At 36.7% G+C, this 72089-nt stretch overlaps 1 pseudogene; it reads left to right on the top strand.

The window, feature by feature from the left end:
* Window positions 1-23253: 23253 nt before the first annotated feature.
* On the top strand, window positions 23254-23354 carry LOC118758117 (U6 spliceosomal RNA; annotated as a pseudogene).
* Window positions 23355-72089: the final 48735 nt, after the last annotated feature.

Consider the following 72089-nt stretch of genomic DNA (forward strand, 5'->3'; position numbering starts at 1 on the left):
ACCATCTTTTCAAACTGGTACTATATCACTTCAATCACAAAAAAGAGAAAATGACTAAAGTTATAATTGTATTATATTGACATTATGTTGATATATCATATTTCTATGTTAGGAAATAATTTAAAAAAAACTTAGAAGGCTATTTTATCTAATTCATGGGTATAGATGAAACTGTTGAGAGATAAATATGTTAGTGATGTGCCCGAAGTTACCGAGCAGTTGATAATAACAATATACTGTTCTCTGGTTTCTAGAAAAAATGTTTATCCCCCAAATTGAATAAACAAACCTATTTCTCTCACAAGTTACTTTCCAATAGATTCCAACAGAAAGCTAGGAATACAGTTAGTTTCATATTGCATTTCAGGCATCCTGAATATTGTTAAATGAGATCATTTGTACCACAAAATAATTCAGCAGAAGCGAGAACCCAAACCCAGGACAGGGATTTAGGAGTGAGATAGAAATGGGAAGATCACACCCCGTGCACTTGTTGCAACTTTGGGGTGAACTTTGACTTTTTAAGTTAGAGGACAGTTTACTTTCGGACTTTAAGGATCTACCTATGTATCTCAAATTGACATCTGTTTCTATTATTCAGTGCTTCAGAGTTTTATACATTTCTGTCAGGAAATGTTAACCCTTTCAAGAAATCCTGTTACATAGCTGGAGCAGTATGCGTTTTCATCACAATATTGATCTTTAACACATGCAGAAAATTATTGGATTTTTTTTTCAGTTAAATGCCTTAACCTGCCTTAAAAAGTGTCCATTCGTATCATTGCCTCTTCATTTAATAAGTTCCATTTCAGTGTATACAACATTTAGATGCAATAACAATTCTAATTATCTTTTGTTGTACTGAAGTACATCTTTTCTGTGTAGGAAGTTATGGTAAAATATAGGCTCGTCATTAATCTCAGCTAAATAGACTGGTGTCTCTATTTCTTCTGTGTGCTGAGATCCACCCTTCATTCTTTCTACCCTGCTCCAGGGGCTGTGACATGAGCTGGTATATGTAGCATAATGGTGGCCTTGACCTACAGCTTCCTGTTGACTTTGATCCATAGGACAAACATGTGTGTGTGTGTGTTTGATCTGGCACCTTTCTGCCGAGATCATTGTTTATCAATTCATTCATCATTTAAATGTTTCTAACAGATCCACACTGAACATGCCTGTTTAGAATTGTCACTACATTGGTGGGATATATGGAAATTGATTTGTCAAGAATGTGTAAGGAGCAGCCAGTAGAGAAGTTCTTTAAAAGAACATTGCATTTGAATTCAGACTTGCATTACTAACCAGTTTCACGCCTGTTATGGGACACTGAGCACATTGCCGCTTTTTAAAGGATTATTTATTTCTATTTAAAAGGCAAATTTTTACCCAGAGAGAAGTAGAGACAGGGAAAGAGATCTTCCATCTCCTGGGTAAGTCCCCAAATGGCCACAACAGCAGGAGCTGAGCCAACCCAAAGCAGAAGTCAGTAGATTCTTCCAGGTTTCCCACCTGGGTGCAGGGTCCCAAGGCTTTGAGCCAACCTGGAATGTTTTCCCAGGCCACCAGCAGGGAGCTGGATGGGAAGTGGAGCAGCCAGGATATGAACCGGTGTGTGTATGGGGTGCTGACACTTTCTGGCTCTGTTAGTGGAGCATTGGCCTGTAACAGCACTGGTGCCAGCTCTGAGCACATTGCTTTTCACATTCCTTCCTCAGTTTGCTTATTTGCTGATGGAATATACATATTTGCTTAACATATAATAAAATACAGATTTACATTTTAGAACATCGTGAGTATATATATGAAAACCAAATGCACCAGCCACACATGATTGTATGTTTTCGTAGTCATTTTAAAAAGAAACAGGCAAAATTGCTATTTGCATAACTTCATATACTAAACATTATTTAACATGTATATGAGATGTAACATACATATGGCATGATTAAAGAGGCTATTTCACAGTTTTACATACAAAAATACACCAAAATGTGTTATGTGCTTTATTGATACATACTTCTTTTTTTCATTTGTCCCTACTTCAAAAGCTTAAGACTCACATGACTGCTGGACCTCTTATTGGACTCCATCTGTTTATGTAACTCATTTAATTATTTATTATTATTTGTTTATCAAATTATCTATGTAGCACTACCACTGTCTGGATTTGAAAAGCAACATTTTCATTTGTCCATGATTAACTTTTCTCATCAGAATTCAGTATTACTTAGGAGGAAGAAATCACACTTTTTTAAAAAGATTTATTTTATTTTTATTACAAAATCAGATATACTGAGAGGAGGAGAGATAGAGAGGAAGTAGAGCTGCCGGGATTAGAACCAGCGGCCATATGGGATCAAGGCGAGGACCTTAGCCACTAGGCCACACTGCTGAGCCCAAGAAATCACATTTTTCAAAACTTTCTTAAACCAGTTATAGCAATTATTATACTAATTTAAATTGTTAACTTGTTTATAAATCAGTGAAATATCAATGTAGAAGCAAATAGAAATGCCATTTCTATGCAAATCAGAGTAAATGCTGTGGAAGGGGTCATCAACAGAGACATTGAAACAGTTATTTTTAAAATACAGAGATTTTTAAAAATTTGAGAATTAGAGATGGCTGGGTTCCTGTGATAGCCTAGTGGCTAAATCCTCTCCTTGCATCTGTCAGGATCCCATATGGGCTCTGGTTGATACGCCAGCTGCTCCATTTCCCACCCAGCCCCCTGCCTGTGGCCTAGGAAAACAGCAGAGAAAGATTCAAGAGCGTTGGACCCTGCACCCACATGGCAGTCCTGGAACAAGCTCCTGGCTCCTGGCTTCAGATTGGCTTGCTTCAGGCCATTGTGGTCACTTGGGGAGTGAACAAGCAGACAGAAGATCATTGTCTCTTCATCTGCTTCTCTCTGTATATCTGCCTTTCCAACAGAAAAAAAAAGATTATTTTAAAAAGTATTTAACTTGGAGATGATAGAGAAAAGCAAAGAAATGTGAAAAATCATCAAAACCTTGAGATAATTTATAATTAGGTCATTTTTCAAGTGTTGATAGGATACTGATGTAATTAGCATGAATCAGCAGATCTTTGGGTGATATTCTGATTCCATTTAATGAAAAAAGTAAAGTTTAGAACGGCAATATGTGTATATAATCAAGATTCAGACATTATGTGTGCAAATGGTGGTAGTACTCCATATGTATAAAGAAAAAATTCAGTTCTTACTTTGGATAGTTTTCATGATCTGTTAATTTTCTATTTTTGATGAGCTGATCAGAGTGTTTTTACTGAAAGCTCCATGAGGGCAGGTGCCGTGCTGTTCTTTGACACAGCGTTCTCAGTGGTTGGTTTAAAGTAGATGCTCAACAAATGCTTGTTGACAGCTTGACTGAATAATTATTTCCATATGGCACCACACACTATGCAAGACACTTGCATTTTCAGCTTATAGTTTACTGTCATATTTTAAAAAACATGATATTATTTTATTTACAAGACATAATTTTATGGATTTTTTCCTTAAGCAAAAACATTTCCTGTCATCCAGCAGGAGAAACTCATGCGGAATTTAATTCAGTAAGTTTCGAGTTGAAGTTGTGTTTAAAATATTGCCTTGCTGAGGAGTATGGAAGAGAGTAAATAAAATTATGTTTTCTACAAAAGGTTGAAAAAAAAGCACATAACACTTAACATTCTTGTTGTGGGAAACTGAATTAATATGGAGCCTGTCTTATTTGGATTTACAATCTGTTAATCAAAAACACCTAAATTAAGGCTGGTGAACTCAGCTGGCTAATCCTGCAAGGGCTGGCATCCCATATGGGTGAAAGTTCATGTCTTGACTCTTTCTCTTCCAATCCAGCTCCCTGCCTGTGACCTAGAAAAGCACAGGATGATGGCCCAAAGCCCTGGGACCCTGCTCTCACTTCAGTAACCTGGAAGCAGCTCCTGGCTCTTTGCTTTGGATCAACTCAGCTTCAGCCTTTGTGGCCATTTGGTTAGTTAGCCAGTGTATGGAGGGTTTTTCTGTCTTTCCTCCTCTCTGTAAATCCACATTTCCAACAAAAATAAATACATCTTTAAAGAAACTGAATTTATCTTCTTCATTAGCATCTCTAATATCACACATTTGCCATGCTCATGCACATAGAACAATTTGAAAAATTCGCTGAAATTAGCCAAACAAGTTACAACTTATTAAATGCTTTCTTCCTTCCCCCTCATTGATGAAGTTAAAGTAGTTAGTTGAGAATCAAGACACTTCTGGAGCATCTGTTTTTATATACTTGAAAGCTTTGTTCATATTCCTTACAGGGAGCACACGCTGAACATTTCCAAGATCAAGTTGCATATATTAACAGCACCTCGGAAGTCCCCCCTATGTCTTATAGTTACCATTTATCCTGCTTCTTCTTTCGCATTCTAATTTGATCTCACTGTGGATTTCTTGTACCTATGTATGAACATCAAATAACAGAATCGCTCAGTATGTTCTCTGTTGTGCTTCTCCTTTTACTTGGTAAATATTTTCAATTTTCATTCATGCATTACAATGCTTCAGAACAATTATGGAATACAAGTGTATTTGGGTTAAAAAGGTTTTCATGGTTTTTTATAAAATGCATTTTCATGAATCATTTGAAGAGCACTTGCGTGTGATGGTATCTTATTGTTACTGAGGTATTGGATCTCACTGTGTAGATAGAACACAATGTCTTTCTCCATTCTATGATTAGTGGGTATTTTGGTTGCGCTTCCATTTTTGTTACTGCAAATAGCACTGCTGCAGACATTCTTATGTTTGCTGTTGGAGAAAATAAGAACACATATTGCCTGAATATAAACTTAGGAATGAGGATTCTAGGTCAGTACAGATTCTTTTGGATCGTTTTATTTTACAAAAAGTAAAAGGCATGGGGGATTCCAGTGTTAGAAATTTGAATTCATTGGTGACATTAGAGGGTGTTATAAAAACATGTATTTGCTAATCTCCAGTTTCATTTTTTTAATAATATTTCTCCCCTGGAAATGGAAAAGCTCGTTAGCCAGTAAATAGTTGGCATAGTTGGAATGATGTTTACGTTTTTCAGAAATATAACATATTTGCAAATAAAAAGCATGGTTGAAAATAAGAAAATACTGTATTAGAAATTTCTAAGTATGTCAAGATTTATGGGAATGGATTATAATTAGCACATTTCCATTTGCATATATGAATTTTTCTGAAACTGATGCTGAGGTTTTTAGAAGTAGAATTTCTCACTTAAGAAATTCCATGAGATACTGTCTGGTTTGCCCATTGCATGTGTATTAGTCTACTTTCAATGATCATTAATAATTCTTCATCTATAGCAATTCCTATGTTAAATATAGGATACACACTTTATTTGAAAGTCTCCTTTGTATAGTCTGTAGACAACCTTGGGATCAATTTTGTAAGGTAGTGAGTTAAGCTGCCTCCTGTATTGCTGGCATCCTATGTGGACACTGGTTCTTCTCCAGGTTACTACACTTCTGGTCCACAGCCCTGCTAATGCAGCAGAAGATGATCCAAGTACTTGGGTCCCTGACATTCACGCCGATGACCCAGAAAAAGCTCCCTGCTCCTGGCTTCAGTTTGCACAGCTTTCGCAACATTTTAGGGAGTGAATCAGCTTATAAGAAAAATCTCTCTCATTCTCTTGCTTTTGTTTTTGTAACTCTGTCCTTTAAAGAATTCAGTTATAGTAATGTTCATATTATAAGTAGTTTACACATATTGTTTAAGATGAGTCTTAAGACACATTCTCAGGTAGTTTGTACAGCTTATTAAAACACATCTTTATATACATTAAATAAAAAAGAACGGTTATAAAATATATGTTTATGTGTGCACATGATGCACAAATCGCAAAATTGCTTTTTCAAATTTTAAATATCAGCAGGTTATCTTTCAGAACAGACAGCAGAAAATTATACTCCACATTTGTCTCAGTGTCTTTCCCACACATTTTGTAGTCCTGGTCTGCTGACACCACATGCTTCTAGGGCAGGAATGGCATCTTCTCTCTTGTATTTACAGACTGTAACACACTTCTGAAAGCATTACATAGATAACTGAATTTAGCTGAATTGAAAGTTTTTCATCATTTAAAGCTTATGTCACATCTGGTGCAATAGCTCAATTGGCTAATTCCCCTGCTTTCAGCTCCAGAATCCCATATGGGCAACAGTTTATGTCCTGGCTGCTTCATTTCCCATTCAGCTCCCCTGTCTGTGACCTGGGAAAGTAGTAGCAGATGGCTCAAAGTCTTGGGACGCTGCACCCAGGTGGGAGACATGGAAGAGGCTCCTGGCTTCGGATCAGCTCAGCTCAGCTCTGGTCATTGATGCCATTTAGGTAGTGAACTGATCTTTCACAGGCGCCCAAGGCTTTCTCCCTTTCTCTCCTTCTCTTTGTAAATAAGCCCTTAAAACACCACCAACAAAAATCTTTTTTAAAAAAGTTTAAGATCATCAAAATTATCCAAATGTAACAGCCTGTAACTACTTAATTTGCTTCTGCTTTCATTTTGAGGACAATTTATCCTTGTTTGAAATTAATTCCTTACAGTGGCTTCTACTGTTGTATTTGCATACTTAACCATGGCTAATGAACTAGTCCAAGTCTAAAATATGGCCATTTCTCTAATCTGCCACAGTAATTTCTTCATTTCAATATTTTCAATATTTTTAGGTTAACCTCTTCTTATATATATTGTGTTGTATATGTATATATACAAACACATACCATATTCCTCTTTCTTGAGAAACGGTATTCCCAATTTGGTCAAATCAAGTCCTTACATAATTATCTGTACATCACATTCCATTTTTTTTACATTTTAAAACTCAATTCCATCCTGAGCTTTCTGTGTGCAAAGTAGAATTGATTTTAAAAAGATTCTTAAATATTTATTTATTTGAAAGACATATTCAAAGTGACAGATAGACAGGTAATTACCTATCAATCAATGACTCACTCCCCAAATATGCACAACATCCAGGACTGGGCGAGGGTTAGCCTGAGTACTTGAACTGAATCCAAACACCTACACAGCGTTAAGGACCTGAGCATTTGCACCGTCACCTGCTCCTTCCCAGGGAGTGCATTAGCTGGAAGCTGTTATGAGAAATCTAGTATCCCATTCTCCAACTGATCCTCTGAAACAGGAGGTGTTATCCCAAGCTGGGACCTAATTGCTGCCAAACACTCACCTTGCAAGCTACAATTTTCTCTTTTAATTCCTATTGTCATGATATTCTGCAAGTTATCTTAGTGCTTTCTCCCTCCATTTATCTGCATTCCTTCAAAGACTAAAAGAGCAAAACTCCTCTCCTACCTGCTTATTATTGCTGATGTATTTCATGCACACATAATTTTCTACATTATTGTGATTTTGATTTTGTTGATTAAGACACTCTTATCTGTAGTTACTCCAATCCATTTTCTACAAGCAGGGCATTGGATGTTTCATTCCCTAAGGGGCAAGCAAGTAAGAAGCTGTTATTTGATGACCTGGATATGCATGCCATGATGATTGACTAGGATGTGAAAGCAGGAGGAACCACATTGGCCAGGGACATACAATTGTACATAACTGTGTCTACTATGAATTGAAGTCAGCCTCTGAGGGAGTTAAAAAGAATATTCATGATCTCACCCTGATGTTTATTGAGGAATTTGTGGTGTATTTTGTTTAAGAACTAGGAATGCAGAATTGATCCGGGCAAAATTATTTCTGAGCTCACACTTTTTATTTTCAATGACAGAGGATTTAGGGGTCGAAAAAGGCTTCACGAAGAGATGACACTGGAGGTGAATTTTCAAATCACTCTTTCGGACAGTTGTAGGGGAGAAAATATTGCTTCCCTCAGACACTATCAGCTTCATGACTGGGGCTTCAGTAGTAAGGCATATTAACAAAAAGCAATTCTGCAAATATTATCTAAGTTCTATGTGACAAAAGAACATTCAGAAATGAATAGCCAAAGAAATAATGGAAACTGTTTTACCAGAGAACAGTATGGAAATAGATAAGATGACAAAGGATATGATCTAATGAAAATAAGCTGCAGGATGGAGGGAGATTTGGAAAGGATATTTTTTTTTCTTTTTTTTTTTTTTCTCGGTATCTCTGTGTAATATTCCTGTATAGGAGAACTCTCAAGAGAGAGTTTTAACACCTACTTCATGGGAAGTTTAACTAGGTTATGACTCTCTCAAGCAGAGAAAGATGAAAGAAAGGTGGTGTGATCTTCCTATTTTTGCTGTTTTCTCGAATGATAAGGTGCCATATTCTGGTATAACATGCCTTGAAACACATTAAATAAAACGTAAATATTTCTATTTTGGCAAAAGATTCAAAGATGACTGTGTCATATGCATTAATGAGTGTGTGCACATATGATCAGAAATAAGTGTTCTGTTACTATGTAGACTTCTGTCAAAGAGCTAAACACTTGCAACTGAATGCATTGTGTTAGAATGATGGTCCATCACCAACTTTCCTATCCATAAAATAGGGTTCTCAAGTTTCCTTCATTTGGTACTTTAACTCAAGTAATCAAGGTGTATTTCTTCCTATGATGTACAATAGATATTTATTTATTTATTTTAAAAAATGATATGTCAAGGATTTATAGATAGTATTTGAGCTATGGTTAGGGGCATGGTGCGTGCTGTTTATTGAAACATGGCATCACTACAAGATTGATAAAAGGAGAGTAAGATTGCAACACATGGAGCTGGTGTTGTAGTAAAATGAATTAAACTGCTGCCTGCAATGCTTACAACCCGTATGGACACCAGTTAGAGACTGGACTTCTCCGCTTCTTATCCAGCTTTCTGTTAATACACTTGAGAGAGCAGTGCAGGACGGCTCTAGTCCTTGGGACTCTGCATCCACGTGGCAGATCCGTATAAATCTCCTGGCTTTGATTTGTTCTAGGCCTGGCAGTTGACGCTCCTTTAGTTGTAAACAAGCAGATGGACGATCTCTCTCTCTCCTTCTCTCACTAGTCCACACTCTCTGTAATTTTGCCTTTCAAATACATAAAATAAATCTTTAAAATAAATGGTTGTAATGTAGTGCCTTTCTGTAATAAATTTAAATTTCTGTTGAGACTCCAGAGATAAAGCTATTTTCAGTTATTTCGGTCTAGAATGTATCAAAACGCCTGAGAGAGAGAAGGACCTAAATGTTGTTAAGTAAGTGAATGCCTGTCATAAAATATTTAAAACCGGGAATGTTTAAATAATGATATGCCGCATAGCCTAATTTTTCAGATTATATTGTTTCTCAGAATCAAAAGTGCATACCCTTGTTAAATATTTACATTACCTAAAAATTCTACCTTATTTTTTTTAGAGAAATGAGAAATTTTCTTTCTTTTTTTTAAGGTTTATTTATTTTTATTACAAAGTCAGATATACAGAGAGGAGGAGAGACAGAAAGATCTTCCGTCTGATGAGTCATTCCCCAAGTGAGCGCAACGGCTGGTGATGCGCCCATCCAAACCCAGGAGCTAGGAACTTCTTCCAGGTCTCCCACGGGGGTGCAGGGTCCCAATGCATTGGGCCGTCCTCAGCTGCTTTCCCAGGTCACAAGCAGGGAGCTGGATGGGAAGTGGAGCTGCCGGAATTAGAACCAGCGCCCATATGGGATCCTGGTGCATGCAAGAGGAGGGCTTTAGCTGCTAGGTCACACCGCTGGGCCCAAAAGTCTACGTTTAGAGTTTGGAAGACTGTGATCAGTAAACAATGTAAGTGTATGGACAAATATGCTGTCTTTTTCTCAAATGTGTCTATGGACTACCTCATTCTAAAGCACGCACTGGCTGAGTGATGGCAAGTTTATTTGAAAATGTTTGTACTGTCACTGAGGCTATCAACTCTACAAGCAGACAAGAGAATACTAAAAATTATTTTGAAAAGTTAGAACCAGGGGCAGAAATATATTTGTCTCATACATGATTGTCACAATGTTCAATGATACAGCGGGTAGCAAGTCTGTTCGTTCATTGGGCTTTAGGGAAATAGAATGAAATAGTGATGGATAAGAGTGGCTTATCCAGGAAACCTGTCTTAATGGCCCCAGTTTTTGTCCCAGCTGCTCCACTTCCCTCCCAACTTCCTGATTGTGGCCTGGGGAAGCAGTAGAGGGTGACACAAAGCCTTGGGATCCTGAACCCATTTTGGGGAGCTGGAAGAGGCTTCTGCATCCTGGCTTCAGATCAGCTCAGTTCCAGTTGTAGCAGTCACTTGTGGTGTGAACCAACAAATGGAGGGATATTTCCATCTCCTTCTCTCTGTGATTCTGACTTTCCAATAAAAATAAATCTTTAAAAAGAGAAAAATAGAATAAAAGGAAAGAAAAGAAAGAAGATAAAAGAAATCATATTACTATATCTTAGTCCATTTCTTCACTGTTTGATTTATTGTTGTTTTGCTTCATTCCTTGAGCTCCTGTTCTGGATGTTAATCATTTGTTTGATGTACGGTTTTCAAATATTTATTCATTCCTGTCAGTTGCGCCTTCATTTTGTTGAGTGTTTATTTCCTTTGCTATGTAACAGAGTCTTAGCTTGCAGTGATTCTGTCTGTCTGTTGTTGCCTTCCTTGGCTGTGTTTCTGGGGCTATGGCATAGAAGTTTGACCAGGCCAATCTCTTGCGCTATTTCCTGGTCTTCCTTTAGGATTTTGATTGTCTCAGACCTTAGGTTTAGATCCTTGATTCATTATGAGTCACTTTTGTTGTTTTTTTTTTTAAGTCAAAAGTAAGGGTGTTGTTTCATATTCCTACATGAGCAAATCCAGTTTTCCTAATACCATTTGCTGGAGAGACTCATTTCTCCAGAGAGTAATTTTTACCTTGTTTGTAAAGATTACTTGGATATAGACATGTGGATTCTTTACTGCGATATCTAATCTGTTTCTTTGATCCACGTGTCTATTTCTATGCCAGTTTCAGGTTACCCTGTAATATGCATTGAAATCTAGTACTGTGATGCCTCCAGCTTTGTTTTATTGTTTAAAAAAAAAAATTGCCTTAGCTTTCAGGGTCTTTTGCACTCCCGTTTGTATTTTTTTAATCTGGGAAGAATGTCTTTGACATTTTAACTGGGATCACAATTATTTTTTCATTCCATGATCATAACGTATTTTCCTGGTTTTTTTATTTTTGGTGTCTCCTGTTAATTTCTTTTATGTTTTTCAATTTTCATTATAGAGATGTATCATGTGCATGACTTGACTTGTCTCAAGGCATTTATATTTTTTGTGTCTATTGTGAGTGAAACTGATCAAATCTATTTATTTTTGTATGTTGATTTTATATTCTGCAATGTTGCCAAACTCACTTATGAGTTCCATCAATCTCTTAATGATGTATTTTGTTTCCTCTGTGAAAAGAACCACACAGATCCAAATTAATAAAAATATTAAGATATTAAAATTAAGATGTTGTGGTGAATATCACAAAAATAGAATTATCAGGAAATACTACAAGCAGCTAATTGCAGGGAAAAAAGTAAAAAAAAAAATCTACAAGAAATGGAAAGATTTCTAGACACAAATAATTCACCAAAATTGAGACATGAAGTCATATAAACTCTAAAAGGATTAATAATAAAGATGCACATTGAATCAGCAATAACGACACTAACAGAGTGGAGCCCAGGACCAGGAGTCATTGCTGATGATTTTTTACCAAATGTTCAAAGGAAAACTAATCGCAATTCTTAAACTATTCAAAACAATGGAAAAGGAGGGAATATTCTCAAAAGATTTCTATGAGGCCAGTATCACTTACATTTCATAAACAGGAAAACAAACAACATTGAAAGAGAACTGGAGACCAACACCCCTGATGAACATAGATACAAAATCTTTAACAAAATACTAGCTAATGCAATCCAACAGCACATCTAAAAGATAATCACCAGGATCAATTCCTGCATTGCTGGGATGGTTCAACATGCACCAATCAATACATGTAACATATCACATGAACAATTTGCAGAATAAAAAACATGCGACTATGTCAACAGATACAAAAAAAAGGTTTGATAAAATATAACACCCGTTCATGAATTAAAAAAAAAAATCAAAACTTAAAGCAAATTGGATTTAGCATCAACACACTTCAACACCATCAAGTGGTGACAAGCCATCATCATGCTAAATGAGGTCAAAATCAGAAGTATTTTCACTAAGATCTAGAAGCAGACAGGAATGCCCACTTCCAAAATTGTTTTCAGGACATTTCTGGACATTTTAGCCACAGGTCTCAGACCAGCTAATTTTAATTGATAATGTTAAAGCAACAGCTACATAGCCAATTTCTAGGGTTGTAAGGAAAATACCCTCTACTATGTTGAAAAAGTTAATTGCATTGTGCAGTAGCTGTGGTTGAAGCTTTCCATGCTTGACTTTTTATTTTGAACATGGATCTAAGGTTCACAGTGAAAATTCTCAAGTCTGTACTTACTCTTCTCTCTCAGGGAAAATAACAGATGCTAAAAATAATATTCACACAAGGTGTTCTAGCAATAGATCAGAATTTTCTTTGCTGTAAATTACAGTGCAATTCGATTTTATTTTACTTCTATTTTGACAGCATATATCTGTGCTCTGCCCAGCATTGCTGACTTTGCCCGCTTTCCTTGGCTATCCAGGTGTGAGGACACTATTTCCTGTGGCGCTTCTCGTGAGGACTACTGAGACTTTCACTGACCAGATCCTTAACTATCTTTGGTGTTTGCCTTACTGAAAATATACTTCTGTTCCCTCAAAGCAGCAATTAAATCATTATCTTGTTTTCTTAGATCTTGCTTATTGCTGAATATATTCATTAACCTTTTTTTGAAGCATTACACATTTTCACCATAAGTTGCCCTGCTTTTATTCATTCTTAATAAAGCTTTATTTTAATAACCCCTTGAATTTCTTGATCTCTTATGTGTGAATTACTCTGCCAAATACAGTTCTTGGAATTTATTAATCCTGTTCTGGAAGACCCCATTTCCCTGTTTGAGGATAAATGAAATGCATCATCGCATGGTTGCTAGGATAAATACTGGAAGTCACAGCTTGATATCTTCTCAAGTATGTCATCAGCAGCAAAGCTGTGTCATAATTATGGCCTTTTGTAGCTTATTTTTTTGAATTTTGGAACAAAAATCTCTTTGGACAGAAATAATAGGCATTTAAAAAAATTGTAGCTTGTAATAGTCCACTTAGTTATCAATATTCATTCAAGCTTCTGCAACAGAAAATATTTCTTCTTTCTCTAATGAAAACATGTTTAATTTATTTCTGAGCTAGTTAAAAATGTACATGACAAATGCTAACTCAAATGATGCTGTGCTACTTTTAAAGTTGAAGTGAACTGATTTGTAAATTTGTCAGTGTGTTTTGTGGACAATGATGACTACTTTTCCATTTTTAAAATTAACTTCCATCCAGAACTGGGTGCAAGCTATTTATAGCATTATCAGCTCAATCAAATTGGTGTTAGATATTTGCTAGAAGAAAAAAAATCATTTCTGCACTGAATGTTGACAAGATTGTAGCTTCACAATTTTCATTCATCTGGAATGAATTAATCAACTTTTTTGCTATATAGATTTTGTTGTTGTTATAGCACCCCGTTTTGCAAAAAGAGATATAATCTACATGGAAGAGAGCAAAATACACATCTCAATCTGATTACCTATCTCTTTCTTTAGGATGACAACTATTTTGATTTTAAACACACTCAGATAATGTCATCTGTCTTTGCTATATGCATAAATGATCTAAGTAAACTTCTTTTTCTGATGTTTTATTCATCATTTCAACTACATCATAAAACCCAGCAATTCATTCACTTTTATTGCACTACAGATTTTTCTTCATTTTATAAATATACCATAATTTATTCATCTGTTCTTTGAGTGATGCGTGTTATGGCTATGTCTAATTTTGACAATTACAGATGAGGCTCCCATGATCTTTTCTGACCATATCTGACTCCATGTATTTATTTTTATACTGCATTTATAACTGGTAATGAGATTATCACGCCATAACTATAATGGATGTGAGGAATACAAAAATGTTTTGTAGAGTGTGTTGGTTCAGCTTATATTGTGACCAAAAGAACTTGAAGATTCTTGTCCCTCTACATCATTGCTAAAACTTCAGAAAAGTTTCATTTCATGTTTCTATTTTTGTCTTTATTTCCCTTCAGACTACTGGGAATTTCTTCAAGATTTCTGCTGGCACACTCCTCTCGGTTGACTCTGTGTGTGTGTGTGTGTGTATTTCTTGATTTTTTTCCTTCTATTTTATTTTAATTTTATGATGCAATTCCATACGCTCTGGGATTTTCCTTATCCTCTCCCATCAATATTGTCTTTCTGGAAACCCTTACTTGTAAGGAACCTGTTCAAATCCCCTGCCCATTTTTATATGCTTTTATCTTTTTCAAATTTCTGTATTATGGGAGTTTTTAAAATACAGTCTGTGAACAGGAACTATTTGGTGATTAAATGTTTGGCCATAAAAACCACTTTGCAATTGGTTGGGGATTATTTTCTGAATTCTCTTTAATCAATAGAAACCTGTTTTTTAGATAATCAAATCATGAAACTTTTCTCTTAAGACTGTGTTTGAGAGTGCTTTGTGTAAGAAGTCATATAAGTTTTTTCTCTTTTTTTTACAATATATTTTAGAGATAAATTATGCACTTAAGGCAGAAAGAGTTACACACAGCTTACACACACTTGCCTGTACAATAAAATGAAAAGTAGAAGAAATCAGAATATGTACTTTGGAGTCAAAATAACTCCCCTTTATTTAAGATGATTTGAAAATAACTCACTAGCCTTTCAATAAATGTCTTTGAAGTTAACTAATTTCATGTTTACATTTTTCTTTACTGGGGACAGATAGGACAACTATCAGGCAATGTTTCAACATACTCATTTGTCAGTGATTTCAGGATAAAAATGTTCTGTGGATTCGTCTTATATATCAGAATAAAATGAAAATAAATCCTAGTTCAAGACAAAAGGAACCATAAATGTGGTGACAGTACTCAGTGCCTAGGTTTGCTGACACTTTATTTATGGGAGTTATTAAAATAATCTATGATTACCCTATATGAGCAGACACATCATCAACATTTCCACCTTCAACATCAATTTAGCTTGTAAATTCTAATAGAGAATTCTACACAGAACCTCTTCAAATAGAGAATTTCTAATAGAGAACTATTACTTCATGCTGTTCTTAGGTAAAAGCTTAATGCCATAAAATATTCGCAATTATTTGAGAACTATATAATTTCTTTAATACATTTTTGTGCTGTGAGAATTTCTACCATTGTTTTAATTATTATTGTGATATAATAAGATATAATGTCTAATCAATCTTCATTGTCAACCCTATCTAAACAAATCCTCCCGTCGTGTTCAAAAATGGAGAAATAATAGACCACATTTGAATAATACATTAATAGGGTCATACTGAGCAGCATGATTCACAGATAATCAACTTTGTTAAATAATAGTGTACCAATTTATAAGAGTGTTGCATTATATTGTTTAGGCTGGGAGAGTGGGAATAAAAGCAGATGTTTCAATGGAATTTTTGAGTTGTAAAGTAACAAAAGAATCTGCAAAAATAATTATCAGAATTTAAACAAGTTTTTGTGTGTAAATATTCTCATGGAATAAGTGTAGCATAGATGTTAAATCAAGAATTCAATCCTATGTAACTTGTTCCTTCTTCAGTGGCCCTTATACCAGTTTCTGCAGTCTCCAGTGCTGTTTGAAATGAATCACTGGATTATAGTACCAAACCTTCAGCACTGAAGGAGAAGTACAGAAGTAGCTACAGACACTATTTTGGAAAAAACAAACAAAAAAAAAAACAAAAAAAAAAGAGAGAGACAGGCTCCTTCCCACTAATTCGCTGAAACGCACAAGGTGTTTGGAGCTAAGACACACCAAAGCGAGGAATGAGGATGTGAAGTGATGCCTCCCATGTGGGTAACTGGAACCCATCGACTGGAGGCTTTTCCACTGCCTGGAAAGGTCTGCATTAGTATGGAGTTAGGCTTGGAATATTGAAATTAAGTCAGTGCATGCTAATATGGAATATTGGGATACCTAAACAGTATCTTAGATACCCAGTCAAAAACCCACTCCTGGGAAAAATGGTTAGATTAGAATATCACTGAAAAATAGAGGAAACATGTGTATAGAATGGAAAGAATTGGAAAAGCAAGGGTGCTGGGTGCTTAAACATTTTGTTGCATAACCCTGAATTACCATGCCAAACTGTCTGAGTATTATTTTTTAATAAATATCATTAAGAATACAAAATCTACTTAAAACAAGTGTTGTGCTTAATGCTATTTAATATTCAAGAAAAAAATTTTTTTAAGAAAAAGTAGGTTATAAATATAAAATAGTAGTATTCTAAGTATCAAGACAGTCTTTTGTTTAATATTTGTTAATGATCAAATGACCTCTACTTTCATTACTAGAACAAAACCAGTGGACTTTTTCTGTAAATTTTTGGATCATACATACGAAGGGTCTTTAAAAAGCTAGTGAAAATGAAATTAAAAAAGAATTTTATATTGGTTCAAACATGAAATGTGTTCCTAGGATTAACCTCTAAAAGTTGTTTGTGAATAGCTCTTATGAAGAATCTCTACATGGAATTCACTTTTTAGATTAAAATAAATGTATCTTAAATTTAATTTTGCATCTATTTTTTAAGCACTCTCATATTTTAGGTTTAAAGACCATATAGTATCATAATTACCATTTGAGTTTATACAACTCATATTATGGCATAAAAACAGCTGTGTATGGCATGTTAACAAGTGGGTGTGACTTTTTCAGCGAAAAAGTTTCATTGAGCATTATTATTATCCAATGATCCATAGTTTGTAACTCTAGCACTAATCCTTCCACACACAAAACCTAATGCTTCAAAGATAAGTTGTAGCAATACCTAGGAACAGGAAATACTACATAAATTATGCAGTTCATGCAAAATAAAAATGCAGGAATCCCTGTTCATAAATTACTAAAAGTACTAAAATGCTAACAGCAGACAATTAATTCAAATGTGTGGGTCATTGTCCAACCTCACAGGTCAAACATCTGTGAATACAGCCCGCCTGAGAGCTTTGTTAAAAAGTGCAAATCTCCTATGGTGTCAGAGCTACTAAATCATAATAAACACACCGGCAAGATTTCTACATGATTTCTGTGTGCATATGTTTCGAAAAGAGCTGATATACTGAATGATTTTAAAATGATATACTTACCAGATTTTCTGTGTAGAATTTCTTCAACCAAGACTAAGTCATTATTTCTAAGAGAAATGTGCTTTGAACATTTTAAAGGATTGTTTACCAATTTACAATTTTCTTCTGTATCCTTAACTGATCACCGAATTAAATTATAAGCAATGCATCTTCACTTCTTTCTCCCCAAATGAAGATACCTAATTGGTTATTGAGTGCTGATAATTTCCTCTCAGAGCTTTGTCTCAATTTGGCAGCACCTACAATAGCAAAGAACGTTGATTACAGAGCTGGAGTATCTGGTTTTGTCTGCTGTTTTCACCTCTTACCAGCTGTTTTGGCTTGTGCACGTTACTTAATTAATCCATCTGTTTCGATTACTTATGTTACAGAGGATCATAACTCAAGCCATTATTATGGGGATTAAATGAGTTTTTATGTGTAAACATTTAATTAGCGTTTGACACAAGATAAGTACTTATAAGTATTAGAAAACATGAATGTCTATCAGTTCTTATCACCTTTATAATTCTTTTAGCCCTCATAATCAGTTCCCTGAGCTCTTGCAATATTAACTGTTTTCAACACTATAGAAATTAGGATTGGAGACTAGTTTGGCATAAAACAGTATAGCCCCGCTGCTGCAGTACATAAAAGGCAGAGGGGAATGTCATGCATGCATGTCAGGGAGGAGGAGGTGGGAAGAGAGAGTGACAGAAACAACAATATATTAGGAACCAGGTAGATAATGAAATCAGCATGTGGAAATGCTGTTCAAGAAATGAAGCGTATTGAAATAAATTGAGCCCAAACAGACTTTGAAAGTCAAGGTGAACAAGTAAAGCTTTTTACAGTGAAATATTTCTACCTAAAGTTTTATTGGGCTGTTGTTACTCACATTCTAGTTGGACGCTGCCTTTGCATTATTACCATTGAAGAATTACGATAGGGATTATATAGCCTATAAAACTAAAATTTTTACTGTTTGGGCTTTTACCAAAATCAAACCAAACCGCACTCTTCCCCTTCCATTCCTTTCATCCCTCCCCTCAAAAAATTGTTCTTGAAATATGACAGATGACAGAATACTGGCAGAACTGGTCAGAGTTTCAGGTAGAATAACATACCTACAATGATCTTCCAAAACAGAATGGATGAATTTGGAAAGAAATACGGTTCTGGCTAAGTACCTCGTCCTAGAGAGTAAATGAGCCTTACGCCCAAAAGCCTACAATCCTCAAGGAGTCTTCTGTTTATTGTCATTAATAATCCATTTAGGGATGCCTCTTTAAAAAGGTACTAAAACTATTGCTAAAGCATAACTTTCAGTAAATATATGTTATCATAACCCTGAGCGGCTTCATTTGGTAAAACTCTGCATATGTTTCAATTGTTAATGTGCCACAGGTGTTACTCTAGGAATATTACTCTAAGATATTTTCACATCATCATGATATAAACTCCAAACTCATTGAAAGATATATAAATTCTTTGTTGCAAGTCATACAAACTCAGCGATCAAATAATATTGTTGCATAGTTGGTTTGGATATGAAAATATCTAGTTGCGCATTCAAAATGTGCTGAAGTTATTTGTATAACTTGGGAATTTGTTTTTGTCTTTCTCTATATAGCAGGCTATAATTCATCCAATGAGAGCCAGTTCACACACCATCTGTTCTGGAAATTCTTTCCATAGCCTTTCAGGTGTAATTTCTTATTCCTTTCACTGTAAGTGGGAAATGTGTAATGACCGAGGGAGTCAGTGGACACATGAAGCAGAAATCTAACATAGTCACACAATATTCTCTAGGACGGGATGATTTCTATGTACAAAAAGCCAAAGCAACAGACAGTCATTTCAAGGTTGATGAGAATACAGAGTCGATGCCTGCCGTTCGCGGGCCTCACCCCAAGAGCCATTTCACATAGGTAAATTCCTGTAACGGATGTTGTTCCTGAGGTTGAAATGTTCAACAAGCAGGTCCCATTCAGAATATGTTAACAAGTAACGCCATCTGGCATACTGTGCTGTGGTTTTATAAATTAGTAGGTAGTGCCCCTCAGCATAATATGGGAAATGTGACTTTATCAAACAGTCACTCTGCAAGGCAAAGAGGATAATGAAAGTGGAGGGAAGCTCCAGTCACGATCAGGCTCTGTCCTGCTTGGTTACCACTATTCACACTTGCCTCTGCCCCGACCCAAATGCAGGTGTTGAAATGTGAGTCCTCTGAAGATGGAATCAGGTCTGAAGATTTCTCCCTTTTGTAAGGCATAAAAGGCATTAGAAAAAAAGATTTTAAACTTCACACATCTTAATTTTGGGCATCCTAACATCCAGGATGGGAGAAGATAAACTTCTCCTTTTTATAGATCAAGACAACTATGAGGTCATTATTCTGTTTTGCAGATATTTTTCTTTCCCTTATTTTCCTGTTTTTCAAAATAGAGACAATTACATATCACCTTCGTAATTCCATAATAATATTGTATGTGTTAATATGAGCCAAGGACATGACAGAACTCATAGATAGTAAATTCCACTAGTTATTTTATTGTTACTCTGGATTTATAGGAAGTGGTAGTTGCCTTATTGGCAATTCCAGAAAAGACCCAAGGTGATCATGAGCATTGATTTAGTTTTTTAAATTTATAATATTTCACAATATAACCAGTGCTATTGATAAATATAAGCTTGGTAAAAAAAATATGCTATGGTAATAAATAAATCCCCCCAGTGTCCATCTCAAGATAATTAATCTTGATTTCTTTTATAACCCGCATTTCCACTACAGGTCAGCACTCCAGAGTCTGTGTGTGATGTGCGTGTGGTCAGTCCCTCAGGAATTCACATCAGCAAAAATTTTATTTACCTTGACCCATGCTTGACTGTGCGACAATTAAGACTCGAATACTTTGAATTACTTGTCTCTTAAATTTTCTAGGCAGAAGTGACACATTTCAGGTTCACTTACATTTCATGGTCCCATAAAACGACTACGTGTAAATTCAAATGAAATAGAAAATAATCCTATGCTGAGTATGAAAATTAAAAAAAAATAAATACATAAACATGGAACTAGTAAGTTAAAGGAATAATGGTCACTACAGGTTGGTGGGTGTGTTTCCTAATTAGTTTAATTTGCAAAAACCAAGCAACGTTAGGCCTAGAGTGTTTCCTCTGTCCCTGGAGAAGAATGCATGTGTGTGTGTCTTCTGTAGTAAGAAGGCAAAATAGACACCCTGAATCATCCTACTGCTAAAATATTGAAAAATCTTGAGTATACTTTTTAAAAGCAGACTTTAAAATTCATGTCTCAGCTAGCAATAAAGTGAGAGTAATCCTCAGAGGCAGAGAGCAAATAGAAAGCATAAATCTACTGTAATAAGTGAAATAAAGTCCATAGCTTCCTTGGGAAAACTTGCAGATTCCTTAATATAGAGCTTTGATTTTAATAACGTATGTGTGCCCCAAGCCCAAAGTGAAAGATCAGATCAGAGACCACAAATAAATCTTGAATATGAGAATTACAACCTCAGTGTAGGAGTAAAGCTGAAAAAATAAATAAAACAATGAAGCGATCCTTTGCAATGCCGCAATGTTCAAATTCTTGATTGTCTTACCTTTGTTTTTCAGAATTTTTAACCTTGGCTGATACTCATGCGCTTTTGTGTCCCAATTTCATATTATCTTTATAGTCTAAAAGCCCCAAGAGGAGAAAAACTGTTTTAAGTCATCTCAAGAGGTTACAATGTGCTGTCAAAATTCTAGATATCGAGAGAAACACTTGTAATACTATCAAAGGAAAAAAGTTCAGTTTTGATTACATGGGTTTCTAACAAATACAGTTTTTGTCAGGATTAAATTCACAGTAAGAACAACCAGAAAACAATGGGTGAAACATGGCCATAGAATTGATAGTTGATACAGCACAAAGCCTAACGAAATTAAAACATTTTAGTTTGGAATTATCACCTAAAATTCGAAAAAAATTCATAGGCCAAAAATTAAATTTGGAAATCTAAAATGCATAAATATATAAGATAATGCAATAATTATTCATAGTAAAATGTACAAATGTTAATTTTAGAAATACAGATGTGTTTCAGTCAAAAATTCTAAGGATATTTGTTCACTAGGATATAATAAACATAATATATTATTAACCATTTCACTTAATTTAATGAGTATATTTGTAATTCTTTACTAAATACTTAATTCACCAACACATAGAAAACCCCATATTAAATGGGGAAGCATTCTCTTTCATTTTATAAAAAAAGTGTTTTTGAACAGGTTTCAACTGTTCGATTAACAGTTTCATTAACAGAATTCAATGAAATCACCTCATGAATTTTATTATGTTGGCAGATATCTGGTTATTGACTCAATGACTTCAAATGTTGTAGTTATACCAGATGAGCATGGATCACAGTGAATTGGACCATCTCCAAGGGGGGACAGAATCTGACATTAAAGAGCTGGTTCAACTCCTGGCAGCTTGGCTTCCATCCAGCTTCCTGCTAATACATGCCGGAAGGCAGCAGCTGATGCCTTAGGTGCAGAAGTCTCTCAAAAACATGTAGGATATCCAAATGCCATCCCAGGTCCTGGCCCAGCTGACCAATCATGGTGCGAACTAGTACAAGGAAGTTGTCTTTCTAACTAGCACTTATGTTTAACTTGATGAATAAAAAGACATTAAAGCAGGTAAAAATTTGAAGAATTGTTTCTTTTTTTAATCAGCTTTATGAATTTGTGGGTTTCTAACAAGTTTACATATCCAAATTGATATATATATTTTCATATATCTATTGATATAAATAGAATAAGTACAAAAGGAAAATTAAAATGATTTTATGCCAACACATTATATATATCAATATTTTTTTCACTGTAAACATCTTTTCACCCCAGCTGTAGGCAGTAACTTGGGTTTTATTGTTTCTAGAGAACTGTTACACTGCTGGGTGACATGCAACCAACAGCTCTCAGCCATTCTGGGACTGGTTAATCTCAAATTAGTGTTAATTATACCAAGGTGTCAGTGTGCCAGCATAGTTGCCTCTTCTGTTTTTCAAAAAAAAAAAAAAGAATTCATAGATGCTTGTTTAAAATGATAGCTAAAATACTTATTCCTGCTGTTGCTCTGATGGCTAGAGCTAGTCCTGGCTGACACCAGGAACGAGAAATGTGAGCCGGGACTGTCATCTCCGCTGGAGGCGCTAACCTATTGAGCCATCCCAGCTCCTTCATAGGATCAATGTTAATAGCAAGCTAGACCCTGGAGGTGGAGCAGGTGAGAAAATCTAGACTCTTTAATATTAGATACAGGCGTTTTAACCACAAGACTACATTTCATGGCCTAGTTTGAATATTCTTGAACATGTATCCTAGTAAATATAATCAGGGACTTCCTTGGAAGAAAAATAAACATGATTGTAAAACCAATAGAAATAATGCACCAGAGAAAAATAAACTGACTTTCTGCAGAGTTAAAACTAAAACACTTGGGCCCGGCGGCGTGGCCTAGAGGCTGAAGTCCTCACCTTGAACGTGCCGGGATCCCATATGGATGCCGGTTCTAATCCCAGCAGCCTCACTTCTTCCCATCCAGCTCCCTGCTTGTGGCCTGGGAAAGCAGTCGAGGATGACCCAAGGCACTGGGACCCTGCACCCGTGTGGGAGACCCGAAAGAGGTTCCAGGTTCCTGGCTTTGGATCGGTGCATCATCGGCCGTTGCACTCACTTGGGGAGTGAATCATCAGACAAAAGATCTTCCTCTGTCGCTCCTCTCTGTATATCTGACTTTGCACTAAAAATAAATAAGTCTTAAAAAAAAAATAACTAAAACACTTGAATCCTGCTATTGAGAATGTAAAGGGAGATAACACTTAGAACAGATTACAGAGGCTTCCTTTAATAGCACATACACAAAAATTGGAATGACAGAGAAGATTAGCATGGCCCCTGCTCAAAGATGACACGCAAATTTCTGACACGTTCCATATTAAAAAAAAAGAAAAAAACAAGAAATACAGATACTTTAATACACACGCACACACACACACTAGACTTCAGACGGCAGACACTTAAGTACTTCGAAGTGTAGATATTATAGGAGCTCGTGGAAATTCATCTCAGATTGTTAATTCATTTACATGAAAGCAGACATAGAGATCGAGACCAGGCCCAGTTAAAACCAAGAACCAGGAACTCAATCCAGGTCTCCCACATGAATGACAGAAACTCAATCAATTGACTCAAACCTGGTGCTCTCTGTGGTTTGTGTGAGCAGGACCAAGATCTTGTGGCCAGATATGGACCCAGAATCCACATATGTCACAATGAGACACACATATTTTTTCCATGTCTTAATTGCTCAGTTAAACATTGACCTCTCTTAGATTTTTTTGACTTTTGCTTTGTAACTAGGATCTAAGATTTCATGAATAAAAGAGATGACCACTGTATATTTTATTAGTATTTTATGAGACAGTTCCCTAGGGTCTGGGATTTCCCATCTCCCTCCTCAACCCCCTCTCCCCGCCATTATGATCTCCTCTCCATCATTCCGCTAGTGAAGTGTTTCCCGGCATTTTAGGCAAGCAAGATATCAAAGTCCATTGCATTTTTGGTTTTTTGGCGAAAGGAGATACACAGCGCTAGTGGAGAGAGCATAGGAAACACAGAGGGATGTAGCAGGACATCAAGGACCCACTGGAGTTGAGAAATCCTGAATGTGATGTGAAGGAATTTAGTACAATAATTTTTCTCTTATCCAGACATGTTTGGCTGATTTACTCAGCTGATGCTTATGAGAACCAGGTGGGGGGAATGAGACCAGAGCATCTATCAGAGCATCCTGTAGTTGTTTGGTGTAATATGAACAGCTGGAAAATAAATTTAGAAAGCATTTCCAAAAAAATCTCTTATTTGCCAACAGTGGCACTCATAGAAATTCTTTAATAAGAATCTTCCCAGAAAGAATGCTAAATAAATCTTCATTTTCTCTTTACTTAAGAAGATTTATAGTGATGAAGTCACTACATAATAAGCCACCTCTGTTTAAATGATTAACATGTTCAACATGTTATAAATCCATATTTGAATAGCAGCAAAGCCTGTAACTGACCACTGGACTGCTAATGACCAACAGCAATGTGATTTGCACACATGCATGTCCAGGTATCTCATACACGTCCTCTCCGAGGTGGTTTTGCCTTTATTTTGATTGTAAGGAAACTGAGTATCAGAAAGGTCATCATGATTTTTGTCCATCTTATCAAGCTTTTAATTACTGCTTGATCATGAAAATCTGAAAAGGTATCAAGTCAGTTGCTCAAAGCAGCTTTGTTTCTTGGTTGCCTTCTTGCTTTAGCTAAACTTAATTTGATCTCAGAACAAACATGATTGATTGTATTGAATATATCAAAAAAGGGAAGTCGATAGCTGGAGACATTTCTCCTAAAGAAATGCATGCGAGTTATAACAAAATACAAGTACATGATAGGTTTTTCTCCATTTGTTGAATGTGCATGATTGCAATGATCAAGGATTAGATCAGAAGTTTCACAAATAAAAGCGGAACTGCACCAGTCAGGTTTTGGTTTGTGTTCATTTATTTAAAGTTCCTTGTTACTATACTGCATGAATCTGACTTTCATCAGAAATCCAGAAAATTTGGCACACTGCATTTAATTCAGTGACCAAGGTTCTTTGAATAAAGATCAGAGTACCATAACTGGTGTTAGGAAAACTGGAAAATACACACTGCCTGTGAACTCAGCTGTGGGACTGAGGAAGGTGATTTGAAGAAGCTTCCCAGGGTGCCTTGAAAAGTTTCAAGGCCTGCCTGGCTCCACAGGTACCATCCACTGCTGAAAGAGAAAAATAACTTCAACTTTCTACCTATGTAATTTCACACAAATGCCTATTATTATCACCATCAAATCTGAAAGTCTGCTGACAAGAATCTAGAAATTGTAGTTCTTAGATTGTCTAATATCTATGATACAGAGAATGTTTTCAATAAAATGGAGGAGAGTACCAAATATCAACAGACCTTACACAAATCAGTCTTCCATGGATTCCTCAAATGTGGAATATTGGAATATGTTATGTACATTTAAACCTAAACTGTTAATAAAGTCAAAAACAATATATCTTGTTCTAACTTCAAACACAGAGAGCTAATCCCCAATGTGTGTCTGTAGTTAAGGTTTGGAGTAAAAATGTCAAGGGGGAAGAAACTACACAGATAGTAATGAATGCTGCTAGAAAAAATAAAGCTTTGAACATTCTTCTGCCTATTCATTAAAAACAAATAAGTTGTCCCACATCAGATGACAAATTTACTAGAATCAAGATCTTAAACCTTCCAGCTTCAGAACTTTGAAAAATACATTCCGAATGCCTGAGAGCCACACAGCTTTTGATATTTTACTGTAGAACTTTAACTCAGGAAACTAATATGTTCTTAAATTTTTTTGCTGGTTTTATGTTCTTTATTCCTTGGCAAAACAGCCTAATACAAGTGAAAGTGCATTATATATATTAGTAATATGAAGATATACATATCCCCACTCTGTGTATAACAATCTCTGTACAGCAATTATTACACTACTATGTCACTAAAAAGATAATTTAACTTCTATAACTCAAATAGAAAATAAGGAATCCGAACAGTAGGGCACTTAGGCTCATAGAAAGTAATACTGGAAGTAAGTAAAAATAACATGAAATAATTAATGTGTACAAATTCGACAAGTGACCCCGACATGATTCTCAAAGTAAATAGTTATTGGTGGAATAGAGGATTCCCTTGTTTCAAATGAGTTGTACCTAACCATTGTATCTTTTTTAGGCAGTCTGGGACATCTTTTTATCTTTAGTTTCACAAGTTCTAATTGTCCTGGAATCTTTGTTTACTGAAGAGAATCTGCATTCTGTTATCTACAGTCAACTTCTGTGTCTCTGGGTTCTTAGCCAGCAGTTGGCAGTAGCATGCTAACGTACAGTACTCATTGGCTGCAGAATGCTGATGTTGGCTTCTGTAGAATGTGTCTCTTTTTCAATGGTGGTAAGGTAAAAGGCGTAACAAGTTGTCTTTTCTTTTTGGAAAAGGTTATTTGAAAAGTTTTAGACATCTGAAAACATCATCAGGATGACCTAGAATTTTGACATTTTGTGAGGGCAAGTTTGCTTCTGATGAGTCAAGCGTGGTGTTTTCTGCATCTCCCCACCTGATTCAATCACCATCATAACCTCAAGTAGTGGACAAAGCACGTGTCCTGTTTGGTAGGCCCTTGTTGGTAGGCTTACCGATTCTTACACTTGTTCTTGCATTTTTTTTTCCGGCTATGAGTTGGCAGAATCACTACAACTATCAGCTATTTTGGTTTATATATATTTTCACTTCCACAGTAAAGTGAAGGAAAACTTGATTTTTGTTGTTTCTAACGAACTGGGATTTGACTTTTGTTATGAGCCTATACGAACTGGAATTTGGGATCTGGGTCTTGAGGACAACTGATAACTTTTTAAGTAAAGAGCATTTCATCATAGGATCTTCAGCAAGAGAAGGCGGATCTAACAGACATGAAGGAACTGATTCAGCTGGGGGAACGAAAGTAAAGTTTGAAGAACCAAAGAATCTCACATCAACAGAATTTTCAACTATCTTAGTTTCAGGCCCAGGATAGTAGCCTAATGGCTAAAGTCCTCACCTTGCACGTGCTGTGATCCCATATGGGCACCGGTTCTAATCCCTGCGGCCCTGCTTCCCATCCAGCTCCCTGTTATGGCCTGGAAAAGCAATGTATGACTGTGTTGGGTTTCTACACCCGTGTGACGTTGTGGCCCTTGGGGAGTGAACTGGCAGATGGAAGATCTTCCTCTCTGTCTCTTCTCTCTGTATATCTGCCCTTTAATAAAAACAAATAAATCTTTAAAGAATCACAAATTTAATTTTCTGTGTCATGTATCCGTGCACCAGCTTTTGTGTAACGGCACTACAGATTCTGCAAATTTCAACTGATTTTGGACACTGAGTAATTAGTTTGGGCCTTCTTTTTAGCACTAATTCTGAGATAACAGGATAGTAGAGATTTTTGGTATGTGTGTGTTAAAATTTCATTCTCTTTGATTTGGTTGGTTGGTTTTGATTTTTTGGCATTGAATTGGGCCAAATATTTAGAGCTTGATTTTGTCACTTGTTTTAGTAAACTAACTATAATCACAAATAGGCATCATACTCTGTTATATTTCTACTACATATTGCCTATACTTCAATACCCATCATGCTACATACCTTTAAGACTTTTTTTTTTTTTTTGCAGTGAACTATAGGCATGCCACGGTCTACTACTATTCTATTTATCTTAGCAATGAAGTTATTACTGCTTTGAAGAACAATTGGATCAGATAGCCAATTCCAGTTTCTTTCCTGTAACCCATTTATGGTATAAAATTGTGTGTTATTGAGGGGTTTTGTTGGAAAAACAGAAATCACTCTATGGGTCTCAGTGGGAAGATTTAATACCTGGGATTAGAAGTTGACATTTGAAAGACCGACAGAACACAGACTAGAAGAAGCTCTGCTGGGCATTCTGCACCTAGGATGTGGTAGCATTGCGAGGAGTTACAGAAGAGCACCGGAGCTTCAGAATCAAAAGTGTCCAGGCTCCTGGTGAGAGCTTGAAGGATGTACTCTCCAATTCCCTCATGACTCACCAAAGAAGGGAAAGTGGTTTTTTTTCTGGCTCATATATTCCATACCCACACTTTCAGCTTCGCCGTGCAGCTGGGAAGTCTGTGGAAGTGAAGTTCTGGAAATAGAATCTTTAGGTTTTCACACTTCGTGAGCCTAGGGACTGATTTTGGTAGTTGAGAAATGAAATGTACACAAACAACTTCTATGATGGACATTTAACCAACGGTTGCACAGGATCCATGACTGGATATGTTTTACAAACTATCCTTTTTGGTTACAGTTTATGACAATAATTCAGGGAGTTTTACATGACAACTCCACAAAACAGCAACCCTGAAGTGTGTCTGAAGTGTGTCTCCATTCAATTCAGTGATTTTTTATTTTGTCCATCATCTCTCTTTTGGTTTCCTATAATAGCATAATTTCTCTTCCTACTTTAACCATCATTTGCCCCCAACCTAATCTCCTTGAAGCAGCAACAATATTTTAAATCACAAAGTGATTAGGATGCTTTATTGCTCAAATTGTTCACAGTTTTCCCAATGTTGCTATGTTAAAAAAAGTTAAATTTTTCAGTTATATTTCACTATTTGAATGTTGTCATAGTTTACAGCCTGAGTATTGTCACAATTTATTAATATGTTCTTCATACTTCATAATTTGGGTTTTATAGACACTTATGAAATTTGTTTTTTTACTTTTTTCACTTTTTCATAATTTACATTTCTTCCCCACTGAAAAATTTTCTGTGATCAATTGGTTCGTTATTGGCCTAACTTCTCATATCAATTGTTTCTTTCAAAATCTTCACTCAGCCATGACAAGGAGTCTCCCGTCTCCAGCAATTTCTTCTGCAGAGAACTACTTCTTCATTCTCATTTCATTTCCCGAATTGTTAGTTATGTCCTATGAATCACTGTTTGATCCTTGTATGAATGCCATCTATTTATCATTCTTTGATACTGTTCTCTCTTATCTCCCTTTGCACATGATTCACAGTATCCCATTTATTGCAAATCCCAGTATCTTCCATAATGACTTCAAAAATTCTTATGTATCCATACTACTAAGTGCCTGACTCATGTAAATGCCCGACATTCTGAATTCGAGTTCTTTCAGTTTTGACCCTACTTCGGGCAATTATCCCCATGTCCGTGACAGGGATTTTTATCATCACTTAGGATTTTATTACCATTCATAAAATCAGTTCTAAAACGCTAATCTCTGATCACAGACTCCATTCATTTCAGTTTGTCACGTCATTATTTTTACTATATAATGTTTTAGTTTGATGGTATCTTTCTATATCCAATTTGTACCCCAGTTTCCACCCATTCCCCTTGCCTCAGTTCGTTTCCTAGGAGTCTCAGCTTCAGGAGTGAATTGTATCGTATTTTATTTAATTTCCTTATTTTATTCAGGTGTCTTATTCATTTTTACCTGCAATTTCTGCATAAAAAGCATAAAATTTGCCCAGTCGAGCATCTACTATTATCTTCTTAGAATCCTGGAGGAAATCAGAAACTCTAAAGTTTTGTTGGAAAAAAATCATAAATTCTTAAACACTATTGCTTCATTAAAAAAAAGATTTCTTTGTTTTTATTTAAAAGACATATTTACAGACACAGAGATGAAAGAAAAAAGATAATTTCCATCTGTGGCATTTCCTGAAAGTCTGAAGCCAGGAAATTCTTCCAACTTTTTTGCATTTGTGTGGGGATCCAAGGACTTGAGGCATTTCTTGCTATTTTCCCAGGCCATCAGCAGAGAGCTGGATCAGAAGTTGATCAGCATGAATAGGAACTGGAACCCACATAGGATGCAGACACCACAGGTGGACCCTTTACCTGCTATGCCATGCTGCTGGTCCCATATCCAAGACCTCTTTCTTAGCCTAAGATTTTAAAAAAAAAGATTTATTTATTTTTATTTCAAATTCAGATATACAGAAGGAGGAGAGACAGAGAGGAAGATCTTCCATCTGAAATTCACTCCCCAAGTGACCACAATGGCCCGAGTTATGCCGGTCCAAAGCCAGGCGCCATGAACTTCCTCCAGTTCTTCCACACGGGTGCAGGATCCCAAAGCTTTGGGTTGTCCTAGACTGTTTTCCCAGGCCACAAGCAGGGAGCTGGATGGGAAGTGGAGCTGCAGGGATTAGAACCGGCGCCTATAGGGGACCCAAGCATGTTCAAGGTGAGGACTTTAGCTGCTAGGCCACCATGCTGGACCCTAAGTTTTTTCTTTTTTTATGTTGAGCTATAAAATAATTATCCACAGTAGGATATCCTCTCTTTGCTTGAGATTGGCATAAAGCTGGAGTTAGGCACCAGAATCAGTGATTGAATCCAAATGCTTCGATACAAGATGTGGGTGTCTTAACTAAACAACCGCCAGACCAAATGCTCACTCTCAGAAGCATAATTTTTGATTTTCTAAAATTCTCATTATTCCAGGCCCTATTGTCTTAGAACTCCTGAATATGTTTAATTTTTAAAGATTTATTTTAGGTTATTTTAAATGCAAAGTGGACCAACCTGGGAGGAGTGCGGATATTTCATTCAGTGGCTCACTACTCGAATGACGTCAGCGGCCACGGCTGGGTCAGGAGGAAGCAGTGAGCTAGAATTTCTTCTGCATCTCCTACCAGAGTGGCCAATGCCCAAACACTTCGTTTTCATCCACTGCTCTCTCACGTTCACTAGCCAGAAGCAGGATTGGAAAGGGAACAACCAGGATTTGAACTAGTGTCTGTGAACTAGTAAACATGACACATGCCCCAGACCTTTTTATTTTATCAACACCAATGTTACCCCTCTGCTGCTGCATACTTCTATGTGATTTTCTGAAGCAATAAATTTATTATTCACTTCTTGAAATTATATAATGCCTACACATTTCTAAGGCTATTGGGATTTTCTCAAATTCAAATTTTATGTTGTGCTTTCCTGTTTCAAGTTCTTTTTTGACTCATAAGGCCCCAGAATCAAACTCTTTGCTTTTTGGTCTGAATACGCAGGTCAGTCTTGAACTGTTCCTTTCTGCTCCCAATTTCATTTCTTGCCATTTCTCATACTCTTTTTTTATCAAAAATTATTTTGGAATCATTTTATCTTTCATGGCTGAGACCACGCACAAATGATGTCATGTCTGGGACATACTAACTGTTCCCATAGTACAATTTATTTATACATCAGCATATTTTATTGTAATCACCAATTTATATACTTATATCATCTATCAACTTCTAAACTGTTGAGATAGTTAAATTAGAATAGCTGGTACTTTGTTTAAAAGCCTACTATTTCAGAAATATAAATCCAATAAAATTAAGTAAACAAAACCAAGAAGCAGTATATTCACTAAAGTTTTACAAAGAATAATTAAATTTTGTTTCCTGGTTAAAATGTTAAATAATAGTAGTATCACTTCATTAGAGATGCTGTTTTATTTGTCATGTATTTAATTACACTAAAATATAAGGTAGATTAACTGATTTGATAGTATTAATATATGTATATTACACAATTCACTATTTTTAACATAGAATTAGTACTATTTAATTGGTAGTAATCTGTCAGCTGATAACTTTGCTCTGTTTACCATATAAAATTAGGTAGAAGTGTGCTTTTTGAAGAAAACAGGAATTGACCAGTTTATATAATATTATCTGATAATAGTAATATTAAAGATGATAATGCATAGGAATATGTAATATTTCCTTCATTTCTCATCTTTGTTACTGTTTGATAATTATGCATAATCAAGAGTCATGTTATATTTTCTATATGTTTTTCTGAAATCATGTCCTCATATTTTCATTGTTAGTTAAGACATTGATCACTTAAAATGTCCGTTTCACAAAAGTTTTTTATTGGTCATATTGATTGCACTAGTATTATTGTTTGAGAATCTAGATGTGATATAAAGTGTTACTGACGTGATAAATGTCATGCATCTGCTTTTCTGGGGTGGCAGTTTTATGTTTCCGTACAGAAGTGCATACACGATTCTGTATTAGTTTTATGCCACAATTCAAATACATCTGACTGAATATGTTTATAAAATTTTGTGCGTGACTATCTTATAAAGTATCTCACAGAAAAATCACCCTAAAAATGAAAGGCATAAAAACAACAGACACACATGCACGCTCACAAGCTGTATGGGCTCACACACTCACACACAAGCTGTATCTTTCTCCCAAGAACTGTAGATGAGTTTAATCTTGGAAAGTAAATAAACTCAACGAGAACATGCCATCTATCATGACTAAACAAAGTCCTGCATCCCCCAGTTTAACCTACTCCCATTTTAATAACACAGTGGAGAGATGTTTTCTCCCATAGTACACAACAAATTTGTTATTGATTTTTCTCTGCTGATCCTGCAGGCACTGTTCCCACTTTCTGTTTCCCTTTGTTTCTCCAACCTTCTGCAAATCTATGAATGCATTGACAGGGTATTCACAATAAAGATTTAGTCATTTTCTTGCTCAATTATACTCTCATTTGGTCACTAAAGTATTCTTGCACTTTACATATTCAGAAGCTAGTATCCCTAATTTCTAGCATCCCCAAACAGACTGTTTACTTGCTTCAGTATTAACACAGTATGATTCAAGTTTCACTCCCTATTCCAAGAATTTACTGCTTATACAGTGAACTGTTTTATTAAGTTTTTCCACTATTCCATCTCTATACCTTCAGGGAAATAAGAATTACTAATTTGTAATTACATGGGTTTATGTGCATCAAGTAGGTAAGACAACTTGTAAAGGCATGCAAACTCCAAAGAGATCTAATTCATGAGATCTTTCTATGTCAACTTAAAACAGAAAGTGGCTGGCCACTGCACGAATATAAAACCGCCATAGCAAAGAACATGAAAGTCTCTGAAATTCCTTTGATTGCCATCATTTAATCACCAAGGAAGGGCGAATCAGTCTTTCCTCACAGTCAGTTGAGTTCTGCCACCTTTACTGTGACAAAGTATGGAGCTGTAAAAATCTGTGATAGTTTTGATCGATTTTCAACACTGAGATTATGGTAATGCCAGAGCATTGCTAACAGTTGATTCCATAAAGCTGTGTGGCATTACTAAATGTGCTGCTGTAACAGTCTGCATTTAGAGGCTCAAAATAGACAATTACTAGTTGTCTTGATAATATAACACATACATAAACAACATCGTTGCTAGGAGGACTGAAAGTCTTTTACCTGAAAGAATTCAATTTCTGGAGTGATTGGATTTCACATTCCAAGCAAGAAGATCAGGACATATTGTCAAATATTTTGAGGAAAAAAATATATAATAGATGGAGCAGGGAGAGGGCATGGCAGAAACTCTCCCTTGCATTTTCTGTTTTCCCTGTGTTACCTTTCTTGGGCTGGATTACCTTTGATCCTAGAAGCATTTTATCATCATATTCAGCCCTCGTATGATTTTTATTGACTCTCTTTTTAGTTGATAGAACCTAAAATGTTGATTTTGGAAAACTGTTGTAGCTCTTCCTCCAACACCTCACCTCTTGTCCCCAATTCCTTCTTTTAGACAGGCAATATCACAATGTCTGAAAGAGAAAGGACCCAGTAGAAGTGACCTGAATATCACGCATCAGATTCTCCGGTCTTAGATATTACTGCCACTGCCAATGTGAAAAATGGGAATCAGTAAAATATGCTTATCCAACATGTTTTCAAAATCTCCAGTTGCGCTTCTTGGGAAGAGGTCACTTGAGGACTAGTTTGAGTGTGTTTTGCATAAAAGGCAGTGTGGACACACACTGTAGCTTCTGTCACCTTTAATAGCTTTGCATGACATATGTTTATCCACACATGCACTTTCCCAGTTTATTCTCTGCTTGCTTGTGTTTACATTTCTGTCAATCTTTTCTTGATGTTCATTTTCTGAGAAAAACTGTCGCATGCATTATGCCCATTAAACCTCAGTGCTGGCAACTCTCACATAAGAATAATTTTGTGTTCAAGCTGAGAAAATGGAGGCATAATAGAATAAATTCCTTTAAAAAACTACTTATTTTATTCTGAGTTATATTACATAGTTTGAAACAGCTTTTTCTTTTCTAGGACTCCCAAGTTATTGTTTTAGCAAAAGAAATAATAAATGCTTCTTAGAAAATATTTTAAACTGAATGAAAACCAAGGTTGCATATCGTTTATCATAGGAAAACCCTATCAAATTACTAAAAAAATAAAAGAATTTACTGATATTTTTCTCATTTGGTTAGTAAAATATTTTTGAGTATTTACCAAAAGCTATTTATACACATATGATAATGAAACAAACATTACAGATGTTTTATTTCTCTTCAAAGAGTTTAGAGACACATTAACAATAATTACTCATACAAATGACATGACTCTAAATGTAAGAAGTATCTCATTTATGCAAAGAGTTTCTGAGTAAATGAAGCTAAGTTTGTAGTTTGAAATTAAAATGGGCATGTGATGCCCACAATACCACATAAGCAGGGAAGCAGGTGAGGGAGCCTTGGAGGGAATACGCATGGGGACGCAAGAAGGCTGGTTCACACACAGAGGTCAGAACCCTCTTCAAAGGGATCACAGCAGTCAGGAACCAAAGGACACAGATTCTTGTTGACGAGGATGGAGTTTCTTGTTAAAGGATATTTTAGAAACAATCAAAAAGCTTTTTTAAAAAGGTTCATTTAAATGGCAGAGTAGACAAAGAGAGGCAAAAGGAGGGAGAACAAGAGAGACAAAAAGAGAGGGAGGAAGAGATTGAGAGGGAGAGAGAATCTTTCATCGGACAGTTGGCCCCCCAAACAGCCACAACAACCCAGATGGGCCAGGCTAACACAAGATGCAAAGAACTCCGTGTTCTTCTCTCCCATGAGTGTCAGTGGCCCAACCACTGCTGCCTTTCCAGGTGCGTTAGCAGAAAGCTGGATCAGAGCCAAGAATGTGGAACTTGATTTGGTCCTCTGTTAAGGGATGCTAGTATTGCACGCAGCAGCTTACCACTATACACCACAACCCCAGGTCCTGAAAGGGGTTTAGCTAAGGGAAAAGCCTTTCCTAAGTCTGTGTACTTTGAAATGACCACCCTACGAGGTTCTTTCATTCCACGTAGGAAAAGAATCACAGTTTGATCTGTAATCTCGTGATTTAATTGTACCCACCGGAGAATTAGAAGTAAAAGTACCTGGGTATTGTGATGGAACTTCTTTCAGGGTCTCCCACACAGCTGCAGGGTCCCAAGGCTTTGAGCCATCCTCGACTGCTTTCCCAGGCCACAAGCAGGGAGCTGGATGGGAAGTGGAGCTGCTGGGATTAGAACTGGCGCCATATGGGATCCCGGCGCGTTCAAGGCAAGGACCCTAATCATTACGCTATTGCGACAGGCCCCATAAGAGTTATTTTAACCTCCATGTTAAATACCCATCTCTCCCTTAACTTTTCAAAATATCTTTATACATTAATTTTGGTATTCATACATTTTGTGTTTATCAAGTATAGTAGTAAAGCCTGAAGAATAAATATTCAGGCATCTGTCATGTAAGTACAAAATCTGTCTTATAGGCATCCAAACAATATAAATTGAATAACGAATGCTTATGTGTATATAAAATGTCAATGCACAGATATTCAATACAGATTTTCTGCTATTTCGAATAAACCACACACACAAATTGTGTTCAGTGAGAACTTCAGAATTGTCCTTTAAAAACAGTCCTTGAAGATGTGGTTAGTAATTAATAATGACACATTTAATCCATTAATGTCCTTATAAACCTAGTGTGTAGTGTGCTTATAGAGAAACAAGAAATTCTGAACAATAAAAGGGAAAACAGATGCAGAAAATGGAATTAAAATGCCCTATGTGTAGAGTGGCAGCCACCGTATATCAGAAGGAGAAGATAAAGATTCCATAGCAGAATAGAATCAAGGCCCTGGTGCTAACTTGGTTGCAGACTTTAATTCTTCTATATCTGACCGGTGATCATCTACATAGTTACGCCACTGAATTTACTGCATTTTTAGATACAGTATCTGTAAAGTGATTATATGCTTAAGGATTTAGACGAAGTTTTGTTCAGTATCCAGTTTTAGGACCACCTTTGTTAAACATACGTTTATTCCATAGAACAATTTAAACAATTTTAACAAGATGAGTTTCTTCTACCAGAATCATAAATAGGGAACATATAAATTATTACAATAAGGAAAATTAGAATTTTATTAAGTAAGTTTGATACAGCACATTCTGAAGAATAAAACTTGCTTTCAAAGCTAAAAATGTAAAACATCAAAAAAAAGTATCTTTCTTTTTTAAGAATACATTTATTTCTTAGGAATTTAAGATAAATCAATTGGGTTGAAAAACTTTTCTACATATGACTTGAACAGTCCATTTATATTGAAATACAGTTCAGTTGGCAGCTTTAAACTCAGTATTGATTATACAGATCCTTAGGAGTTAAAAATCAATGAATAATATAGAAAATGTCAATGATTTGGTATAATCAGAGATAAAGAGTACTAAGATTTAAAACATGGAAATTTTTAGTTCCTGACAATTTTCAAAGGAATGATTTATAACAAAATATTAAGGTTTTTTTAAAAATAACTTTATAAGAAATTTCAGTGATTCATTGTAAAATGTTATCTATTTTTAAAGAAAAATATCAAAACTTTTTGTGTATAAAATTGATATACAGCAAAATTAAATTGCTGTATATATACACATATAAAGTGAATGTGGCAAAATGTTAATGTTAAGTCTGTGTTTATTGGAGTACTCTGATTTTTCTGCATTATTTGGAGTCGTTTAAAATAAAAGAGCAAATCTAATTAGCTTTTTATCATTTCTCCAAGCATTTTTTTTTCAAAGTAGTGATATTGTGCTACTTGATAGATTCGTCTTAAAAGTCACAGGCTCAAACACTTAAACAATGGCAATAATTAAACAACAGTATGTATTCAAAATGTTAAATGCAAGACTTTTCTTATAACCCACTTTCCTGAAATGTGAGCTATGACTGTGTTAACACTGGATTTCTTTAGGCAAAGATTTGGTTTTATACCTATATAAATTGGCAATACTGTGACACACAATAAATGTTCGATACCTTTTTATTAAATGAGCACATGAATAGAAAGATACAAATAATCTATCAAAGAAATATAACAATCCTCTAGTTGTTTAATAACTATAAACAGTATGAGCAAATGCTTTGGATAAACTTACATAATAAAAAGAAATAAATACCTGTTATCTAGCAGGCATTTATTGTGGCCTAGGAACCATTAGATGCTTTGGGCAAACCATGTCATTTGAGCCTCAAAAGAAATCTTTGAAATCTGTGAGTCATATTTTTTCTTTATTGCTTATTTAAAGAAAAGAAAACAATAGGGCTTAGGACAGTTTGTTCTCATGCAGTGAAATTACTGTGACATCTGCAATCATAGGAACAGATTGGACACATCTATTGTTTTCTCAACTATACCAGACACAGATGTATACTTGAAATGTTTCTGTCAATTGTAACCAAATGATTACTCCTGGGAATGTATGTGAATGAACTTGGCATCTCTGACCTCTGTACCACAGGAAGAACTTTGGCTTTCTTGAACCACAGGCACGGAGCCCTACATGCCACCATGAGGGGCGTTCAGAAAACGTGGCTGATCGTGGTGTGTGCTGCATTTGGCCTTTTGCTGGAACTTTCGCTGTATTTATTTAATAGAGTTAATCATAGTGCAAATTAACAACGACAATGGTTTTTTTCTCTTGAATTATCTTCTGATTATGCTAATACGAAAATGAGTTTGCTCTTGCTAATTGCTAATAGTATGCACTAATATTTTAGCCAAGAATTTTAGAAATATGATTTCAAAAATGTCCTGAAGTGCTTTTTGACTATAATTAACTATTTTGTTGGTTGAGACACATTACAGGGGACAGTGTTCCGGCAGAGCAGGTAAAGCAGCTGCTTGTAATCCTGGATTCCCTAAAGGGTACTGGCTGTGTCCAGCCGCTCCACTTCTGATCTAGCTCTCTGCAACTGTCATAAGAGTAGTAGAATGTGGATCAAGTGTCTGGGTACCTGAAGCCAACATGGGAGAACTGGAAGAAGCTTCTCATGTCTGACTTTGGCCTGTTGTGGCAATCTAGGGAGGAAATCGCAAACAGACTCGTTTTTCTCTCTCTTTCTCACTCACTGATCTCTCTTTTCTCTCTCTTTTCCCTCTTCTCTTTTCTGCCTTTCAAATGAATTGATAGATCTCTTTGGAAAGGGTATGGTGGCAAAATATGCATTTTTCTGAACGAAAGTGTTGTCTCAGATCACCTAAGCATGTCTTTATATCATGTTTATGTTACGATTTAGCCAACAATTATGTTGATATTTTATTTATAGAAGGCGTTAATGATCACAGACATGTTTAGTTACAGAAAATAGAAGCGAGATCATTGTTGGCTCACTGATGGACAAAACACAGTAATCATTTTATGATTCAGTGATTTCACGGAAGCAGGATTTTGATGCATTGAAGTTTAGGTGTTGACATAATAAATAGTGTTATTATGCTCAAAGAAATCGTATGAGTGTGACATTGTTTTGGACCTCAAAGGGATTTTTCCAAAACCTATCAGGTTGACAGCCTTCATTTTAAGTGTAGCATAAATGTAAGTAGATACAAAGTAAAAAAATATATATGTATTATATATATATATATATGGCAGCTCTTTGTTTTCACAGTATAATAGAACTATAAGTTATTGATGTAATTATAAAGAAATAAAATTAACACAAATGTTGTCTTTAGCTACTCAGAAGTAGAATAATAAATATCTATGTAGAATACTTTGCAAAAGATGGTAATTAGAATGAAAAATAATCAATTTTAAAACTTGACATGGCCAGCTATTCATTTGCCTGCTTGTACCAGCATAGCATACAGGTGACAGTTAATGTGCCAGCTGCTCCACTTCCCATTCAGCGCTCTGCGTGTGGTCTGAGAAGGTAGTGGAGGATGGTTCAAGTCCTTGGGCCCTTGCACTCACAGCAGAGACCAAGAAGAAGATCCTGGCTTCCACCTTCAGACTGGTTCAGCTTTGGCCATTGCAGCCATTCATGGAATGAACCAACAGATGAAAGACCTCTCTCTGTCTCTTCATTTCTCTGCTTTTCAAATACAAATAAGTAAATCGTTTAAAAGGTTTTATATTCGATTTGTTTAGAAAAAAATCAGATTTAGTCTTCTTTCAGGTATACTGGTACAGGTTCTGTCTCACCCAGAGTCTGTCAGAATCGTGGTACAAAATTAAGAGGGTTGTCAGAAAGTGGAAGTGTGCAATCAAGATCACAGTATCCGCTAAAGGAATGCCTTGATTTGATTGCTAGATCTGGCTGTCACTCATACTGCTATGTGATGCCCTTACTTTTAGAATTTTCTGAGGCCAAATTATTATCATGATACACACTACTTCACAGGGACCAGTAGGCAGAGCACCTAAGTAGCAGGTGCTCAGTAAACCCCTGAAAACCAGGCAAATTCTGAGTCATATGTAGGGTGCGTATTGCTAAGTTTTACTTGCATGTTTGTTTTTAAGAAATAAATTGCAATGATGAGATATGAAGTTTGAGCTTTATCCTAAGATCACTAATTCAATCATGGATTGAACAATTTAATGTGAAATTGGGTTATTAGACCAGAGTAAGTAAAGGTATTCTGGTAAAGAAGTAGAGAATTATGACCAGGTGACACTTCCGGTGGTGTACACTTGGTCACTCACTGGAAATTCCTAATTAGAAAAAAGTGAAAAAAGGCAGGGAACACACAAAGGAGAAGTGTGCAGTCCAGGAGATGTCCTACAGAAGTCATGTTACAGAGAATGTGTGTTCAGAGAGCTGAACCCCGAGTTAAAGTTACTTCAATCTATCTTCCTGTAGGGAAAAAGAAACACTTCCATTAAATTTTATGTCTATTCAATATATTCATTACTTGAGATGCAAGGTGCCGAGGTGACTCATGGGCTGAATTATAAAGAAAACAAAAATGAAAACTCACTTTTCATTTCCAAGAAATCACGTTTCATTTCTGAGCACACTTTCTGCCACGTGTTTTCTGGAATCTTAGGAATTATGATACCATTTGGGCCATTCCTGTAATGAAAAGATTCCATAGAGCTGATGCAACTGCACTTGTTAAGTCTAATGCTTACTCTTACGTATCTCCTTGGTGAGGCTCTTCTGACCTTGACAGTTGCTATTCCATTACTAAAACATTACAGCAATAAATCAGAAACACGATAGTTAATATTAAAGAACTTCTAGCTATCCAGATTTGAATGTTGGGACATTCTGTATTATTAGCCTTTATGGTTTTTATGACTGTAAGTTGTGAACAAAAGAGCCATCAATATCTAAAATAAACAAATTAACAAAATAGATGGCCAAAATCATGATTTAATTTTCTTCTGGAAAAGAGAAATCTCTTTGTTTCTTTAGAGTTGGCATTAAGGGTCTGGCGCAATAGCCTAGCGGCTAACATCCTCACCTTAGATTCGCCAGGATTCCATATGGGTGCCAGTTCATGTCCTAGTGGCTCCACTTCCCATCCAGCTCCCTGCTTGCGGCCTGGGAAGGTGGTCAAGGGCGGCCCAAAGCCTTGGGACCCTACTCCTGAGTGGGAGACCAAGAGGTGGTTCCTGGCTCCTGGCTTTGGACCGGTGTAGCTCTGGCCATTGTGGCCACTTGGGGAGTGAATCAGAGGACGAAAGAGCTTCCTCTCTGTCTCTCCTCCTCTCTGCATATCTGACTTTGCAATAAAAATAAATAAATCTTTTTAAAAATTGGCATTCAGTGTGGAGAACACTCAGCAGAAAACCATCTTTTTACTTAAAAACCATGTTTTTAATATAACATTCCTCAGTAAAATAACAGTAAGGTTATATTCTGAATCCATTGGTCAATTGCTTCTGCCTTTTCCAACTATTGCAGAAACATCAGAGTTACATACAAATTCAGGCTGGGATTAGGTACACGGGTGAAGGGATGGAATCTTATGACTCCTAATTGTGCTCCTTTTGACGGATGCTGGTAAATGATGGACTTGAAAGATCTGCCTGTGTTTGCAGACATCAACAATCAGAAAATTGCTAGTTTTCACACTGTGTTTGTACAACTCAAGTCAGCTTTCAGTGCCATTCTACTTTCAAGAATCTATGAGCATCTGATTTAATCACCTTTGTGAAGTGGTTTAGATTTTCCATAATGAGTCAGCCCTAGAAATTAAACTAGTCTTCAAATATTCCTTGGTACTACCAATAATTTTTAAAAGAAAGCTAATAGAATTCCACTTCTCATTTAGGATAACTCCATTGTACTTTTAATTCTACTCATCTTGCGTATTTCTTTTGTCTTTTGTTTAAATCATTTAATCTAGGAAATCATCTCTTTTCAAACAACAGTATTGGTATATGGTGGATCTATGAGGCATGGAATTTTATGTTTTTATTCTTGCAGTCTTCTCTATGCTAGCCTGGTACACAACAGTAAATGCACAATGAATAACTCTGAAATGAAAGTATTGATCTTTGTGTTAACAGAAAGAACAATTTTGCGATGTTTCTATTTTCCCTAATCTTCAACAGTAAAATGTATTAATTATGTGTTTATTGAATGATACACATGTTTATGGAACAATTTATTAAAAACGCAGTGTGCTGTATCTTAGTTCTGCATAATGTGGTTGTTTCTTTGTTCTCCCAGCACTCTCTGCTTGCATTGGCGTACTGACTCAGGCCAATTCCTTTGACTAAGGAATTTGTTTTCTATGCAGCTGTATGCTTTAAGTATGTCTAAATTTTCTTGTTTTTCGTGACTACATGACTATGTAGTGCTCTTTAGACTTATTTAGTAGAGAAGAGGGAAAAGAAAAATAGAGTGAGAAGAAAGCTTGAGAAGAAGGAGTTTTGAGATGACTACTAAAATGCACATCGTTGGGAAGAACACACACACACAGAGTGTATACATTATAGCCTATAGTTGGCATTTGTGACTGAATTAATGGAGCAAGACAAATCAGCTAGCAATAGGGACTTTTAGGGGAAAGTATTTTTCAATTCTGTTAGGAAAAGTACACAGCATATAACCCGATAAGCATTCCAGAAACAATGAATTTATTCGCATAGCAGAGTATATATGTATAAGTATTTTCTTGTATTTGTGCATCTATGTATGTGTGTAAACAGAGAAAAGCAAAGCAGCTTTCTGCAAAGGGTCCTAGTACATCAGTGTCCTCAGAGGATTTCAGTGCTTAAAGCTCAACAGGCTGGAGTCGCCCATAAAAAGCTGATAAATGTGTTTTGGAAAGGCAGTGAATGAAAGTCATGCTTCTTTGCTTCTATGTAGGCCAAAGTTTTTCTCCTTCATTGCCACCAGAACAAGAATGAAATAGTGAAATAGTGGAAATTTATATTGTTGCAATACCTAGAAAAACCATGAATGCAATAAGGTTTTACCAGAAGCAAATAAAGTATGTCATGATTGTAAAAAACATTGCCAGGCATGCAATTTTTGGCCATATGGGTATTGTTGCTGTTTCTGAGTGCTCAGTCTGTGCCTCTTTGGGGGAATTTCTGAGGTAAATTAAACATATAAATACATAAATAAACAAGCAAACAAACAAATGAGGTGTGACGTTTTTCTCAAACTCTCTGTACTCCCTGTATCGAGGAATAAATTCAGATGTATGATGGGATATAGTCATAGTGGGGTTATGATTTGTCCTAAAACTGAAAAATCTGAATTAGAAATTTGTACTCCATAGCACACTTCAGGTTAATACATTAAGGGTGTTTCATATTTGTTATGCTCATTATTGTTTCTAAGGTTTCCGGGTGGTACAATAAAAAATTATATCCAGTAGTCATTTCCTTTGCAATTTAAGTGGTTTTAATGAAATAACTTCACCCACCACACTGCTTATCTCTCTCCATTGTAGCTGTACAGCTGATTAAGTTAAGCTTTAAGAGATTCTTTTAAAGGAAGCTCTGGATCTTCCTTTGCAATCAGCATACTGCTGCACATCTCCCAAACAGAAATAGTCTGTCGATTCATTTATGAAAACTTCAAGGAACCACCTTAGTGGTAATAAGTTACATTCAGTTTCAGATATCTTAGAATCATGTTAGCACTTCCATTCTTTGTCTTGTCTTGGAAGTATATGGTACATTGATTCAATTTCCAGAGGATGTCAAATTAGGTACTGATGTGAATACCCAGATCAAGCAAACATAACAAAATGCAACAAAATAAAATAGCCAAGTCATATTCCGACTTCTTGCAGCCATTTTGGATGTGTGTAGAGACACATTCAGCTACAAACTCCTGATGCTTGGAAAACAGTGTAGACATAATTGATGTTGGAAGATATTGGTGACCGATTTAAACTAAGTACTCATTAAGAGTGAAACATAGTATTGAGAAAAACTTGACAAATTCCCCTAACACAAACTGAAGCATCCCTATGGTAACTTAACAGTAACTTAAAAAGATTTTTTAAGTTTTAAGTTACTGTTTCCTTTCAAAATGATTTCACATTCTAAATGTGGTTCATGTGTTTAATTGAGATGTTACATCGGTGCAGAAACATCACTCATATTGGAAGACAGAGCTATCTCAGAAGCCACAAATGCTAACACTCTTTTAAGGACAACTTCACGGAAAGTCTAACGAAGTTTGTTTTCATGAGTCTAGGAAAAAAAAGATCATCACATCATGGCAAGTATATTATGCAATATAAGTGAAAATAAGAAACATTAGGAGGTGGTGACTTTTATAGATATACAGGCAATTCAAAGCTTAGTTTTCTCATCTCTACAAATTTTTAAAATCCATCTGTTGGTTGTGATTCCTTTGTTAGCTGGTCTTATTATCGTCGTTTTGTTGTTATTGTGACAGAAATGAACTACCGGATCTGGTTAGAATATTTCCTGTTGTATTATTACAAGTACAAAAGGACACCATGTACTTTTTCTGCTCATCTTTTTGCTTTATAGAATGCCAATCAGAACTGGCTCAGTCTCACCAACTTTAGAGTTAAGTTCTTACAGGTAAGAGCTGGAGGGAATGACTAGAAAAGTGAAGTAAACTATAGAAATCAGGGGTTCATCAGTCATTGAAAATTTTCCCTAATCAAGAAAATTTTCCCCAACTTGGCCAAGTGTGAAGACAGTGATGAAAATGCTCATGTCCCGTATTGGCGTATCTGGGCTTATTCCCTAGACACCCAGAGCAGCTGAGACTGGGTCAGGCTGCAATCAGGGTCGTGGAACTTTCCCAGATTTTCCCAGGGTGACTGGGTCCAAGATTTTGAATAATCATCCTCTCCTTTCCTATGTGCATTAGCAGGGAATGGAACAAAAGCAGAAGAGCTAGGATTCAAACCAGCACTCTGATACTTGATGCCAGCATTGCCAACAGTAGCTTAACATTCTTTGCTACAACACTGGTCAAATGAGTTTTCTCGGATTGTGAGCAAGTAGGCATCAGATTGACACATGCCTCTTCTACTTTGCCCAGAAATATCAAAAATCCATAGCACAGTGGTAATGCTATCTTAGTTGTCATGAAAAGCAATGGATTTTTAAGTGGAAAATAAATCTTTGAGAAATCGCAACATTTTATCATTGAATTTTTTCAAAATAATTAATAACAATGATTAGATCTTCAAATTGTTCATTCACATAAGGGTAATAATTACATGTGAAATCAGTACAAATGGACAAGGAAACTTGGATAGCCTGAGGATGAGGTACTCTAGCTACATCTGAAACTCATAAATATAGAGGAATTAGAATTAGTAAGCCCTGTGAACACTGCATGTTAAATATTTATTTCCTCTTTTTCCAGCTCATTATCATTGTCCCAGTAAAGGCTTTTATAATTTCTCACCTACAGTGCTTCAATTATCTTTTTAATAATTCCCCTGAATTTAATATTTCCATAACTCATTCTTCTTTCATACTTCCATCAAGTAATCGTTCATAGCAAATTTGATTAATCCATTCTCGGACACTAAATTACCCAGTTAGTTCAATTCACCTCCAGCATGAAATATAAAGCATTTCTTTAGGCACATATGACTATTTAAAAACAGATTTATTTATCTATTTATTTATCAAATTTAAAATGTAGATGGGAAGGGGAGGGACACACACACACACACACACACACACACAAGCACATCATGTCTTGATTACTACCCAAATGCCTGCCACAGCTAGAGCTAATGCAAGCCAAAACCAAGAGCCAAGAACTCAATCCTGGTCTTTCACATCTCTTTGAGGGATTCAACTTTATGAACCATCACTTGCAGCCTTCCAGTGTATACATTAGTGGGAAACTGCAATTGGGAATAGAGGAAGGAATTTAACTAACACACTCTGCTATTTCAAATCATGTGTTCCAAGTAGTATCGCTATTACTGCATGAAATGCCAACACTGCATGTGTGTGTGTGTGTGTGTGTGTGTGTGTGTGTGTGTGTGTGTGTGTGTGTTGAGGCTCCTTTCTTTAGAAATCACTGGTATTCCATGATGGAGTTCCAGCTTACCAGCATCTAATCCTAGTCAATTTCTAAAGGCACCACTGCTAAACACCGTGGTCAAATTAACTTTCCACCATTTTCATATTTAGAATGCAAATTAAACTTTAGGATGAGTTCTAGGGTGAAAGAGCCATAGCAGCCTCAAAAACATACCCTAAAACCTAACGGAGCATTCACTGGAGATTGGTAGAAACATGATTTTAAGCATTATTTCTTTAAATTTCCTCATTTTTATTCATTAAAATATGCAGTTATCTAAAAATATCTTCTCACAACATTTTTAAAAAATTATTCACCTTCTTTTGTTGTTTCTCTTAAACTGATTAGAATACCTTAATTTTTCTGATTTTCTGTTCCGTTTTCTATGTCCCAAGAGATACCACCAGACTGTTCCCTTTCCTTGGGACACATGATGACATTTATTTCTACGTGAAGATACTCGACACTCTTTGTCATCACCCTAGAGCCACATTGGTACCTTTGTTATATGTGCATTAACCTTAAGTGGATGAAGGGCCAATTTCCTTTTTTTTTCTTTTTTTTTTTCTGCTTAAGGAGGCAGATTCAATACATCTTTAACTACTTTCTCCTGATTAAAGGTGTACGCCTTATGTATCCAAAGTTCAGAATCCCCCCACCTCTCATCTAACGGACCCATATCATGAGCAAGAGAATTTTTAGTCAGTGCTGATCGCTGTATCCCCCATTATCATCATTATTCTGCAAATCTCTTGGGTTCTGAAAGAGAAGTTTAATATTCAGCATGAACAAAATTATAAAGCAACAAGGTACATGTGGATTGCTCTTGAAGAAGGGAAGATTATAATTTATTATTTCCCCAATACAAGGTGATTATAGATTTCCCTATTGCACTTTGTGGAACTGTCCAGTTCAAGTATAAAGACTCTTAATATCCCTTTCAGTGGATAAACTGCCATTACAGTAGAGGTGGCAGATTCCAATAATCACCACTGAGACTCCTTCTTGTTCTGTAGATATATATTCTAAGGCCTGTCAGTTGTCCATGCTTACTTTAATCATAGTGTCCACAGAAATGAAAATGTGATGTAGAGGTTGGACTGAAGTACAGGCCAAATTACCTCAAACAATAGGCTGCTGTCAAAAATCACCTCTCTGTTGTATGATGTTAGAACTCTGTAAGGAATTCTCATACCAATGGCAGCTCTTAGAGAGGATCAAGAGAAGAGGTGGGGAGAGTTTATCTGTCTCAAAGCGCAGTAATCTTAAGAGGGTTACATCAAAGTCTCCCCTTATCTTTTTGCCTGTTGAGGTAGTATAAGCAGTCTTCAGTTCATTTACAGGAATAGGCAGATTTGTTTTCTGTGAGCATGGGTGTTTGTGAGCGCAAGGGGTCACCCAGTATCCAAAGTGTGTATCTAGATCAGGGCACAAGCCCACAGGTTCTGGTTTTTGACATCAGAAATCCTATCTGAGGACAATGAGACCTGAGATTCCAGAGACCATCAGTGGGACCAACCCTGGCAAGCACTGAGAGGGCAACTCAGGACCATGGCTTAGTCCCCTGGGCTGCTCCCAGCCAGCCAGGCACACCATGGAGGCAGGTCAGGATCATGGCTCAGCCCCACAGTATCTAAATATTTTATAACAAGAAAAACACTACGGTTTAATGAATCTGATTGCTAAATACAGAATAATTTTTGTACGTTACACATGTGAACATATTCTTACATGCATTAAAAGGCTAAAACCACATTAGTTATCCACAGATACTGAAAAGTAGATCCTGAGGCAAATATGTGTGATGGAGAATGACGAGAGTAAGAGAATGACTTAATAAAAGTTAAAATTATCAAAAATGGAAGCATGATGTGTAAACCGAAGAAATATTGAAAACCTGCCTCAGGAAGAAGCCACTTGTCCCATGTTCCATTAACACATTTGGAATCCTGCTTTGATGCCAGAATAGATGTTTGTGTATACACTCAACAAAATCAAGGGGGAAGGTTGAATGATGAGAATTATCTTCTTTTACTATAAATTCTTAGCAGCTATTTTAAAGAACACAGCAGATGGCATATTCTTTGGCTAGATGTTTCAAACATATGAAATCAACAATTATTGCTTCTGACAAGACAAAGTGTTTATAAAGTCCTAATTCCTTCAAACTCTGCTATGTCTTCTTTTTGAGCATCCTGGTAACCTCATGGTAAATATCAGGGAATTACAACAACTGAAGAATTTTAAAGAAAAAAAAATCACTGAATTTTTTGCAGAATGGCTTATTGACTGGTTTTACGTATTTAATGGTTATGTTGTCAATATTGATTCATTTAAAAAGAAGCATTGTCTTAACCACAGAGAAGAGCGCATAAGAAAAAGGTGAAAATGGAAAACTGTAAAAAGTATAACAAGAGAACAAAGAAAAAAAGGAAGTTGGAGACAAAACCAATAGAGGAATTCAAATGAAACATCGTGAAGGAACAAATAATAGAATAAGAGCAGAAGATAAAGGCCGCAAGTGCCATTGTCTGACTTTCTCCTCCAAAACTCCTGTTGAAATACAGCTGTTGACATGAAGGTATCGGAAGTGGGATCTATAAGAGGTGAACAGATCATGAGGGTTCTGCCCTCAGGAATGGCTCACTGCCACTCACAGGCTGAATGCGTTTGAAAAGCAGTGACATTTTGTTTTAAAGAATAATTTTATTTATTATTGGAAATTCAGATACACAGATTGGAGGAGAGACAGAGAGGAAGATCTTCTGTCCTATAATTTACTCCCTAAGCAGCCACAGTAGCTGGAGCTGAGCTAATCTTAAGCCAGGAGCCAGGAGCCTCTTCTGGTCTTCATGCAGATGCAGGATATCAAAGCTTTGGGCTAAGCTCCACTGCTTTCCCAGGCCACAAGCAGAGAATTGGATGGGCAGCAGGGCTACTGGGGTTAGAAGAGGCACCCATATGGGATCCTGACACCTGCAAGGCAAGGACTTTAGCTGCTAGACTACCACGCCAGGTCCAAGCAGTGGCATTTAATGGAAGTCAGTTTTTATCAAACACTCCTTCTCCGTTTGCCTCGCCTTTCCCTTCTTCGATGCCCCTCCCTCTCCTTCCCTCCCCCTCTCACGAGATCCACTGTGCTTTGCTACAGCAAGATGGTCAGTCAACAGAGCCTGTGCTGTTCTGTAATATCCACAAGAAAGTAACATGCCCAGGGACCTGCTTACCTGGAAAATCCCAAGCACATGTTGCAACTTGAGATACTGTACAGTAATATATAATTTTTATGTGCATCCAATGCAAACTAATTTGCATGTTATAATTACCTCCCCAACTGTCTTTCATAAGATAAATACATAACCATTAACAAAAGTTTAATATATTGCAATTTTTTACTAAGTAAATTTGCTTTATGATATTGCTTAATCTTTTGAAAGGAATAACAAAGCCCCTTGATGCCTCATTAAGTACAAAGAATTGGAAATATTTGAAGTTTTGATTTTAGCCTGGAAGAATACTTCATAGCACTAGCTAAATTAATGATAGTGTTTTTCAAATAGTTGCTGCACAATAATTCACATCTTATTAAAATTATTCATTTAGGTTAAATTAGGTCTTGGCTTATGCAAAGCTTGCTTTGTTGCTATCAAGATGAGAAATCATACAGGGAACATGAGCACAGGGAGATTATTGCACATGCTTAATTCATCTTCTCATGCGTTAGCTCCTATCACTTCGGGGAAGAGTAGAAAACCAAGCTGCTTACATACAAAGGCAACAAATGTTCCCAGCCATCCAGGAGGAAGCAGAGAAACAGGATATCTATACATTTATATCAATAGATACATAAAGTGCAGGAGAAAAAATGCATGTTTGAGCAAAAAGATTCTTTTGGCAATCGATAAGCCATGCTTAGCTTGCTATGAGATGCTACCAAGGGAACTGGAGTGAAGAGAGTATATGGGAATTGTTTTACCATCTCACTTTTTTTTGTAAGTAAAATATTTTGGGATAAAATGTTTAAAAATTTAGAAGTTTTCCTCATGAGGCAAAAATCAGATGAGTGGTAAGTTGTGAGACCGTTTTCAAAATTATTTAAATTCATTTTTGCTCCTTTAAATTTTATTTGTGATTTAGGGAAATGGTCCAAAGGAACAACACTTCTGAATCTTCAATGAGCTTGAAATTATTGAGTGTAATTCTATGGACACTACTTTTGTTTATAGACATGTGTATTCAAAACACATCTATAATAAGCATAAAAAATCAGAATGTAAGAATTTAGGCCTAAAGCAACTGTCATTTTTCTTTCAGATGAAAATTAGTAAATGTCACAAAATTTATATCCATTATGGCCACTTACTGTACTAGAATAAGCAGCTTATTTATGTATGGACACATTTCCTTTATCTGTCATTATCTATTATATTTTTTCCTTTCTATACCACTGAAGACTCTACCATCAGGATTAATGTGTTTTGTTATAGAAATAGACCATCTAGGTTTGATTCTTGGGTGTACACACTTCAGCTTTTTTATCTTGCCAAAAACATACTTTATATGATGGTATTTCAGAAATCCTCTTTCTGTATCATTACTGCTATTTTTGGGGTGAAAGCTTCCATGTATGTCAAAGGTCCATGTGTTAGAACTAAGTCTGGTTCCAAAATTCTTATATTGATGGTTAAAAGTTCAACATAAATGTTTGAACGAACTCTAGTATTTGTGAGACGTGATATAGCTTCCTTTCTCAGATTCTCCACTCAGGTGTTTAATGTCAGTACTAAAAATTTGATTAATATAAGCCCTTATAATCTATCTCCCACAAACAACTGCCATGATGCTTTTTCTAAAATAGCTATCTGACATCCAGTGAAAATACAACACATAACTCCTGCTGATGCTGGGCTCTACCTAAAACATTTAGAACCGCCATTTACAGTGCTAGCATCCAATATCAGAGTGCCAGTTCAAGCGTGGCTACTTCAGATTTTACCCAGGTTCCTGTTCACGGACCCAGGAGAGCAGTGGTTGATGATCCAAGTCCTTGGCTCAGTGCTGTCTGTGTAAGGGCACCAGGATGAAGAGTTCCTAGGCCTTGGTTTTAGCCTTGCCCAATCCTGGCTGTTATGGGTATTTGAGGAGCAAATCAGTGGATGGAAGATTTACATTTCTCTCTGTCTCTCACTTCCCCTGACACTCTTCGTTGTGATCAATTAATTAAAGCAGTAAAATAGCTGAAGATATTAGAAAGTGAGCAGAAAAAGCAAAGCCTTAAGAGGTGTTGACATGGATCAACATGTATTCTCCTAAAATAGTTGTAATAGCAGGCAGTATGAATGCCCCCTGGGCATATGTTTTGTTTCAGGCAGCATGATAGGATTGGTGCTCACACAGATGAAAAGATACTCATGATAGTGACAATATAAGGAAATTAAATCAGCTTATTGTTTTGCATTACAATTAGGGTTATGAATGTGATACACTAATCAAAAAAGAAGACTTCTACTCTTGTGACTGCTATATTGCTTACTCCCATTCCAAGAACAATTTCAACAGTCATTGGAAAAGTATTGAACACTAACTCTACATAAAATATTCTTCAAATATTTTATAGTTCATGCTAACAACACCAGAAAGTGGGCACTGTTACTACATGTCCTTCACAACTAGATAAGAGTCAATACTACTTGGTTCAGATGGTTATGGGGAACTTGTGTGTGGTGACTCGTCTATCTGCTGACATAGCTAGTTGTGTCTATGTATTTTGCGTTATTCAGCTTGCCTGTACTAGATGCAAGTATATGAAGTACTCTGTAATTAATCACTCCTTTTGTTTAGCACAGTATTTCAGAGCCTGTTTTATTCAAGAGAATGTAATTTAATTGCCTATGCTTTATCTACTCCCCTAAAGCCATAGTAATACGATCCCAGTTCTGTGTGAACTCTCATTCCACAGTGGTAAATTATTTGGTAAAGAGAAAGAATAACTGTTTCATAAAGCTTTCATGCTGTTTCTACACATTGTATAAGTGAAACATCTAGAAGTTTATCTCATCTACTCTGATTAGGGGCAATAGTTACAGTATTTATAGATAGAAATATGTATCAATGCTATTACAACTGCTGGCTTCCTACAACAAATATTTTTCTCTAATGCATCCCTTTTCTCTGTCATAAAACAGAAATTCTCTGATATTCAGCAAATATTAACAGTTTTCTGGTGTTTTCTATCATTTAATTCATGGACATAATAATGTGATATTAGAAGTTAACAGTCTAATGTTAAGCACATGATACACAAAGATTCTTCTGCGCCTAGGTAGCAAGCAGAGTCTTCAGTCGTTGGCTGGTTTCTTCTGTCACAGTCACAGGAAAGAGCTGGTGGGTGAGACATGGAGTCAAACAGGGCTCTCTGCATCCAGCTCCTTTATTCACAAATCTTATACCTCTTCTACTCAGTTGAAGGCTACTGTGAGGCTTAGATGAGGCCATTTTTATGAAAATGATTCATCCCTCTAGGTCTTTGATTTGTGAGAATTTTTCCTTCAATTTGATTGATAATTGTTTTTGGAAATTATGAAATTTATTTCTTATTGTAAACTTGTTTATAGATATTGTCTGAAGAGTTCATTTAGTTTCATACTAAGTAATAGTTGAACCACATAATTTACATGATAGATTATGGAAAACAAAGCAACTAGTCCAAGAAATAGCTGTTCAATGATTTAGTAAATGAATGAGTGATAATTTAAGTGATCTGGAAATTTAATCAATGAAAGTATAGAGTTCTGAAAAGCATAGTATACTCTGTTTCTTATATAAAGGATTTTACCATTTAAACTTGGAATATTGGTAACTAGCTTTGTGTACCCACATAGGAAGCACAGTAGAAGCTCCTGACTTCTAGTTCCAGATGGGCTCAGCTCTGGCTGTTGTGGCCACTTGCAGAGTGAATCAGTGGATGGAAGATCTTTCTCTCTGGCTCTGCTTTGTGTAAATCTGACTTTCCAGTAAAAACAAATAAATATTAAAATAAGACTAATGGCAAACAGCATTTATTTATATATTAAATCTAGATAGATAAGATCTGGAAATTATGGTTGCTTCATCAACATTGTCATCATCATCATCATCATCATCTACCTGGATAATTTCTTCAAGCAATCAAATAATTTTGTGCTTAATACTTAAAGCAGTTACATTGATATTTACCTTTTAGAACTCCATGGACTTTTCCAATGAAATTCTTAATTCGAGGAGCAACTTTTTGTTTGCAATTGCTTTGTGCGTATGATACACATGGGGCTTTGATAGCAAGATTAATGTTTGTATGCATGTATGCATACATGTATTTACAAACAGCACAAACCCCATGCATGTCCTGTTCGGACATGACACTGTGGTGCAATAAGATGTTAGGTTTTCTGAAACATGAAAGTTCACTAGGTCCTGGTGTGGTGATCAATGCTCCAATTGCAGAATAGGCATCTCATATGAGCACTGGTTAGTATCTCGGCTACTCCCTTCCATGCAGCTCCCAGCCTATGGCCTGGGAGAGCAGTGAAAGATGGCCCAAGTCCTCGGCTGGTCCCTTGCATCCATGTGAGACACCAAGAAGTTCCAGATCACTGGCTTCACATCAGCTCAACTTCAGACATTGTGTTCATTTGGGGGAATGAACCAGTGGATAGAAGTTCTCTCTCTGTAACTTTGTCTTCCAAATAAAAGTAAACAGGTAAATAAAGTAAGCTGAATAGATCATTTTTTCTTCATGAATTCTTTAATAAAGGTATTGAATTTTTCCTACTTGAAGCCAACTATTGTTTTATGCTATATTATTTCTAAAATGCATATAATGAATTACAGAATACATTTTTATGGGGCTGTCATTGTGGATAGCATATAAAAACACTGTTTGCAGCCTTGGCACCCATTTGGGCACTGGTTTGAATTGTTACCACTAACAGTTCTGATTCAGCTTCCTGCTAGTGTGCCTGGGAAAGCATGAAAGATGGTTTAAGTTCTTTGGCCCCTTCACACAGAAACGGAAAAGCCAATAATTTCATTCAGGGTTTCAGGAAGTACTATTTAGGAGACTAGTTCATTGTCCAAGGAATGTTGGGGATGTGGAAACTCATGAACTATTTCATGTCGAGAAGGAACAGGAACTATGTGACCGGTTAAAGATAAACAAACAAATGTATGAAACTGTATGGAAGTATTCACAGCAAAGGGACAGATAGCCTGCTGGTTTACGTGCCAAGACTCTAGACACAATGAAATGGGGCAGTTATGTGAGCCACTCCAGAAACTCCAGCCAGAGAGTGGGGGTGACTGAACCTCATATTCTAGATAGCAGTGGGATGGTACATGATTTCTGCTTCCCGAATAGCTTCTTCATTTCATGTTTGGAATATCTTTCAATGTCTGTTCATCAGAATTTTTATTTTATCAATGATTGGAAAATTTGCTATAGGATATAACAAAAATATGTTTTCAATGACCCTAAAAAAATCCTTCTAACTCAGAGGCAAAGCAAAGCATGTTTAACACAAAAAGTTTGACATATAATTTTCTCTATACTTTGCATTTTGAGAACCAACACATGTCTAGCTCCAACTACACCATCACATTTATCTCCTGTTTTGTGGGATAACTTTTTTCCAATTTTTATGTTTCAAAATCATATTTTCTTGTTTGTAGTTATAAGTGAGGTAAAAAGTAGCAGAAAATTCTATTCATATTATGTAATTACTTGAGAGACACTTTCTGAAACACCCTATTGTTAATGGCTTTCAGTGGCAAAAGCTTTTTTGTTTTAACAAACCCTGTTTTGTTTTAACTTGATGAACTATTTCCTATGTAATTCTTGATTTCACTTTGGGAAGCAGTGTTCTTTAATTTTCAGATCCCTGCAATCTTTTGGTAACAATTGCACAGTACGCACAACTCAAAAACACACCTTAAGATTATCTTGTGACTTATCTGTCCTTCTAAAGGAAGACAATAAAGCATTTATAGTGGCTTTCTGTGACTATAAAGAGATCCTAAATCCTTTAAACAAATGATTACAATCTTGCCTCTCATCTACTCATTGGTGCTATAGCCTTTTGTCGTGCCAGTGCAGTTGAACTTGCAGTGTTTCAGAGTCACAGATAAGCTTTAAAATGTAGAGATATCTTTTATTTGTTATGGGCCATAAAACGGGTGTCTCTGCTGAGTATCTGACAGGGAGGCCTCCCATGACGCGCGTCCAGTCAAGCAAAGCAAAAATCGAAACAGTGTCTGAAGGGCAAGGCCCCAGAGGCATCAACAATACAAAACATACACAACAAACTATGAGTCCACATGAGAAATTTGGAGAAGAAGGAGTGCAGGCTAAACCGCCTCTGTCATGAAAACTGCACAGGTCATCCCAAGTCTGTGCATCGGCCTCACTGATCATGTCTGCTCAACTATTTTGATGAAAATAAAAACTGGTAATTTTTCAGCCCTTGTCTCACATGTTTGTATCATGAAGTACATGTCGACACGATCAATATGTACAAACTGAACATGTCAGCAAACTCTTGATTGTCCTACTTAAAACAACGAGCTCTGTGTAATGCTCCCACACACACAGAGTCATGTACCGCAAGATGACAATTCAGTCAAGAAGAAATCCCATAAATAATCACACACCTGAAAGACAATATTGGAGTTTAAAAAAATCCTCTATCATCTTGGAGCATCATAGCTGTCATAACAGATTTAAACAGCACTTTGTTCCGATGTTGTGTGATGATGCTGGCAGAAATAAACCTACTGTGCTTTCAATTGCATGGAAGCGTAGCACATACAATTATATACAGATATGCAGTATATAGTGCTTGACGATGATACAAGATGGCTAGCTACACTATTGGTTCATTTATTAACTTCTCAGTTATAATTTTATGGTTATTTCAGTTTCCTCCTCCTTACAAAAATAAAGCTACACTATACAGTATACTATACAACATTACCCCAAGAGTAGGTTCATATATATTGTTTACTGTGTCTATTAACTATTTTTTATGTCTGATTTAATCTTGTTCTTTTCAGGATTCTAGAAACAGTGGGCTAAATCAAACAGCCTAGTTATGTATTTGACTATGTCATCTCTGATTTAAGTTTCTGTAACTATAGTTTGTGATAGTGACACAAAGATATAATTATCTAATATATCTCTCAGTATATTCATATAATTAAGTTAGATATAAATATGAATAACCTATTCCTATGATTTAGTTTATTAAATGTTCAAAAATTTGAGTATCTTTCTTAATTATGAGATTCATTGTGTCCTTTTTAAAAACATATTTTTTATTGAAAAGGCAGACTTACAAAGAGAAGCAGAGATATAAATATCTTCCGTCTGTTGATTCAATCCCCAAATGGCTGCAGTGGACAGAACTGACCTGATCTGAAGCCAGGAAGGCACTTCTTCTAGTATCCTATATGGATGCAGGGTCTAAAGCTTTGGGCCATCCTCTGATGCTTTTCCAGGCTTCAGAGAGGAAGCTAAATGGGAAGCAGAACAGCAGGACACAAACTGGCAACTTTGTGGGATCCTGGCGCTTTGCCAGTGAGGGATTAGCCAATTGAGCCATTGTACCAGGCCCTTATTTTGTCCTTCTAAACATTTATCTGAAATTTAGAAAGTATCAACAGTATTTAAGCACAACTGCATATTTCATAAAACAGTGTTATCAAGGGGCCAGCACAGGGGTGTGTCAGGTTAATTCTCTGCTCAAGGTGCTAGATCCCATATGGGCACTGATGTGTGTCCCAGCTGCTTTAGTTCTGATCCAGTTCCTTGATGATGGCCGAGAAAAACAGCAGATGCTGACCCCAGTGCTTGGGCCCCAGTACTCATGTGGGATCCAGGAAGAAGTTTCTGGCTGCTAGGTTGTACCGGCCCAGCTCTGGCTGATACAGCCATTGGAGAGTGAGCCAGCAGGTGGAAGATCTCTCCCTCTCTGTGTTTCCTTCCTCTCTCTAACTTGCTAGTAAAAATAAAATTAATGTTTTAAAAAGCTCAGCACATTATCCCTTGAACACTGTTGAGATCAGAATCTGTTGATCGTGCTTTTTCTGTATATCTGATCTACAGTAGTCTCATTGTAGCTTGCATTTGTTTGGCACCTTCAAGTATTATTTTGTAGGAAAAAGGTAGGGTGAGGAGAATTAACTATGGTTGCTTCAGAACAAACCAGTGAAGCTATTTGTCTACATTAAATGAACATGATGCTGGGAGTCACAATGTAATTCATAGAACTTGTCCTTTAAGAGAGCATAAATACTTGCATTTTCTAACATATCAGTCACTCAATATCATGTCAATTAACTCCATTATGTTGTAAACTGTTGTTGATGTTATGTCATGGCTTTTAATAGGTCGGAACGATATGCTGTCAGCTCTGCTTTTAGACCAGAGATGGTCTCCTCAAGAAACTGTTGACTTGATCTGGACAATAAGATGCTGGACTCTATGCATGGTACATGCTTACAATATAAGAAGCATGACTGGATTTGACCTGTAATACTGCAACAAGGTGGAGTAACCCACCATGGGGGGAGGGTGCGGGGAGGGGTTGGGGGCACCTCAGAACCTATGAAACGATGTCATAAAATGAAATGCAATAGGGCCCGGCGGCGTGGCCTAGTGGCTGAGGTCCTCGCCTTGAAAGCCCAGGGATCCCATATGGGCGCCGGTTCTAGTCCCGGCAGCTCCACTTCCCATCCAGCTTCCTGCTTGTGGCCCGGGTAAGCAGTTGAGGACGGCCCGGTGCATTGGGACCCTGCATCCGTGTGGGAGACCCGGAGGATGCATTGGGACCCTGCACCTGCGTGGGAGACCCGGAAGAAGTTCCAGGTTCCTGGCTTCGGATGGGCACGCACCGGCCCTTTGCGGCTCACTTGGGGAGTGAATCATCGGACGGAAGATCTTCCTCTCTGTCTCTCCTCCTCTGTGTATATCTGGCTGTAATAAAATGAATAAATCTTTAAAAAAAATGAAATGCAATAAAAACAATTTAAAAAAAGAAAGAGCATAAATATATTTGTAACAAAATTAGTTAAGCCATAAGCACTATTTAATTTCTTTAGAAAGTATTGAATTTTCACAAAGAATGTTGTTTGAAATATGTAAAATGAATCCTGGGCTTCTTTCTGATCTATTCACCAAATCTAAGAACAAAGGAAAGTTTTAATTGCCTGAATTGTTCAAGCAATGACTAACAGAGTCAATTTACCTAACATGAGTGAGTGAGTCACAGAGACCTTTAATTAATCGCTTCCTCTTGGTTTCTTCTCCACATTGGTTCTGAACTTCTTGATACCACTACCTTTTTCAGTGAAACCTGGTTCTTGGGGGCGTCGGAGGGCGTTGTAGCAGAGGGGGAAGTTGGAGATTGAGCGGGAAATAACAACAAAACCAGGTACTCAAAGAAATATTCACAGCTACCTAGAATAGTAGCCTGTTAATGCCTGCTTCTCTGACCCATGGCCAACGATTTCGGAAAACAGCTTTTATTCTTACTTCCTTTCTCTACCCTGTGAGACAAGTTCCACTTGTTACCTCGATAAATAATATCCTTCCAAATTACTAACACCTGCTTCCCCTGGTGCAGGTGCAAATTGGATCCAAAAGATCTCTGAAATCTAATGTCAAGGTTGCATGCTGAGCACTTGGCTGGAAACTGGCTTGTGTCTTACATTCTTTTCTTATCTGTAGCTAAGCTACTCAATATTTCAGCAAAGACTCTTCGTCTTTCTATTTTAACCTGACTTTGAAAATGTGCAGTACTATTTTTTTTTTTTTTTTAGTTCTTAGATACTCAACATTTTAGCACCTCTCATTTTACTTCGTTCTCTGCTTAATCCATCTGCAGTAACTGGATAGGTCGTTTTTGTTAACGTGACATTTTTCAGCTCTCCTTTAAACTGGTGTTCCTAGAAGACAACATGTTTTAATTAAAATGAAGTTTTCATAAGAAGACTTGGTCTTCTGTTTGTTGTAACCTATAATGCAGTTATTGCATGCAGTATACTCCCAAACGTTGTGATTGTAAAAAAACAAACTCATTTCATCCATATACATTTGAATACATTTACATAGGGAAGCAAAATGTTTTATTTATTTTTGTTGGAAAGGAAAACTTATTTGAGCAAAAAGACAAAGAAAAAGATCTTATATCTGCTGGGTCACTCTCCAAATGGCCACAATGGCTGGAGCAGAGGTTATCTGATGCCAGGAGCCAGAAGCTAGGAGCTTCGTCTGTGTTTCTCCCGTGAGTGCAGGGACCCTGTGGGGCCATTCTCTGTTGCTTTTCCAGGATGTAAGTGCAGACATGGATTGGATTTGGAGCAGCCAAAATACAAATCGTTACCCATATGGGATGCTATGCTTGCAGGTGGTGGATTAACCAAATAAACCATGTACCAATCCCCCTCCCCACCCACCACCACCAGCACCACCATTGGCATATTTTATGTCATGATTATAAAAATCTGATCTTTTGAGCCTGGCGCAGTGACCTAGCTGCTAATGTTCTTGCCTTGAACGTGCCAGGATCCCATATGGGCACTTATTCTAATCCCGGCAGCCCAGCTTCCCATCCACCTCCCTGCTTGTGGCCTGGGAAAGCAGTCAAAGATGGCCCAACTCCTTGCAACCCTGCATCCGTGTGGGAGACCTGAAAGAAGTTCCTGGCTCCTGGCTTTGGATTGGCACAACACCGGCTGTTGTGGTCACTTGGGGAGTGAATCATTGGTCAGAAGATCTTCCTCTCTGTCTCTTCTCCTCTTTGAATATCTGCCTTTCCAATAAAAATAAGTATTAAAAAAAATCTGATCATATGTTAAAAACAGAATTCAGAGTAGGTGGAACTTTGAAGCCTTTTATCCCAATGCAATCTATTAATTCTGTGTTTCAGACATCGTGTGGTGTTCAAACATGCCATACCTTGCCAATTTCTTCATCATTTTGTTCAAATATCTCTTTCCCTGGAATAAAACCATACTTACTGCTTAAATCTATGCTCTAATATCACTTATCTGAAGCAAGTAAAATTCTGTACTTTCTCTTTATTGAAATCACATGATTTTGAATTTTGCGCTGAATGCCACACATAGTCATTTATCCCTGATTCATAATTGGCTGTTTTCATGTATGTCTCTTACCATATAACAAACTCTAGTTAGAACTGACCTAAAGGGTAAGAATGTGTTTTTCGCAGTTAGTAAATCATGTAATACAATCCAAGTGATGCTCCATTAGAATGAGAAACCGCTGTGTAATACATTGTTTTGTTTGTGTGATTTGAAACATCTATTATATCACAAATTAGTAACTCTTTATTTTGCAATTAAAGTATTCTGCCAACATGCAAGCCATTGTGTGTGGCTAAGATTAATAAGACATTCCACCTGTAAGAGCTGAGTCTACTAAAAGTTCCAGAAAATAGAAGATAATTATAGTTCCACATGAAATGCATGAGGATAGAAAAGTTAACTGAAGATGTTGGTAAGATAGTATAAAGGCAACTTTACTTACTGCGATGAGTCAGGGCATGTATTTTTCAAGAGCCTTGACATAGTCTTAGCTTTTCATGTAGATTTAACAGTCATGAGGAAGGGAGAAATGAAGTAACATTTCAGGTAGAAGACAACAACTCAAGGAATAGCTGAATACTAAAATTAGCATTGTTTTGATTGTCAGCAGCTCTGTGTAGTAAAACAGCCAGTGGCGACAGATGGTATTGATGTGATGTTGGGCAGAATAACTTGGAGTGGCTTGAAAATGTTCAAACCTTGGAACTTATTACAAAGACTGAAAATTTGTTAAGTGCTCACTGTAATACTCCAGTGTGTGTCTGTATGTGTTCATTATTTTATATTCTTGGAATTTGTTAAATGGAAATTCTCTTTCCATACAAGTTTGAGAGACTCTAGAGCTAGACATGAACATGTTAAATAGATGCGCTTGATGTAGATGTCTCCAAGTTGAAATGCAATCGGGATCGCTCCGAAAACCCCTCATAGCAAACAAGCAACCATACAAACTAAAAAAACCTAAAATAAATAGACAAACAACAAAAAGTAGAGCTTGGAATCTGACAGGAAAGAGCTGGCATGGATTGGCTCATGCCTCGCTGGGTGGGACACAAAGATTAGTCACTCCTCACCATGGTGTTGGGGATTTCCCTGCACAACCCCCCTCCCCGCAAAAAAATGTTCTGCACCTTAATTGTCGACAAATGTCTTGTTAGAGTCACAAGACAGTCTAGATTACCCTAAAATCTGCCAAGATCAGCAAAATTATACTTCAACACAACAAATGGCTAAATACTAAAATGAAATAGAGACAGCTGAATGGTACCTTATAGCCATTTTAAGGTATATAGCAGTCGATCCTGTATATAAACTAAAATTGAAATGTCAATGAGCAAATCATAGGTTGTGGTTAAGAACTTGCTTTTTTTTTTTTTTTTAACATACTGGTTACTCACAATCATGTCAATTCCATAATGTTGCAAATTGCTGTTGATGTTATATTGGGACTCTTAATTGACTGGGATGATATTCTACCAGCTCTAACTTTGGACCAGAAATGGTCTCCCCAAGAAACTGTTCAACCCATCTGGACAATAAGTAGCTGGACTCTATGCTTGGTAAACGTTTGCAAGGAAAGAATCTTGATTGAATTTGAACTGTAATGCTGCCTCAAGGTGGAGGAATCCACCAGGGGGGAGGGGTGTGGGGAGGGGGGGATTCCCAGAGCCTATGAAACTGTCACATAATGCAAAATAATTAATAATAATAATAAGAAGAAGAATAAAAAGAAAAAAATGCAATTTTGTCTCTCTATGCATACACATATATGTATAGCCATATACGTATATAGTGACTAAAAGGCTGAGATTCTAGAAATATATTCATTCTATGTATGTGCCTCCTCTTCAATGACCACCCATCCAAAACTTGTAGAACTTCAGTGTTCTGTGATGGAAGCAGTATTGTAAGAGCTGAGTAACACTGCTAGATAATGAAGGGTCATGCAGGAGAATTGCTGAGCTGCCAATGATCATTACTTTAGTGTTCGGAGAGTAGAAATGAAGTGAAAAGCTCAACAGGATAGAATGTTGCAGATGCTCTACAAAATATGAAAAGCTAAACTAGTTTTATCAATGTATCAAGAAGAGGTAGAAAAGAGAAAATGTTTTCAGGAGATTTCTAGGCAGCACCCAGAGGAGGAGTACATATTTAACCGGGGGAAACAAAATTCAAGGAAGATGTTCTGCATTTCAACTTAAGTGAATGGCTCCAGGTGGGATAGCATTATCTGATTATGGGAGCAGAAATTTATTTACAGAAACTAAAGGTCATCTCGGTTTTGAAAATGTCAATTCTGAGCTTTTAGTGAAAGCTCAGGTAGATACATCCGGTTTGAAGTATGGTTTAGGACTCAAGAGTTTGTCAGAGTGACCCCAGCTGGAAACTGTTTTTAAATGACTGGGAAACCTGTGGAAATGATCATTAAGCAAAATGAGATTTTAACCCATCTCTGGTTTCAAAGTATATATCCCTCCTTAACAATGAAATTAGGGAGTTAAAAGTTTAACTAAAAATGATCTTAGACAATTTAAAAATAATGGTCTGTGGTTATCTTCATTTTGCACATAAGAAGCGAACTGTATTCTTATTTTTATCTCAAGAATTATTGCTCTTATAATAAAAACTCTATTCAGAAAATCCACTATTCACCAAAGAGGTTACCAGATTTTGTAAACAGACTAAATCCTACATCATGGGTGCAAATGTTGGTGATATTTCATTCTCTTTGCTTGGAATGTACCTTGAGGTCTGAGAGTGTTTCAGTGGGTGCTCTTCATATAGCAATGGGATAAAATCATGTTCAAATAAACAAGTTCTAACACGTGTAGTACCAACCGCATCTGTCCTCGGGGTAAATATTTAGTCCCAGCAATGATCCAAGAGTGACAAATTAGTAAGTGATGAATTACTGCTACTAACACTTCCTTCTTCGTATACGGCACATCTTAAAATATTTAGACAGTGTTAAGAATAGGGATTTAGACTGAATGTTTTTTCTTAACTGCTTATTTCCACTGGAAAACACAATTGCCATCTGGAAAAATGTGCGCATGCTTCTCTAATACTTTCCTTAAAGTAGTAACATTAAGTTTATACTTGGGCCAAATTAGTATAAAAATAAGCAGCAAAATTCTTGTAATTTATTTGAGTTATTCAAATAGATAAAGGCCCAATATATAGATAATAAATACATAATAAAGTCATTTTAATTTCATATTCATGTATAAAAGTGGAGCATTGTATCACAACAAAAGTACTTAGGAACAAAAATGCATTCATTTTGTAATTGTTATAAAAAGTAAAAGAAGTGGGCCCGGCGGCGTGGCCTAGCAGCTAAAGTCCTCGCCTTGAAGGCCCCGGGATCCCATATGGGCGCCGGTTCTAATTCTGGCAGCTCCACTTCCCATTCAGCTCCCTGCTTGTGGCCTGGGAAAGCAGTCGAGGACGGCCCAAAGCTTTGGGACACTGCACCCGCGTGGGAGACCCGGAAGAGGTTCCTGGTTCCCGGCTTCGGATCTGCGCATACCGGCCATTGCGGCTCACTTGGGGAGTGAATCATCGGATGGAAGATCTTCCTCTTTGTCTCTCCTACTCTCTGTATATCTGGCTTTCCAATAAAAATGAATAAATCTTTTTTTAAAAAAAGTAAAAGAAGTGACATTGATAAGGAAAATAAGAACATTTTACTCCTTATGTCAATTTTAATACATTTAAAAATTTTGTTTTACTTACAGTAAGATGTACATATTTAAAATATGGAACCACTCACTGTAACACACACAATATCTCCTTTTTTTAAAAAAAAAAAAGGTGTAAGGTTAGGAATATAGAGAAAATAGCTGTTTGAAAATTGTGTGGAGCTGGAGATAAAATTTAATCATTTGAAATACATTGTAACTAGCTCTACAGAGGATGAAAAATTAGCAAGTACTGTTGAATATGACCACCAAATCCAATCATACAGATAACACAAACACAATTGAAATTAAATTTGTATGAAGCCTTGAGGATACTAAAAGTGATTAGGTCACTATGTGAGGAATATTAAATGAGACTTGGTCACTTACGTTGAAGTTTGGACTAAGAATGTAACAATTTTCACTGTAGTATTTTATTCTTCATTCTTCTAGGAATAATATTAATGCCCCCTTTACACTTTGTGGACAGTTAATGGACAAGATCACTTCAAGATTAGTAAGAGATAACCAAGGGATAATACTGTAGCCTGGCCTGGGAAAGGAGTAGGTGAGAAGGTGAGACTATTTCAAATGCATGAGGCAAACCGGGAGAAAAGAGTCACGTAATTTTTATGAAGCATTTTTTAATATTATTCCAAAGGTAGTAACAGTGAGACAGACACACAGATATGCACACTCACACTCACACACACAACGAGAGGGACAGAGAGATCTTCTGTCTGTTAGTTCATTTCCCAAATGATGACCATGCCCCGGGCAAGATCAGGCTAAAGCCAGAGGCCAGACTCCATCTGGGTCTCCCACCTGGATGCAGGGGAACAAGTACTTAGGCCATCTGCCAGTGCTATCTGGCACATTAGAAGTAAACTGGATCACAAGTGGAGCAGCTGGGAATTGAACTGCAATTCATATGAGAGGCCAGCATCACAGGCAGACATTAATCTGATGTTCTATAGTGCCAAACCCTCCATTAACTTTATAAAGAGCATCATACAACACCTAGTATAGATGGCTGCATATTCCTGTGTATTCCCTCATATAACCCAAGTATCTTGATATTTAATTGAAGGGGCCAGTACTGTGGTGTAGCAAGCAAGACTGCTGCCACAGAGCTGACATCCTTATGGGCAAGTTCCAGTTTAAGACCCAGTACTCCACTTCTAATACAACTCCCTGCTAATGTGTCTAGGAAAACAGTGAACCTTGGCACAAGTATTGGGCCCCTGAAAACCCTTGGGAGACACGAAAGAATCTCCTGGCTTCAGACTGATCCAGTTTGGCAGTGGCTGCCATTTGGGGAGTGAGTCAGAAGATTCTCTTTCTCTCTCTCTCTCTCTCTCTCTCTCTCTCTCTCTCTCTCTCCTCTCTTTGTCTTTCTTTCTCTGTAACTTTATTAATAAGTAAATAAATAATAATATACAATATTTAGTTGAATATATATAATCAATTACCAGTGAGAACAACACAGGCTGTAGGTGGTAGGGGCCTAAGTACTGGGCCTTTATGTGCTGCCCCCATTGACCATAAGCCAGAAAACAGCATTTTCTTGCGTAAAAAGGACAGGTGGGACTCAGTCCCAGGCAGTTTCTTATGGAACAAAGGAATGCCAAAGAGTCACTGTGCCACAGAACATTTTATTTCTTTATTGTATAAAGATTTATTTTTATTTGAAAGGCAGTGATACAGAAAATAGGAGAGAGAGAGAAAGAGAGAGAGCTTCCATTATCTGATTCATTAAAATAACCACAATGACCAGACTGAACTGATCCAAGGCCAGTTGTTTCTTCCAGGTCTCCCCTGTGTGGACAGGATCCCAAGGACTTAGGCCACTTTCTGATGCTCTCCCAGGCCATTGTCAGGGAGCTGGATTGGAGCTGGAGCCAGTAGTACTTAGACCAGCATCCATATGGGATGCTGGCACCACAGGAAGAAAGTTAACCCAAAATGCCACAATGCTGGCCATTTTTCCTCAGTCTTTTCTGAAGATTAATTTCTGTGTTAGAAAATAAGATTTATAGATAGAGAGGAAGAGGGAGAGAGAGAAAGAGAGAGAGACGGAGAGAGAGAAACTTTCTATCTACTGGTTCACTCGCAAGGTGATTGCAATAATTGGGCCTGGACCAAATCAAAGCCAGGAGCCAGAAACTTCATCTTGGCCTTCTACATGGGTGCAGGGGCCCAAGTACTTGGTCTATCCTCTGCTGCTTTTGCCAGGCCATTAGCAAGGAGTTTGATCAAAATTAGAGACCCCGTGCCATGAACCGGTATCCATATGCTATGCCATCGTTGAGGTCAATAGCTTTATCCACTGAGCCACAATGAGATTCCCAACATATATTTTTAATATTCTTTTGTTTAATTTATATAAGATGAGATTTCACATTTTTCATGACATGTATTTAAAAATATAGGCATTCCACCCTCCCTTATCTTCCCTTATATTTTTTTCCAAAATTATTTCAGTAGCATATTCATTGAACTCACAGTAACACGCCTCGCTTTCTGCTATTTAAAAGTATCATGGCAGGCCTGGCGCAATAGTGTAATGGTTAAGGTCCTCGCCTTGAACGTGCCAGGATCCCATATGTGCACCGGTTCTAGTCCTGGCAGCTCCACTTCTCATCCAGCTCCCTACTTGTGGCCTGGGAAAGCAGGTGAGGACGGCCCAAAGCCTTGGGACCCTGCACCTACGTGGGAGACCCGGAAAGAAGTTCCTGGCTCCTGGTTTCGGATCAGCACAGCACCGGCCAGTGCGGCCACTTGTGGGGTGAACCATCGGAGGGAAGATCTTCCTCTCTGTCTCTCCTCCTCTCTGTATATCTGCCTTTCCAATAAAATAAATCTTTTTAAAAAATATCATGGCATAGCAAATAGTGGAAGGGCATGCTTTTAAGGTCAGACAATTATTTAATATTTTTGATTTGACATAAAAATCGAACAATATACAGTACGAATAATTCGCAGAAATTTTGCAAACATTACAACTTTGTGAACAGTTATAGCCTAGTTTTAACATGCCTAGATAATAGCAACTACTGAACTCAATGAATGTTACTTGGGCAGTAAAATGCTATCAATTGGTGGACATATGTTTAGTTTCAGTGAAACGGGAAACGAGAGCATATTAGAAGTAATGGCATATGGTAGTTAAATTATGTATAATGGCTGTACCTAAAAAAGCAATTCATTTAGGAAAATACTCTGATCCAGCATTGTCTTGCGAACTATGTAAAGGATTTCTTCATGTAAAATAAGAAACAAAAATGTGGAAAAAAAAAAGCCTAAATGTGAATGTGGTACAATGTTGAGTCTAGCAGTGAAAGAAAAGAAAATAAATAATGATTAATTTTTTTTTTCTGCTGAAGAAAAATGCTGGTTCTCAATTTAAATGTTGTCTGAGTCTCATAATTCTACTATAAGAAAAATTTATGTTATAAACCAAAAGGCATTACAAGAGTATTTAGATAAATTAAATCATGATAAATGTGAAAATAAAAGCACTTTTAAATCAGACAAAGAAGCAAAACTCAGTGATAAACTCTGTAGTAAGCCTGAAAAAGAAAATGTAGGTCACCTTTCAAAAAGTCCTGTCCCTATTATGACTTGTCATTAGAGTTTACAGCACACTGTGCTGGATGAAAGATTATGCACAACATTTTACAATTGGCAAGTGAAAAGAACTTTACACATGATAACCTAATATCTAAATATTTAATATCCAAACCTTAGCCATAGTTAAATGTGCTTGCAATCCAAATGGAGGATGGGTTTGAGAGTACAGCTCATGCAGAACACACTAAGGTTTTGGCAGTGGGTTTATGTGTATCTGGTGAACCACACTGACATTGTTGAGCATGAGAACACCGAAGGGGGAGCACATTCAGCTGACTTGTTGAGGTATGCATGTTCTGCAGTAAAGTGTCTCGTTGAATTCCTCTTGCTGCTCTTGATCCAAATTCCTGCTCATGCAATCCCTGGGAAGCCATGCTGTCGGCACATGCAGTCGGATCCCTGCTGTTCATGTGAGAACTGTATTAAATCCCAAGTTCCTGGGCATTTCTCCCAACCACTGATTCATCCCCCAGATTGCCAAGAACCAGATGCTTCACCTTGATCTCCCACATGCGTACTGAGCACAGGGAACTTGGGATATCTCCCACCACTTTCCCCAGGGCTTTAACAAGTTGCTGAATCCAAAATAGAGAAGCAGGGATACAGTCCAGCACCAACATGGGATACAGGCTGTTCAGGCAGCAGCTTTACCCACTACGCATAACTTTGGTGGCAATAAAATCATTTTTTTATTTCAAAAATAGAATTTTATTTGATTGTGAAAAGTAGAAAAAGACATGAGGTTAACCATAATATAGGTATGCAGAGTAATTTCAAATATGAAAGAAAGAAATGTAAATATGCTAAATTCAGCCAAGTAGAGAGAAGAAAATGACAATAATGTTTTGATTAAAAAAACTTCTATTAAATAAGTCCATAACAAAAATAATAAAATGAGAAGAGTAAAACCCACATCAAAAGAAAACATTGTAAGATGTAAAGAAGGCTCTTTGTTGTGACTTAGCTGGGTTAAGCCACCACCTGATACACATGCCTCCCTTAGCAGAGCTGTAGTCCCAGATCCTCCCTTTCTGCTCCAGTTCATTGCTAGTGAGTCTGGAAAAGCAGATAGTCCCAAATCTTTGGCCCTTGCAACCCCAGGACAGACCCAGATGTAATTCCAGGCTCCAGGTTTTGACTTGACCCAGCTGCAGCCATTGTGTCCATCTGGGGAGGGAACCAGCAGACGGAAGATACATCTCTGTCTTCTTTCTAAACACTGCCATTCGAATAAATACATAAATCATTTTAATGGTTTATTTGTTTTTATTGGAAAGGCAGATTTTATAGAAAGAAGGACAAAGATCTTCTATCCACAGATTCATTCCCCAAATGACCACAATGACCAAAGCTGAGCAAATGTGAAGCCAGGAGCCAGAAGCCTGTTTAGAATCTTTTACATAGGTGCAGGGTCTCAAGGATCTGTAGAATCTTGCACTGCTTTCCCAGGATGTTAGCAGGGAGCTGGACGGGAAGTGATCAGCCAGGACACCAACTAATGTCCATATGGGATGCTGGTGCTTTCAGATGGAGGATTAACAAACTGAGCCATAATGCCAGCCCCATAAATAGTTTCTTAAAAGAAATTTAAAGAAATACAGATGAACATCTAAATATATACATACCCATCATTGAAAAAGTAGGGATATAGAACTCAGGATAAAAGTCAGAACTAAATCAAAATAGAAGAAAGGGGATTTTTATATTTAATCAAACTCTGAGAAATATAAACTATCACAAATGTGAACATAAGATTAAATTCAGGACAAGTGTTAACAAAATGACCAATCAAGTCACGAATTATGATGGCATTCTATGTCAAGTGCCTGGATTCAGCTAGTACCTTTCTTTCTTATCTAGCTTCCTGCTAATAATGCACCTTGGAGAAGCCTGATGACCCACGTTCTTGGGTTCTTCCACATGGGAAACCTGAATGGAACTCCTGTCTTCTGGATTCAGCCTGACCCAGCCTCAACCATTGCACACATCTGGGGAGTGAGCCAGCCAATGGAAGATCTCTTTCTCACTTGTCTTACGGATAAAAAATTAAATCTTTAAAAGAGAACTTAGCTGTTGGCTAATATAAATTAATACATACACGGTAGCCCAGTGAACTGACTCTCTCTCTCTCTCTCTCTCTGTCTCACTCACACACACACACACACACACACACACATAATTGACTGGGGCTACAACTGACTAGGAGTTAAACCTTGAACTTTTCCTAAGGAAGTCTACTGTTTCAAAAACTAATGCTATCATGCACAAAGTAATCTTTAGGTCAAATGGAAAAAAAAAGCCCCATTATTAGAAAATGACTTGTATATTGGGGGCATATGTAGGACATTGCAACATCACTTTTTCATAAAATGTTTTTTAATCTGTTCAAAATATTTCTCACATCTTTCTCCCTGTTCTTACACAGTATACCTGTCACCACACTCCACCCCACCTGTTCCATCAGGGCATTCCCCAAGGCCTGTGCTTTAGACTACTATCTGGTACTGGTCTTGGGGTTGCACCTTCAATCTTGGCATTATGGGGAATATGATTCTTTATCTCATTAGCTTTGAAATAGAAGATTGGGTACAGAGAGAATTGTTTGGTTTCCATTGTTCCTATTTACTTATGCTACTTACAAAATTTGCTTTTTGTTCTTTTCTTCTTTTCACAAAGCTTATTTTATTGCCAGTAAGTTCTGTCTTTCAGAGGCAGGAGGAAGGGTTGGCAACTTGAATCCTTCCCTTTGACTTTGCATAAACCAAAGACTTTCTGGTTGCTGTGGGGTTTTCTGCAGTGGGGTTATAGTGATGCAGTTCTGGCAGAACTCCCAGAGATCCTTATAGGATACCAAGATAGTGTATGTGCCTGCCAATGAACTACCCGTGTGCTAAAGCTGGATTAATTGGCTGGGGATTATCTATTTTTCTGGCTGATGTGAATAAGCAAACGTGCTTATTAACAACTTATTTATAGAACACAGATTGATTTTAGCGTGGGTGTGTGGTCAGCTGTCGCACAAAGTAAACAAATTCTTTCAGTGCTTTTAGAAATCTACCAGTATAAAAGAGGGTATATTTTTGAAGTAAGACCAGTGTGTACTAGTAAAATGAGGATCAGTACAATTAAAATAAAAAAGGAGGGAAGATGTCTGGGAATCCAAGTAGCATACATTATTTACATATGAACAATGTAATCTGCATCTTTTGAATTGAAAGGAAGAATGCCCAGGTCTAATGAGTCACTTACATTATGCAAATAATATTGAGAATAGTTATAGTTGGGTGTGTTGGCATAAAAGTGAGAGTCCTTTGTACAGTGAGAGTCCTTTGGATCCCTTAAATAATGATGTGAGACTGGTGAAAATAAAAGGGACAAATTACATAACAGTATAATTAGTTTTAGTTCACAATGTATAAACTAAACATTATAAACTAACTATACTCAAAATAAAGCAAAACCAAACAAAAAAATATAAAGTCAGAATCCAAACAGAAAGTGTTGTGTGTGCCCAGTGGCCTTTTAGGTACAAATCTGAATCTCGTAACAAAAAAAAAATAAATTTCCTTTTACATATATAAACGTATTTTATCATCTGCAACATCACATCTTCAAATATGGATTATTTTACTTGACTTTCTAAACAATAAAATGATAGTCTAATATTTTGGGAAATATTTCAGTACCACCGAGTATTGGATGGGTATAGGGAAAAGTAAGTGAAATGTGGTGACAAATAAAGCATTAAGGAGTAATGAGTGATTAATTTTTGATCCCATAAATATATGTATACTCATCCTGGAGGTATAGAAGAGTTAGGTATCCAAAAATGTTAATAATCTGTGATATTTTGATTACTTAAACTAATTTTAACCTCTAAGATCTCTATCAATTATATACAAATAGAAATTTGGAAAATAATTATGGCAAATGAAAATAACATTTTGGTTATATAAGAAAATTACTGAGAAAAGACTGTGGGTCTTGTCATTGAAAACTTATGAATTCATTGTTCACTTTTGCTTCAGGTTAACAATCATGTGAGCTTGGAAACTATGCCGTGCGTTTTACTGTTATTCACTAAGTGCTCAAACAGGAGCATCTGCTCTTGACATATCTTAGTATCTTAAGTCCTGATACACAGATATTTTTATTGTTTTTGTTGGCAAGATATGGAATATTAAAATTTAGTAGTTTTCTCACAGCTAAGCCAAGCTAAGATTTTCTCCACTGTAGTTACACAATTTCTAAGAAATTTGAAAACAAATAAGCTCTGTAAAACTAATTTTGCCTTTATCATTATTTGCCTTAGGAACACTGGTGTACAAGCGCTGGAGGTGTGGTGTAGTTAATAAAGCTATTGCCTGTAGCATCAGCATCCCAGCTGAACATCAGTGGATGTCCCTGTTGCCCCACTTCCAAATAAAGTCCCTACTAATGGCCTTAAAAAAGCAATCGAAAATGCCACACAAGCTTGGACCCTGTCACTCACATCGAAGAGTACAAAGAAGCCCCTAGCTTCTGCCTTTGGCTTGGGCTAGTTCTGGCTCTGGGGGTCATCTAGGAAGTGAACTATCAATAGAATATTTTTCTTTCTCTTTCTCTCACTTTAGCTCTGATTTTCAAACACATAAATACATGTTTTAAAAAGAGAAGCACTTGTATACATTAATACAGGGGCACAAATATGTTGCAATATTGTTTATTGCTAAGAAAACCAGAAATAGCTTTTTATTTCCAGTGATTATCTAAATTATGGTATACGTTTATGGTGGAGTAACATACAATCACAATGAATGGTTTGGATCTATAAATTAGGTTGCTACCAAAATAACTAGGTTATAAAAACAGCACTGAGTGGAAGTTGTAGCATGTTATTATGATGCAACAATAATTAGACTTTCCCAATAATTTGTTCATGGTACACACATTTAATCATACGCACCAAAAGAACACACCTTGAATTTTCTGTGCAAATTCAGCATCCCTTAGGTGAAACATCC

This window comes from Ochotona princeps, chromosome 18, assembly GCF_030435755.1.
Source record: "Ochotona princeps isolate mOchPri1 chromosome 18, mOchPri1.hap1, whole genome shotgun sequence".
In the NCBI taxonomy this organism is placed as follows: domain Eukaryota; kingdom Metazoa; phylum Chordata; class Mammalia; order Lagomorpha; family Ochotonidae; genus Ochotona; species Ochotona princeps.